This window comes from Nannobrachium achirus (assembly GCF_963921795.1).
Source record: "Nannobrachium achirus genome assembly, chromosome: 17".
Lineage (NCBI taxonomy): Eukaryota > Metazoa > Chordata > Actinopteri > Myctophiformes > Myctophidae > Nannobrachium > Nannobrachium achirus.
The window spans coordinates 14,414,352-14,486,440 of record NC_137824.1 but is presented as its reverse complement, the minus strand read 5'-3'; the positions used below and the strand labels follow the sequence as shown (position 1 = coordinate 14,486,440).

General features: G+C 42.9%; 3 protein-coding genes across 3 annotated transcripts in view; all 3 read right to left on the bottom strand.

Moving 5' to 3' along the window:
• Nucleotides 1-18,150: 18,150 nt before the first annotated feature.
• On the bottom strand, nucleotides 18,151-22,045 carry kctd12b (potassium channel tetramerisation domain containing 12b). The gene has a single exon (XM_080745525.1). The coding sequence runs from the start codon at nucleotides 21,123-21,125 to the stop codon at nucleotides 20,262-20,264; it is 864 nt and encodes a 287-aa protein (XP_080601651.1). The 5' UTR covers nucleotides 21,126-22,045; the 3' UTR covers nucleotides 18,151-20,261.
• An 8,642-nt stretch (nucleotides 22,046-30,687) lies between these two features.
• znf711 (zinc finger protein 711) lies at nucleotides 30,688-50,072 on the bottom strand. Its single transcript, XM_080745838.1, has 10 exons — nucleotides 49,954-50,072; nucleotides 43,067-43,151; nucleotides 42,812-42,922; nucleotides 40,236-40,798; nucleotides 38,780-39,023; nucleotides 38,029-38,175; nucleotides 37,153-37,341; nucleotides 35,319-35,453; nucleotides 32,845-33,100; nucleotides 30,688-32,316 (listed from the first exon to the last, which is right to left on the bottom strand). The coding sequence occupies exons 3-10, from the start codon at nucleotides 42,888-42,890 to the stop codon at nucleotides 31,389-31,391; spliced, it is 2,541 nt and encodes an 846-aa protein (XP_080601964.1). The 5' UTR covers nucleotides 42,891-42,922; nucleotides 43,067-43,151; nucleotides 49,954-50,072; the 3' UTR covers nucleotides 30,688-31,388.
• A 4,549-nt stretch (nucleotides 50,073-54,621) lies between these two features.
• LOC308301709 (SLAIN motif-containing protein-like) overlaps nucleotides 54,622-72,089 on the bottom strand; it is a gene marked incomplete at its 5' end in the record, with an annotated part of 26,193 nt that continues 8,725 nt past the window's right edge. The window contains 9 exon segments of the mRNA XM_080745786.1: nucleotides 54,622-54,789; nucleotides 55,408-55,708; nucleotides 57,195-57,338; nucleotides 58,260-58,501; nucleotides 60,637-60,745; nucleotides 62,264-62,404; nucleotides 65,497-65,538; nucleotides 65,541-65,621; nucleotides 71,519-71,655. Of these exon segments, the coding sequence (XP_080601912.1) occupies nucleotides 54,735-54,789; nucleotides 55,408-55,708; nucleotides 57,195-57,338; nucleotides 58,260-58,501; nucleotides 60,637-60,745; nucleotides 62,264-62,404; nucleotides 65,497-65,538; nucleotides 65,541-65,621; nucleotides 71,519-71,655 (1,252 nt within the window). The 3' untranslated portion in view covers nucleotides 54,622-54,734.

Genomic DNA, 72,089 nt, shown 5'->3' with positions numbered 1-72,089 from the left:
TAGGCTACTGCAGGGGTCTTCAACAGGGGGTCCGGGACCCCTAGGGGGTCCCCACAGTTACTACAGGGGGTCCTCCAAATCTTTGAGTGATAGAACCTTTTTTTTTCTCCTTTTTTATATTAACCACTTGAACCCTAGCATCCATATTCTGAGAACTTTAGCCAAAAATAGCAGATCTACAAGCTCACAACGCCTCGCGCTGCGAGGCGTTGTGAGCTTGTAGATCGGCTATTTTTGGCAAAGAGCTTTGGTGTAGAGGGGGAAAAGAGCAGACTAAGTACAGAGTGAAAGATCAAGTGTATTAAGTATTGACAGTTCAAGTGGTTAAATATCTGAAAACACAAATTGACATGAATCCAAAATACACTGATGATTGTGCTGTCAAACGATGAAACTATATGGAATCCATGAAAGCATTAGGGTCCTCTCTCTCCTCAGTTTGGGTGTCATCAGTGTGTGTGGATACAAACACAGAGGACAGGCCTGGGTGTCTTCAGTGTGTGTGTGTGGATACACACACAGAGGACAGGCCTGAGCGTCCAGATTACTGATAATTAGTGTGGAGGGAGATGAGATTAGGGGTGTCCAGATGGCTGATCTACACACTGCATGGTGTGGAGCTCAGCAGCATTGCAGCACTACAACAACACAACACTCAGGCCCAGCCTGACTGTGTGCTTTTACAGGCCCTGCTGTGCCTGTGTGGAATATGGAGGTTATGCACATGCATGAAGTGAATGGAAAATCGAGTGGCAAAGTGAGTTTAACGTTGTTTAACATTGTTTTAATGCTATCAGATAGGACTTTTCTGTTTGGATGTATGGGCTGTCAAGGCCATAAAGTAGTTTTTTTGGGCAGTTTTTTGAGTAGTTTTTTTTATGCGTTCCCGCATAACTTCTGGGTATGATGATACCCTCTATACCCTCTATACCAGTGGTGGAAAGTAACTAAGTACATTTACTTAACTACTGTACTTTGTACAGTACTTGTGGTATTGTACTTTGCTTGAGTATTTCCAATTTCCAATACTTTACTTCTACGCAACTGCATCTCAGATCCAAATATTGGACTTTTACCCCACTATACATTTATTTGGAAACTTTAGTTACTAGTTACTTTGCAGATATACATTATAATACTAGTAAGACGCCTCAGTTCATAAAAGGGATTCTGTTAGTGTGACATCACAGTGAAGCCAGAAACCGAAACGGATATACAGCGATCATACTTTTAATCGTTTCATAATGATTAAAGCTAATTAAATTTCCGGGAACGACGGGCATCGCAGAGAGGTACAGCGGGAAATCCCCGGTTTCGACGGGGATCGCAGAGTATGAGTTAAAGCATGATGTCCTTCGGTCGCAATTACAATATACCTATGCTATTTGAAAATAGCCGATCTACAAGCTCACAACGCGCCGCGATGCAACGCGTTGTGAGCTTGTAGATCTGCTATTTTCAAACATTTTGTGCTTTTACTTTTGGTACTTTTTGATTGCATCACTTTAATATTTTTACTCCGGACTCCGAAATTCCAGACTTTTACTTTACTATTTACTATTATTATTATTATTAGAGTACTTTTTCCAGTTTCCACCACTATGGAATACTGTGTCGATATGGAAGCTGTTTTATATAGTCTGGGAGGTGCAGAGGTTGCATAATGTGCTGCTAGTTATTCAACACCATTACATTTTTTTTACGGCATATGGCTCTGTAGGGACTACGCCATCTCTGAAGTGTGTGTGTGTGTGTGTGTGTGTGTGTGTGTGTGTGTGTGTGTGTGTGTGCGTGTGCGTGTGCGTGTCTGGGGCTAATCTCGCAAACCACTGAACCGACCCACACCAAATTTCATGTGCACACTGCCAGTAGAATATTTTTTCTTTCTTCTTTTATTTTTTATGTTTTTACTGCAAGACAAGTCAAAGATGGATTTGCTGAAACATTGTCCAAATATGAACAATATGACTGACTGATCATAGACATCATAGTACTGATGTGAGTGTTGTCATAGAGAGGCCACTTTGTCATGTCTCCCCCCTTCTCTGCTCCCTCCTCTGGGCTTCCGGTTGCTGCCTGGCAGTGCCCGCACAGAGTTCCCAAAACGGGGTCCACCCTATGTTCCCCAGGTTCTATGTTCCCCACTTACCCCCCAAAAAGGTTCTATGTTCCCCAGGTTCTATGTTCCCCACCCACCCTCCCCACAAAAAGGTTCTATATTCCCCTCTCAACCAAATACAGGATCTACTGTATGTTCCCCACAAAAAAGAATGATGTTCCCCACTCAAATGCAGGAAATGGTGGGACATCTTGCCCAGGTGCCCAGCTGTCTCCACCCCTAAGTGCCCACTCGTCTATGTGCCCACTCGTCCAAATGCCCACGTGTTCCTATTGCCCAGATGTCCAGGTGCCCACTCTTCCAGATGCCCAGACATAACAAAAGTATGGTGTCCAGATGTCCCTAGTGCCCCCTGTCCCACTAGCATTCGTAATCTCTCCCCATTATTGGGAGTTTTGAGTTGTTATTAATAATTATAAAGGAATGTTTCCTGCATTTTTGGATAAGTGGGGAACATAGAACCTATTGTAAGTTGAGCGGGGAACATAGAACCTTTTTTGTGGGGGTAAGTGGGGAACATAGAACCTGGGGAACAGGACCTTTTTTGGATAAGCGGGGAACATAGAACCTTTTTTTGGGGAGTAAATGGGGAACATAGAACCTGGGGAACATAGAACCTGGGGAACATAGGTACGGTCCCCACCCGTTCACTCAGATCAGCTAACACAGGGATGCTGACAGAACCCTCGCTAAAAAACCCAGGACTACGATCCACTCGGCCTAGACTCCTTACCCTCCTGGCCCCCAAACTGTGGAATAAACTCCCTGTTGCACTTAGAAAGGCAGACTCACTCCCTGGCTTCTGCCTTGGTCTGAAGACTCGCCTATTCAGACTCCACCTTGGCCCATAGCACTTAATGTAGCACTGGCCTACCCTCAATGACCATACATGTAATTTATAGCGTTTTTATTCGTTTTTTGTTTTGTTTTTTATAAAGTTTTTACTGAATAGGTGCCTGGTCTATCTACTTTTTGATGTATTGATGTATTACCTTGCTATTGTAAATTGCTCTGGATTAAGAACATCTGCTAAATGCTTAAATCTACAAGCTCACAACAACGCCTCGTAGCGGGTGAAGTGGGGCTTTAATTATGCTGAATCTAGATCACCTTAATCCCCAAAACAGTGGTGTCTAAACCCTCAGGGATAGAAGAGCAGGCAACACGTTTCTTTTAAGCGACTACTGTTTTATTTAAAGCACACACACAGGCTTATCGACCTGATTTGTAACCTCCACCTTCCACCAGACACACCCATCTATCGTTTATCTCTCCATTCTTATCCTGTTACCGTGAACGGTGAATGGTTTATTTATAGCGCTTTTCTCCAAGGCACTTTACACCGCGGCTCTGGGGACCCACAGGGGTCCTTGAGGGGCTTCCAGGGGATCCCCGGCAAAATCAGTTGGTATAGCATCAATACCACTAAGGTTAAACCACTGTGACCGTGATACATCCGCTATTTGAAAAGCCTACCGCTGCATTGCGCGCACGCATGCATACCGTGCTCCTGTACGTTCACACCTGTCCCTAATACGACAACCCCAGTCAATATAGGTCTGCACACGCTACTGTTCAGTAAAATAGAATCTTAGTACAAGTGTAGCCCCCAAAGTTAGTACAGCCAACAGCCCTGCCAATCGGGCTCAGCCCTATTGCCACAGCGGTTTGTGCGTTGGTCTGGCGAGTGTGAGCCCCGGGTTCAATCCCCGCTTCCGTGCATCACTACAATCTGGCGTAGTCGGCAGGGTGAGGAGCGTGGTATCCTCGCGTGAGGGACATGAGGGACGTCGCGTGCGGCGGTCCACGGCGACGGCGTGAAGTGCGAGGGCGCGCTCCAAAGATCGGGGGGGGGGGTGATTGTAACCCCCACAGTACAGCCATGAACCAGCCCACAACAGCCCTGCCAATCGGGCTCAGCCCTATTGGCATGACAGTTTGTGCGTTGGTCTGGCGAGTGGGACCCCCGGGTTCAATGCCTGCTGCCGCTCATCACTCCACAAGCAAGCACATAATGCGCCGCTTTGTTGCAAGCTTGTAGATAAGCTATTCTCACTACTTCTTAATTGTATAGATTTTTAATATTCATGAATTGTTTAGATCTGTTTATTTTTTGTTTTTAAAACGTATCCACGAGTTTCCTACACCCCATAGTGCATTGCGCAAACGTCTGCATCGATCTTCCGCCGCCGATTTACAAGCTCACAGCGGGTTGCATCTGCGACGCGACGTGAGCTTGTATGTCTGCTGTTAAACCCGGAAGTTTGGTCCTGATAGTCTCCAGTAAACTCCCGCAGAAACTTGTGGATACATTTTTTTTTTATTCAGTCAAAAAATATATTATATAAGAAAATGGGATTTTAACTCTACTGTGTGTATTTGCTCTTTGGCAGGGATACCTTGCTGCTCCAGTCATCCTTTAATGTCCATTTGGCTCCACCCGCACACGCCTCGCTCTACCCATTTGGACACAGTCCTTCCAAAAAGCCTCATTCATACTTTGCCGAAAATAGCTGGCCTACAAGCCCACGAGGTCGGCAGCTTTCGGTGAGCGGCACCACCGACATGTGAATGGGGCTTAACTCATTGCATGCTTACAACTTCCATCCTATTTTCCATCTCTGTATCCAGGGAAGTGCATAGAATGTTAGAGAGGTAGGGGCTGAAATTTCTAAAAGGGCCTTTGGTGAAAATATCGAAAATAGCCGACCTCCAAGCTCACAACGCGAAGCTGCAACGCGTTGTGAGCTTGGAGGTCGGCTATTTTCGGTGCTGGATACCACACTGAACTATAAGCATAATCAAGTGAATACTGGAGATGTGGCGTATGGCGTGGATTTCTACACAGAGAGGGCAATTCTTTCAACATAAGATGCTGCATTCAAGTTCAGGAGAGTTTGGGCGAGGCAATTCTCTTGAATGCCGCCTTTAGGTATGGCATGGAAAGAGGGCATTTCTTTCACCATAGTAAAAACTGCATTCATGGTCTGGAGAGGGAACTTTTTTACAGACTGATAAAAGGGCCGGGGCTCAAGCCCCCTTTGATGTCTATGTGTGCACGTGCCTTTCTGTATCTGTCCCTCTCTCTCTCTCTCTCTGTCTCTCTGTGTGTGTGTCAGTCAGTTGTCATGCTAGGTTTTAATCACAGCCCTTAATGGATTCACAGTAATTACAGCTCAGCAGTGTTTTTTTCCATGAGCAGAAATGCATTGTGGGAGTTTTTTCTTCTTCTTTTCTTCGTGTGCCATGTCGCATGGGGCCTGAGACAGAGTGAATAATGGAAAAACAGAACAAATAAAGGGAGAGGGAGGAGGATGGAATACATATGAGAGCTGCTCGTCTGCAGATAATAATAAAAACAACAGACGACTATGAGGAAAACGATTTATTAAAAGATTCTGAAAGAAAGTGAAAATGAAGTCGGAAACAAAAGCCAATAAAGAACCCATTGCAGAACTGTTGGGCGATGAAGCATAAATGAGGCTCATTCAGAGACGGACATACAGAGTCGGAGAGACATAGAGACTATGGGATGGAACGATAAGCGATATTATCGTTTATCGTGATAAAAAAAATACACTCACGATAATCGTATCGTGGAGATTTAAATTTATCGTGAAATCGTCCTCCGTCATGCACTGGGATCAATTCACCTTTTATTTGCCGAGCTGCATATCCGGTACCACTTAAACCCTCTATTGGTAAAACATACTTATAATATATGTACTTGATACAGTCTTTTTTCACTTTTCATTCTCTATCAAATGTCATTGCCAAAAGATAGCCGATCTACAAGCTCACAAGCTTGTAGATCTGCTATTTTTTGGCAAATGTTCCGCCCCAGGATAATGGATTTTGATTATCACGATAATATCGTAAATCGTGATTTCTTTGGTCACAATAATCCTGATATGAAATGTTCATGTCGTCCCATCTCTAACAGAGAGAGACGGAGAAAGACGGAGACACCGACTATACAGTACATGTGTGACCTCATCTAGTGTCCCTGTGGGCTGTCAGATCTGGTTTCAGGAGGCATGAATACATCTGGCCTTGCATAACTCCGCAGCTCTGTGTTCCAAGGGCCTGTGTGTGTGTGTGCGTGCGTGCGTGCGTGCGCGCGCGCGTGTGTGTGAAGTTACACAGTGCCATGCAGGCTCACTAGGCACGTGCACACATACAGTAGACATCGAAGGGGGCTTGAGCCCCTGCCCTTTTAACCGTCTGTAAAAAGTGCCCTCTCTCCAGACCATGAATGCAGTTTTTTACTATGGTGAAAGAAATGCAAATGCCCTCTTTCCATATGCCATACACCTGAAGGCAGCGTTCAAGAGAATTGCCTTGTCCAAACTCTCCTGAACCTGAAAGCAGCATCTCATGTTGAAAGAATTATTGCCCTCTCTGTGTAGAAATCCATGCTGTTACACCACATCTCCAGTATTGACTTGATTATGCAATGAAATCACTTATCACAAGGGGTGTGTAACAATACATTATAACAACGATACCATACGCATCACGATACATGGTTGACGATACGATACGATACATGGACGATATTGGTTCATTCATGGTGATACAATACGATTCGATTCAATGATTTAAAATCGATATAGTAACTATTTAGCAAAGAAATTAAATCTGTGTGAAACTTGTCAATAGTGTATGTTTTTAAGGGAAAGATCTATTATTATGGATATAAATAAGTAGGCACTGTGATTCTCTTATCACACAATGAAAATTGGTGTACTATTTTCGATATTTCCGAGATTTCAGCCCCTGCACCTCTCTTGACGTTCTCTGCACGTCCCTGCCCCACAGCGATGGTATGCAAGCTCACCAAGGCAGCTGTAAATGCACAAAAGCACGTGGGCGCTGACTGAGCGAACGCCCCCTCCCTCCCTCCCTCCCCCGGCAGCACATACATGTTACACATGATGTCTTGATGAAAGCAAAGATACCAGCAACCCTTTCAGCTGGCCCCAATGACCCCGGGCTGCCACACACACACACACACACACACACACACACACACACACACACACACACACACACACACACACACACACACACACACACACACACAGCGCGTACACACACAGCGCGCACACACAGTGCCAGGTAATTGGCATGCCATGATGCTTCTCTTTACTATCATGTTCTTCGCCGGATTATTGCTACTGAGGGGGTGGGGGTGGGGGGCAGTGAAAGCAAATGGCCCGTTTGTTTGCCGACGCATCTTTAAGCGTGCATCAGGGGCGTCAATTGGGTATGGCAGGGGTATGCAGCTGCCATACCCTGGGTCCAGGGGGGGAAATAAATGTTACTTTTAAATATAAATCCATGAATGTCTCTTTGTCTATCTGTTCTGGTTATTATGTTGTTAAATTACAGTAAAATAACTACAAATGATTTTTTTTACAAAATGGTCACTTTAACAAGGTATTTAATAAGGTAATTATATTCTCCACACTTGTATTCTCCCCACTTGAACAACCGTTCCAGGCTGCCATATCTAGCCCAAGAAACCGTAGAAACGTGGGGAAAAAAATGGAATGTACTTCTTAAAATAAATGTATCATGCCTGTTGCTAAGGTATGGCAACATGACTGGTGTCTTGCATGCGCGCGAAGACGCGCATGCAAGACACCAGTTGCCATACCTTAGCTTTTTCTGAACTGACGCCACTGGCATGCATGGAGAAGAGATCGACGAGCCAGCCAATCAAATGAAGCCGTGAGAGAATCATAATACTATCTCCCACAGACCTGAGGGCCTTCCTCCTGGCAACCTCACTGTGTGTGTGCGCGTGCGTGTGTGTGTGTGTGTGTGTGTGTGTGTGTGTGTGTGTGTGTGTGTGTGTGTGTGTGTGTGTGCGTGTGCGTGTGCGTGTGCTTGTGCGTGTGAAGGGGTGTCGCACCAAATTCTGGGCCCTGGGTACAAGGATTCACTGCGTGAATGTTCCTCATAGGGGGAGGGGTTTAACCCATTTAGACTGGGAACGCATTATTTTGTGCTTTAACTATTGAAAAATACCGGATATACAAGCTCACTGCAAGCCTGTATATCTGCTATTTTTAAAAAATGGTGAAAATTTGTCTTTAAATATTTCAAATCCTTCTAAGAGGTTTTTTGAAAACCCTATGTTTCTATGTCAGTGGTGCTCAAACCTTTTCATGTGAAGGACCCCCAAAATGATATGGATTTGGCCACGGACCCCCATCTCAAAATATTTAGTTCAGGGGCCCCCAGAAGCAAAATTTGAGTAACAAATGTTCGCTTAAAAAATACATACAGTATATTCAGATTCAGATTTGCACACATTTTCACGACTTTTCAAAAATAGCAGATCTACAAGCTTGCAGCGCGGCACTCGGTGCCGCGCTGTGAGCTTGTATATCTGCTATTTTTCAATAGCTAAGGTATAAAATAATGAAGGCCCCTCCACCTTGGGCCCTAGTAACTCAGTCCCACTTTTCCCCCCCTTGTGACGCCCCTGTACATGCATGCAATAGAGAGAGACTGCCGGCTCAGCAGTGAGTCAGGGAGCATGTCGGTTCATTACCCATGAGGCCTTGCAAGAACTGCCCGGTTCCAGAACCGACCCGGGGCAGGAACCCCAATCTAGCGATGATGCCGCCACACACACACACACACACACACACACACACACACACACACACACACACACACACACACACACACACGCACACACACACGCACGCGCACGCACACGCGCACGCACACACACGCATGCGCGCACACGCGCGCAATCCCTGTCAAACATGACCTTCCAGTCACAAGTACAGAGCACGAGAATGAGTGCAAACACAGTTTGAAAACTCAGCTAAACACACACACACACACACACACACACACACACACACACACACACACACACACACACACACACACACACACACACACACACACACACTTGCACGTACCCTCGCACACACGCACACACACACACATGCACGCGCACATGCACACGCAAGCGCAAACATTCACAGAAGAGTAGAGAGATGCTATAGGTTCATGATCAAGCAGTCAGACTACAAGTAATGCAATGTTATGGACAGCGGTTCTATAAAGTAATGTCTAGAACCCTATTGGGTGTTCAACCAAGTATACAGGGGTAAAGTGGTTGTTGAAGTTGTAGATCCATTGATCCTCCTGCTTATAATAGGTTTCATATACTTTTACTAAGCCAACATACCCCTCCCTCCTACGGTCGTATTCCATTATGTGAACTTGGTTCCCTTCTTGCTTATCGCCCGGGGCCTCCTCAGCAGAAATGTAAAATACTTTCTTTAACGTGTGTTTATTTTTATTTTCTTATTGAGAAGTGATACCCCTACACCCTTGAAAAGTGTTGTCTTTTGAGAAAAAGAACTACAGTGAGAACTTTTAAACAGTGTTTGTGATCTCTCCAGTAGTGCACTTGGGAGAACCAAGTGCTCTTCAAAGACAGCATGGAACAATGGGGGGGATGGGAAAGAAGGAAGGAAAACAAAAAATATGGGCAAATGTGAGAAATACTGTGATACATTGTATTGTCAATTATAACGTGCTCAATAAAACAAATATTTTCAAAAAAAGAAGTTGTAGATCAGTGGTTCCCAAATTATCTCCAGAGAACCGTCTCTGAAGCAGAGTCGTAGACAGCGTATATGGAAACAAATCCAGAACCTGCAAGTGAAATACGTTTCACTTTAGTTCTGGTGGTTGAGCTGTGAGCTCTCTCTGGCTGCAGAGAGAGAGAGATGAGCTGTCACTGGCTCATCTCTTCATCTGCTTTTCCAGTTTATTTTCCTGTGGAGCCCATCCTTTCCTGCATGCCTTCCATTCTGCTTCCCTCTCTCTTCCCAACAGGGGAAAGCACTGACCTACCTGGCTGGGACCCAAGTGTGTGTGTGTGTGTGTGTGTGTGTGTGTGTGTGTGTGTGTGTGTGTGTGTGTGCGTGTGTGTGTGTGTGTGTGTGTGTGTGTGTGTGTGTGTGTGTGTGTGTGTGTGTGTGTGTGTGTGGGGAGGTTCATTGTGATTGGCTGGGACGTGTTCTGTTGCCATGTGGTGCGTCACATGGGTCGGCGGCCTGCTTTCCTCCAGGTAAACAAGCTCAAAATTCCTTTCCACCTCATTATTGTGTGTTTCTGCCGCGGCTGACGTGCGAAGCACCAAATCCTTTTGCCGAGTTAAAAGGCATTAACGCCCGCCTGTGCCAGACAAAGTCTAATACACATGCATGCATATGCGACAATAGAAATATGAGGAGGAATTAACGATTAAATGAACGTAATCTCTTTCCAAAAGCAAAACTCATTGATTTATCTGCGTACGGATCGTATCACGTTTTATTTCAGAGTCACCTTCTTAAAATACTAATTATATAAGTACATTTACTTGAGTATGGTTCTAGAATTTACTTGGATACTTGGATGACTTTCCCTCCAGTACATTTCAAAGTTAAATGTTGTGCTTTTGACTGCACTACATTTCTAGGTTGGGGAAAAGTAGCCTAAATTATGAATTAACCACCAAGCCCATTTCCAATATAGGGAAAATAGAATATTTACAAGCTCACAAGCATCCAGTGATACAAAGGTTTATAACATGGTGTAAGCACCTTGTCTTAAATGTTAGAAAGACAGAGGAGAGGACAATTAGTGACCACAGGCCCGTGGTCATTCACAATTCAGCCTTGTTAGGGTAGAATTATGTATCATAATTCTATGATTTGTGTACGAGGCTCATATGACCATATAAGGATATATTATGAACTGAACTTACAGTATAGGAGACCACATTTTGGTCGGATACTGTAAGCTCAGGTTAATAGATTACAGGTCATAGTAACTTTGGTTGCCATGACTATAATCATGTTTTGGTTTATAGATACTGTATGTCACTAGTGGAAAGTTACCAACACTACGTGTCACTGTCTTCCTTGTTATGATCTGGGAACGAATGAATGAGTCCCACGAAGATCTTACTGTCATAACTGTACTCTTTATATACTGAATGTTAACTTCCATTTTGGAAGAGAGAGAGAATTAGCAAAGCTACCACTAGGATGGTACGCTCACTGTTTGTCTCCTTGTCTGACTCTCTTCAAATACAGCAATTTAAGATATAGTCCTTTGTCTCGTCTCTCTTATTTTGGATATGGATTTTATCCATATTCCATACTTATTTAACTTTATTATTAATTTATTATAACAAGCCTTATCACAGGTCTTTTAAGTACTTGGGTATCTGTATTAACAACTAACATGGAATACACATGTGGACAGCTTCTGTGGTAGACTATGGTTCGTGGCGTTGACCAAAAATGTTGTCTTGGAAAGCCTTGTCATAAATGGCCAGCGGAGAGGGGAGCTGTCTGACCCCTTAATCTTACCTGCTGTCTGCATCATTTGGGCCAATTTGAAACACTGAGAGCTTACCGTACCAAACTACTGTGATGCCAAATCTAAGCAGGCTGCACTAAGCAAGCTAAAGAGAAACTACAAAGTAACCCCATGTTCCACATCATGATCCACTGCCCTCTGGTATGAGAAGATATCACTATTATATCAATGCATATATACTGTATCTATATATATATATATCGTCGTTGTCGGGTGAAAACCTTGTATGTCCAAAACCGTTCGTTTTGCATTTATCATTTTAAAAATGATTTAAACTAGTGAAAACGGTCGATCTACAAGCACACAACGCCTCGCACCGCGAGGCGTTGTGTGCTTGTAGATCGGCTGTTTTCACTACTTTTGTGCGACGGCCTTGTGTGATGAAGCAGGGCTTTACTTTGCGAAAGAACATACAAATTTGAAACTTGGAGATACGAGGTTTCCACCCGACAGTGACGATATACAAGCACCCTAAGGACTACAAATCATTGCGTGACCTCTAGACCTACTGCACATATAAACAGAGCTGCTATCTTTAAACACATTTTAGGCTTGAGGCTTTTTTTGTATACTATTTAAATCGTTTTGGGAAAAAAGAAATTCAGCTATTTGTTCCAAAGCGACTGCAAAAGAGATTGCTACTATTTGTTTCAAAAGGCTTTATACCCTGTATATATAACATGTACTGTATAACGACACAATGTGACATAGCTCTGTTGCTGTACCCCCTCCAACTATACGGTCCCCATTATTTTCGACTGTTTTTATTATAGTTTGACACTTGCTTTGGCAATGAAAATGTATGTTTTCCCGTGCCGGTAAAAGCTTCCTTGAATTGAGTTGATACCTACGTTATCTATATTATAGTTTATCTACAGCAGCCTTTCTCAAAGTGGATTTCAGGGACTCCCTATGTTCCTTTATGGGGGTCTAAATGGATCCTTACAACAAGTCTGTATCTTAGACAGTGGACAAATGGACTCGCACTGTCAAAGTTAAGGGGAGACCTTAAAATGTCAGTTTGAAAACCACTGATCTACGGTATCCTGTATCTTTGACTCAAGTACAGGAGGAGTTGAGTTCTTTGTCCAAACTGTCCACCACCACCGCAGAAGGAATGAGAAGCAGCACTTTGTCACTGGCTACAAGCTGCAACATCATCACCTGACACCTGCTTGACCACTGCTGCTTCTTGTCAGGGTGTAAATGCATTTTTGACTCCTCCCGTGTTGAATGTCACATCTCACAGAACCTCACAGTGGAATGTACGCACAGACGGCAGCACAGCAGGCACGTCTGTGCTAAATACTCTCGTTGGAAGCTCTCTAGGTAGTCGGTGTGTTTTACGTACATGTCCTATGGCACTGTTGGTGCCCAAACATTGGGTCGGGACCCATGCATTGTGGGTCGAGGACGAATTTGTATGGGTCCCTTAATATTTTTGATTCCTACATTTTGTTTTTAAATAATTATTATTATTTCAAAACATTTTTAAAAAAACAAACACCAAAAAAAGCTTTTTACTGAAGTACTGTAGGCTACGTAATTACAATTCTGAGGGACATTTACTTCACTGGAGTATTTCCAATTTTCATAAATGTTGCTTTTACTCCTCTAAATCTCTGAGGCAAATGTACTTTTACAATAACTTATAGTTAGTCTACTTTGTAGATTGAGGTTATAAAACAAACATTAACCAGATTAAGTTTCAGATCTACAAGCTCACAATGCGTCACATCGACATTCTGCTTTTGCTTTTGATATACTTTTGTACCTTTTCTCAAGAAAATGTTGCATACCTGTAACTGAATCTGACTTTTACCTGTAAGGCCGCAGCCACACCAAAGTACCTATGAGAGTGTGAATCCGCCAAAGTATTTCAATGGGAGTGGAGCGGTTTCATGCCAGTAGAGGATTTCTGCAAAAAAATGCTCCATTCTCTTTGAAAGCCTAACAGTGTTTCTTCATCATGGTGTTAATACTTGAGTAGTCTCTCAAGAACAGACTATATCTTGCTGAAAAGGAACAAAACAGTGAGGGCACTGTTTTTCCCTTTTATTTGACGATGGCTAGCCAGATTGTTACTTGATTAAAATGTGAGAGTACATCTTCCAGCACCGACTTCAATAGAATATGTTCTTGTTTTCCTCCCTTCATGTGGAAATGATGCTCTGTGCACACTTTACTCCGCTATGGCAAGGAGCCAGTATATAGACTCGAGTCATAATTGATCAAAACATTGCACGGAGCCCGACTCACTACACACAACAGTGATTGCTGGTCTATTGATGATAAGAATGATAAGAACATGCACTCTGCTGCCTGCCTGCCTGCGTTTTCAGAGAAAAATTGCCCAAATCCTCTTGTCAGTACAGACAACAACAACAACAACCTCTTATCTTTTCCATCAGATGCAAACCAGTGTACTTAAAGCCGTGATACAAATCCCTTCTCGGATATGTTTGGCTCAATCTACTACTAGAGTTGTGCTCTCCAGGCTAATTGGACAGATTGTTAGCAACGACACACAAACATGAGGCTTTTATATGATCTGCATAAACGCTTAAACCCTGTATACATCCCCCCCTCCTCCTCCCCCACCTAGAATAGGGACACTAGGGTTCAGTTAATGTCGTCGTGCATGGGTATGTGTAGGGCTGTCATGATTATTAATTAATTGTCACTCAAATAATTGCGATTAACGATTTAATTGTGTTTTTGTCCTTGACAGTTACATTTCTGTTTTTAGGCTTTGAAGTTGCACATGGCAGATATGACACATAACCTAAATGTACATATAAGTTACTGTGATATTTGACAACTTTATACTTAAAAAAGAACATTGATAGTGCGACGCGTTGTGAGCTTGTAGATCTGCTATTTCCACTATTTTTGAAAATGTTTGAAAATATATGAACATTTTTCAACATGGAAACAATTGACGATTATGACAAAATAATTGCAATTATGTCAAATAATTGTGAATAGACGATTATGTAATAATTGTGACAGGCGTAGGTATATGTCACAGCCTGCACTCTGTCTGCGACATGAGCTTGTAGATCTGCCAACTTTAGTAAAAAGAAGAATCTTGAATAAAAAGAAAATATTGTCTCATGGGGCTCGCTGGCACCAAATCCTTTCAGGATGGTGTTTTTAGGGGGACCTTGACATGAGAAATGTTTGCGAGCGACTGATCTAGTGAATCGGTAGATTAAATGAACGGGACAAAGAATGAAAGGAGCATTATAATAAAGCCAGACAGGAGAAGGTGAGCAGCTCTAGACATCCCTGCAGGCTGGTCTTTGATCATTTAATGATGAGAGATAGCTTGTTGTTCAAGGACAGTTCTTTTTATGGATCTGTCCCCAAGGACCGATGAGGAAGGAACAGTGTTTCTCAAACTTTTTTAATTTCAAGGTAGGGACCGGCCCAGTAGTTTTTTTTATTTCTCCATGGCATCCCAATATACCGTAACTCTGACAGTGTACAAAAGGGTCCATTATTTGGTTCCATTTGTACATTGTCTGTTACCTGTAAGGGTCCATTTGGTTCCGTTTGTATCGTTACAGACCTGTCCAATTTGTTCCTAACCAATCTGGCTAGCCATCGTCAAAGAAAAGGGAAAGCCCACTCGGTCTGTCCCTCTTCCTTTAAGCTATCATGACTCTGTCTCGAGAGAATGGTTCCTAAACTATCAATACTTTTGCTGGGGACCCCCTTCAAGGACCCCTGGGGGTCCCCAAGACAGACCCCAGGCTTGACATGAAAGAATTTGATAAACTTGTGAAATTGAAGTGGTGTTACAAGAGGCCCAAGTGAAGTATATATTTTTAGTATGGATATGCTTTTTTGATGCATTCAAGTACGCAAGTGTTCAAGTAGAAGTGTGCTCAAGTACTACTAAAGTACCTTTTCACCTGGGTTGCCGCCGGGGGTTGTTGTTTACCACAGGCGGAGAATATTATCACGAATGGAGAAAACAAAGTAGAATAGAAAGAAAATAACTTTTTATTGGACACAAGTCACTTCACCTTTTTATTTAAAACAAACATATATATTTTTTCTACTGTCAGAGTGTATCTGCGGCGAGTCTGTTGAACGTATTGACGCAGCCCACCATCCAATTCTAGAGACACAGAAAGACACATTTATCATGGCTGCCTCCGCTATACGACCTGACACCTCAGCTCAAATGAAATCTTGCACTACACAGCCGAGCCTGTCAGCATCTCAACCCAATGTGCACTTATGTTTCATCGCAGTCGCGCAGAAACCCTATATGTCCATAATTCACTTTTTTTGTGGGGTTTTTTGCTCGTAAAGCAATACCTTACTTGGTCGTACAAGAGTGTCGAACAAAGGAAGTAACGTAACTAACTAACGTAACGTAACTAGCTTGTAGAGCTGGTGTGTTCACTATTTTTGAGTGTATCTGTGGGTTTTATAAACACTGAAAGCTATGAAAAGTATTAACAAGAGCTTGTGGCAAAATAATAACTACATTGGATCCATTGGAACAGTTTTCTTTTACTGAAAGGTACCAGTTATGGACATATAGACCTATATAGTTATCTGCCCGACAGCGACAATTTGATATCTAGGGCTCTATTTTCGTCCATGCCTTTATCCCAAACTCTTTTTTTACTATTTTGAAAAGAATGTTTAAATATTTCCAATAGCTGATCTACAAGTACATATTTGAAGTACATTTTTCAAAATGGTAAAAAAAAAAAGGAAAAGAAGTTTAGTAAGGCATGGACTAAAATATAGCTCAGAGTCTGTCCCCTAACATTACATAGGCCATAACAGGGCTGCAACTATCGATTATGTTCTTAGCGATTATCCTATCGATTTGTTTTCTCCGATTCATTGAATAACCTGATAAGTCCGATTAACCACTTAAGCCCTATTTAATATTTCATCCTACAACAGTGTCACACAAAAATAGCCGATCTGCAAGCTCACAACTTGTAGCTTGTCTATTCGTACAAAATTTGGATAGAAACAAAAAGACAGGTTTAATTCCCCTACTAAATCAATGAAAGAAATTATGATTCTGATTAATTCGATTAACTGTCTAGACCAGGGGTCTTCAACGTTTTCAGGCCAAGGACCCCGTAGTTGAGAGAGTGATGAAGCAGGCCAGGGACCCCCACAACCTTTTCATAGATTCCATATTGTTTCATTGTTTGACAGCACAATCATCAGTGTATTTTGGATTCATGTAAATTGGTTTCAGATATTTAACCACTTGAACTTTCAATACTTAGTCTGCTCTTTTTCCCCTCTACACCAAACCTCTTTTGAAGATAGACGATCTACAAGCTCACAATGCCTCGCAGTGCGAGGCGTTGTGAGCTTGTAGTTCTGCTATTTTTTGCCTAACTTCTCAGAATCTGGGTGACACTAGGGTTCAAGTGGTTAATATAAAAAAGGAGAAAAAAGGTTTCTATCACACAAAGATTTGGAGGACCCCCTGTAGTAACTCTGGGGACCGGACCCCCTGTTGAAGACCCTTGTGGTCTAGACTTTGTGTCATTCTCAAACTGTCTGTATTGTCACGTTGTGGTTTGGTGCTGATGTGAAGGCGTCAGGTGGATTCACCGCGTTTTGAACCCGAGGGTACCTGAGGTGCACACCTTGTCCTGAGGCTGTACTTGAAAAAATGTTTCTTTAACAACAACAATCATTTACACCCTGTCGACTAGAAGACAACCCTCGCGAACCACCTGGCTACGGCTTAAGAGCAAACATGGCTACAGCGCAAAGCCTCATGGGTATTCACTTACACTAATCGAGAGCTATCATCAAATATGCAACAGCTTAATCTGCAATACCGAAATGAATATAATGAATAGCGTTCGTTGTTTACAAAAACACTCTGTGGTATGGAGGAGAAAAAAAAGAGAAAAGGATGCGGCAACCACAGCATTTAGAACGGGCTCTCTCTGGGGCCAGAGAGGGCTCTTCCAAATAAACACTTCACCGTAGAAACGTTCTCGTGAGCAATTAAGCTGAACGAGCATAAAGAGGGAATAACGGTGAAGAGTCGGGTTGCCAACGATAGCGCACCTTTTAATCTTCTCTGCCCTCGTAGGCGTGGGCGACGAGGAGTACGCAGCAACAGTCCTGTGTACAGATGGAAGCGAATGGGCCCTTTACCCGTAAGCAGGGGTGTCACAATGGGGGGGGAGTGGGACTGGGTTACTAGGGCCCAAGGTGGAGGGGCCTTCATTATTTTATGCTTTTAGCTATTGAAAAATAGCAGATATACAAGCTCACAGCGCGGCACCGAGTGCCGCGCTGCGAGCTTGTAGATCTGCTATTTTATAAGTCGTGAAAATGTGTGCAAATCTTTTTTATGCCAATATTTGTAACTAAGATTTTGCTTCTTGGGGGTCCCTGGAACTGAATATTTTGAGATGGGGGTCCGTGGCCATTTTGGGGGTCCGTCACATGAAAAGGTTTGAGCACCACTGACATAGAAACATAGGTTTTTCAAAAAAATACGATTTTTCAAAAATAGCAGATATACCGGTACATGCTCGCAGCGCGGCACTCGGTGCCGCACTGTGAGCTTGTATATCTGCTATTTTTCAAAAGTTAAAGCACAAAATATTACGTAATAATGCGTTCCCAGTCTAAATGGGTTAAACCCCCTCCTCCACCTATGAAGAACATTCATGGGGGGCCCGCAGTGAATCCTTGTACCCAAGGCCCAGGATTTGGTGCGACTCCCCTGCCCGTAAGGGTCCATTTGCTTCCATCTGTACACAGGATTTCTACCGCGTATAACTCTGAACGCTCCTTTGCACAATCAATAAACACACTTCATCTTCTGCCACTGCCTGGCGACCTTGTTGGGGTTTTTTTTTTCTTCTCCCCCTCCATTCAGTCATAAAGAAATCTTGACGTTTGAGCGTTTTCAGCTCTTTTCCAGCCCCGGCCCGCTTTTGTTCGCTTTTTGTTTGACACGCGGCCAACATCTGTATTAAACAGGAAATTCCTCGCGCACCTACGGTACGACTCTGTCCTACATTTCACCAGTAGAAAGAGAGAGAGAGCCCGTCTGTCATTCGGTCGTTGCCACAGTCTTTTTCCCTTCACGACAAAGAGTTCACTTGTGCTTTTTTAGTTCATCCATGTGGCTACATTATCCTTTTTCACGAGCAGGGGATGAACAACAAAAAGCTTAATTCAAAGACGACAATTATCATTTTGCACACAGATTAAAACTACGACCCCGTTTCCCAGCCACTCAACCGACGCTAGACATGTTTTTTATATAAAAAAACCTTAAGGAAATGGTATTTCTTTCCATGTGACATTTGTTTCTTGTGCGCCGCTGTTCCGTTCACATCCCTCAAGGCTGATAAGACGTCCAATTATTTGGTAATTTAGTTCAGACGAGCAGGAGAGTGTCTGAATGTGCTCGAGGAGAGAACGTACAGTACTATATATAATGTACATCATGGCCACTGATTGAAGCCCTTTCTATGAGGCCCTTGTGGCTAGTTGTGTATTAATGTAGAGCAGTGGTTCTCAAAGTGGGGCCCGGAGACCCCCAGGCGTCCTGGAGTGGGTTCCAGGGGGGTCCCGGGCAAAATGTGTTGATATAGCTTCAAAAAGAAAACCTTTTTAACCACTTTAACCTAATATACATCAGATATTTGAAAATAGCCGATCCACAATCTCACTGAGCTTCTAGATTGGTTGCTAAGGATGGGATGATAAGCGATATTATCGTTTATCGTGGTAAACAACACTCACGATAATCGTATTGTGGAGATTTTATTTATTGTGATATCGTCCTCCGGGATCAATTCACCTTTTATTTGCCGAGCTGCATATCCGGTACCACTTAAACCCTCTACAATTGGTAAAAGGTATATGTATTTTTTCACTCTCTATCAAATGTCTTTGCCAAAAAATAGCCGATCTACAAGCTCACAACGCGTCGCAAAGCCCGCTTGGAGATCTGCTATTTTTTGGAAAATGTTCCGCCCAGGATAATGGATTTTGATTATCGCGATAATATTGCAAATCGCGATTTCTTTTGTCACAATAATCGTGACATGACATTTTCATATCGTCCCATCCCTATCCGTTGCTCAAATATATTTTCAGATGGGGAGTCTAAGGCCAAATACATTAGGGGTTCCTTGACTTCTCAAAACTTTGAGAACCACTGCTAGAGACACATTGGGGCTCAATTTCCAGAAAACAGATACAGCATTGTGCTTCACCCAGGCGGATTGCAGTAATATTATATATATACACAGTCGGGGGGGGAAGTCATTGACTACTAGAAGGAATGGATCTCTGTAGGCATTGGATGAGGGGCTGGTGGTGCAGTCAGAAGGTCTGGGCGGTTTGGTTGAGGGTTGGAGCTGGCTTGAGGAACAGGGACTACAGCGGAGGGATTTGGGAGCAGCGTGGATCAGCTGGGGGGAGAGGAGGAGGAGGAGGTGGGGGTGCAGCTCCCAAACTGCAGAGGATAGATTTAGAAGAAGATCCAGACTCTCTCCCCTGGAGAAAGAAGATCGGGACTCAGCAGGAGGAAGAGATGCAGGGATGGATCATCTCTCTACGGTAGATCTACTGGTGGTGCCGGGATCAAGGATGGCTGGAGGATGGTGGAGTGGAGGTTGGAGATTCGGGGGAGAGGTGGGGGAGACATGGAGGAAAGGTGGAGGGGGGCCCAGGAGAGAAAAAGGCGATGTGGGTCTCACTCACGGTAGAACACATATTCGGTGTAGCTGGTCCAGATCTTGTCGTCTGTCTGCTCGTGGGCGAAGGCGCAGGTTCCCGTGGAGTTGCACGCCACCATGTGAAAGCCGGAGTCCGCCAGCTTGTCGAACGCCTGCTCCAGGAAGGTGAACTTGAGATAGTAGCGGGACGTGTAGCGCTCGGGCGGCCGGTCGGGGTCCCGGCTCTCGTTCAGCGTCTCGCCGAACACCTCCTTGGCCAGGGCGGTCTTCCCGCACACCATGATGCGCGCCACGCGCCGGAACTTGGCGTCCGTCTGGCTGTCGCGGCCCAGGGTGTAGGAGCCGCGGTAGCCGATGGTGATGAACCCGGCGCGTTTGCTGTCTGCGCTGCTGCTGCTGCCGGGCACCAGGCTGGCACAGGCGGCGGTGGCCGTGCCGAGGGACCCGAGGTTGCGGTGGGTGTTGTCCACCGAGGGCGAGGAGTCCTCTGTGTCGCTCTGGCAGCCCTCCTCGCCCAGAGAGTTCTGTTTGCTGATTTTGGGCGCCAGCTGCTTGACCAGCTCCGGCAGGTTGAAGAACTCGGCCTCGCGCTGCAGGCGCCCCCGCTCGGGGAAGTGGTCCGGCAGCACCAGCTGCTGGTCGCGCATGTAGTCCAGGATGTACCGGAACAGGAAGCCGTCTCTGTCCACGAAGAAGCGGCCCTTGGTGTCCCGGGCCAGTCCTTTGCTGGACTTGCGGGTGAACATCTCGCCCAGCAGGGAGTCCGGCACGCTCGTGAGCGTGGAAAAGCGGGTGATGTACACCTGCCCACCCACATTAAGCTCTATAATCTCCGGGAAGGCTGCCTCCTCCGCGGCTATGCTGCTATCTGGTAAAGCCATGGTGGCGGCTGAGTCCTTCCTTGCCAAAGGCTGAGGGAACTGCTGAACACCTTTTCTTTGTCACCTCGGTATAAGGTTCGAGATCAAATTGCACTATGCAGTGCAGTGTTTAATATGGAGGGCAAAACGCTTCACACTTGTCAGAGAGGTGTGTTTTGTGACAGGATAAAGCTCGAAGGCTCCAGATTGCACTGTGAGGAACACAGTCTGTCACCACTAGTAAACGAAGCGTCTAAAATGCGGCGCTGTTTTTTTTTTCCTTTTGCGCAAAGGCAGCTTTTTGCGCTCGCACCAAAAGCATGGATATAGCCTAAGCCAGTAGGGAATGTGCTACAAAGCCATCTATCCTATTTCTAACTACAAGAGTTCATAATGATTAAAACATAGCAGAGAAGTTCACAATACAGAGGATGGAATCGTGTTCCATGTGGCTTCTTTTCTTTACGCGTAGCCTATTTTAGCAGCAGTGATATCCAGAAAATGAAATCCGAATTGTTGTGGCTACTACCTGGACGCACACATCATCGGTCATTGTCGGTCCATGATGATAATAACGGCTGCTTTCACTCATCATCGCTGCTGGGTCTCGTCTTCTGGGCGCAGAAAAGTGGGTCGGGTGGCCCGACTGGTTCAATCAAGCAGCGGCAATCCATACTCTTTGGAGTATTCCTTGGCGTGTCCGTGTTTCATGAGCCAGTTTGCCAGGAGGCACGTTAAGATGTAGTGAGTGCCGATGAAAAAGAACATGAAGATGTGCAGTTTTTCCATCACCGTCTGTGAATGTGGAGCCTAGATCAGCCAGCCACCGGAGAGGTGGTGAGTTTGATGTTGTAGCTTACATGCAATGCAATGCAATGCAACCCAGCCGTCCCGCTCTGTTGCGTTCTGTTGTGCTCTGTGGTGTGCTGTTGTGTTGCGCTGCCCGGTCAGACTGTTAAGTGAAGCTGCACCGCTTATGGAGCTCTCTGTAATATTCATCTGCTTTAGAGCTAAACCACGCCTACCCCGCTGATGACGCGTCCTGCCTGAGCTATTACGCATTACGCACTAGAGACCGTCCGTTCAGCACTGTCTGTCTGTAACTGTAAAGTGCTTTCATTTGACTCTACAGCGAGGGTCGTCTTCAACAGGGGCTGGCCCCGACACCGGCCGTCCGTGACTCCTAGGGGGTCCCCCAGAGTTATTATAGGGGGTCCTTCAACTTTGTATTTTGTTTTTATGTAGACCTATACCTGTATATTAACCACTTGAACCGTCCATATTCTGAGAACTTTAGCCAAAAATAGCAGATCTACAAACTCACAACGCCTTGCAGCGGCTTTGTGAGATTGTAGATCTGCTATTTTCGGCAAGAGGTTTGGTGTTAAGGGGAAAAAGAGCAGACTGAGTACAGAGTGAAAGGTCAAGTTTATTATGTAGCCAAGACTCCCCAGAGGTCTTCAACAGGGGGTCCGGGACCCCTAGGGGGTCCTCACTGATACTACAGGGGGTCCTCCAAATCTTCTAATCCTTTTTATATTAACAACTTGAACCCTAATGTCCATATTCTGAGAACTGTAGCCAAAAATAGCAGATCTACAAGCTCACAACGCCTCACAGCAGCGAGGTTTGGTGTAGAGGGGAAAAAGAGCAGACCAAGTAAAAGCATTAAAAATCTGAAATCACAAATTGACGTGAATCCAAAATACGCTGATGATTGTGCTGTCAAACGATGAAACTACTGTATATGGAATTTATGAAAAGGTTGTGGGGGTCCCTGCTTCATCTCTCTCTCAACTAAGGGGTCCTTGGCCTGAAAACGTTGAAGACCCCTGATGTAGCCTATTGATGGTTCAAGTGGTTAAATATCTGACAACACAAATTGATATGAAAATACAATTATGATTGCGCTGTCAAACAATTAAACTATATAGGCCTATGGAATCTATGAAACTCTTGTGGGGGTCCCTGCTTCTTCTCTCTCTCAACTATGGGGTCCTTGGCCTGAAAACGTTGAAGACCCCTGCTCTACAGTTATTCTCAAACCTTTTCATTTTTCAAGGACTCCCGTTAATATGCATTTGGACGTGTACCCCCATAGCCTTTTCTTTTTCTTCTTTTTAGACCAAAAATGAATTAAAGTCTACAATAAAATAACTTTATTTGGTTAATTTATTGCTAATCTGAACTCGGATATTAATAAATTAGGCCGTTCTTAACAAAGATCAACAGTTGAGTAGCCTATATAGCCACACTGGACCTCAATGGAAACAAGACCTATCAATGTTGCTACATTTCGTGCTTTTGTTTAAAAAATATATTTGTTTATAATAATCAGACAGAGTGGCCTACTGTTGTATTATGGGATAACAGCGCCATATAGTGATTATAATAATCACGCACCTTGGATTATTCAAGCCAGTGTGTGACTCAGTCTCAGTCAGAGGCTGCAGCCTGCAGTTGGTTCAGAAGTAAATATTCCCTATTTCATTTTATTACTATTGTTTATTTTTTTCCTTGTTTTATTTTTTATTACTGCTTTTTATTTTCTCCCCTTTTTGTTACTGACAATTCCCTATACAAAGTAGGCCTACTGTGTTAAATGTGGAATGCGCTACCGAAGGTCTTAAAGGAGTGTGGATCACTATAGCATCCTTTAAAATCGCTCTGAAAAACCACTTACAGGCAGCAGCCGTTCGCAACTGGTAAAACAAACCTAAGCCCAGTCCTACCCCCCTGCCCCTTCTTTGTATATACTCACTGTTTTGTTCTTTCTTTTTTTTTTTACCGAATATATCTACTGCATAGTACTGTGTTCTATTTGTCTGTCATTCAATGTTATAAGATACTTAAATGGTTTCCTGTGGAAATAAGCTTAGTCTTTTCTAGGATCTCCTTTTAGTAGACCTTGTACCAGTGAACTGTATCGTCATGAAACTGTACCTTTCCTGTGTAACTTCTAATAAAGTCTTCAATCAATCCAAATCAATGTCTTGCAATGTTATATGAGATACATAAAGTGGTTCCTGTGTAATAAGCCGAAAAGCTTACTCGGATCCCCTTTTAGTTGACCTTGTACCAGTGATTTGTAGCCTATACTGTCATGAAACTGTACTTTTTCCTATGCAAACTTCTAATAAATTCTTCAATCAATCAATCAATCAGCTTTTGTTCCATGTTAACAAAAGTCGAATCGATTATGTTTCCATTTAGTGTGGGGATTTAAGGGGAGCAAATGCTAATTTCGTGCAAATTTGTCTTAAAGCGCAAAATTTTGCACAGATGTAGCCCAGGGGTTGCTCTAATGATTTAGCTAGGGTGCCCGAGCCGACGACCTTCGGGGTCGCCACAGCGGCCAAATCAAGTTGGTATTTAAGTAGGATCTGAGGGGTCTAAGTAGGGGGCATTTGTTTTGCACAAAAAACATTCCTTGGGCTAGAAATGGCCTCAGAAAAACGATGCATGTATGGGTGAGCATTCATGTTAGTCGGAGGCCTTAGGGTTCTTTTTCTCGTGCTAATCAGTCTAAAAGTGCAACATTTTGCACAGATGTATGTCGCTCAGGGCATGTGAGGTAAGTGGTACTAAAATTGGAACGATACAGAGAAGATAAGTATGGTGCCATGCTAAAATTGGAACGATACAGAAAAGATTAGCATGGTGCCATGGTATCAAAGACAAATGTGATCTAGAACTGCAAACCGTGAGCTTACAAACCACTGACAGCTCTGCTGCCACAGAAGCATGGAAAAGCTTCGTCATAAACCATCACCATCTTAGTAAGTCAGTTCTATGGAAGATCACACTGACAGGTCTTAATCATGTGATTAGAAATGGGTACTGTAATGCTTAAGGTTTGGACACTTCTGTCAAGTAATATAACATTTGGCTAATGTTGTTAAAAAATCCTTGAGTTTCTTTTGGTATCGTTATTTCAGTGTGTCCTGTTGTGTCTTAGGTTTAACTTTGTTCTTGTGTTCCTTTTATTCTGTAGGCATTACTGTTCCTATTTTTCCCGGTCTACTCTGTTACTGTTATTTGTCTTATCTCACCTCCCTCCCTGTGCTTGCTAGTTTTCTCCACCTGTGTCCTGTTAGTCTCTTAGCCAATACCTGTGTTGATTGTCAGTTGTGTTCACCTGTGTCTGGTTAACCCTGAGAGTATTTAAACCCTCAGTTTCTTGAACTCTCTGCCAGTTGCTTTCACAGTGTTCAGTAGATGTAGCTACGATTTAGTGGTCTCAATATATGCCTACGTCTATTCTTGTGATCCTCTTGACTATCACTTGAGTCACACCCTGACTTAAAGGGGTTTAGTATGTTTTATGGGAGTAATCTATGAAAATCTTCACTTAATGTCATGCTAAAAAAATAATGTCATACTTTCTTGTGAGGCTAAATTGTTTACAGTACAGCTATCAGTTGTTTGTTTAAATAATTGGTGTATTTTTTTTGTTGTTGCAATAAATACATAAATGGAAGTGATAGTTTTCAATGTACGTAATTTATTAGAACAGCTCAAAGCAATGCAGTTCAGAAGTTTTCTCGAATAAACTTAATTTAGCTAATCAATGAAGCTATGGTTATAATACCACAATGAGAAACTAGTTGCAAACATAGTCATATTCTTTTATTCAAAAGTGAAAACCGCAAATGCACTTGATTTAACAAAAAATATAAAAAAAAATAACTTGGTTGAAACTGCTATAGTCTTTCTTGTGCTTTCAATGAACGTGTAAATCTGGGTGTTCTAATAAGATGGTTTTAAAGAACAACCTAAATTGCAGTTGTCATAATGAACCCTGGTCATAAGAGGGTGTATCTAGTAGATTCAGTCACTCTGTCAGGGGTAGAGGTGTTAGCTGTGGATTTTCATCTATTGACCTGTCGGCTATCCTTTTCACTTTAAATATAACCTCCGACCTTTTATTAGTGTGAAAATCCTGGGGGTGCAGTGGTAAAGCAGAGGACTCACAACCTGAAGGTTGTGGGTTTGAATCTCACTACTGGAAAGTCTTCAACTTTGGTCTTTTTAAGGCGAAGAGCATGGAAGCAGCCCACCGCCCTCGTCACACCCTCTTTTAGCTCTGGTAGGAGAGGGAGAGGCCCAACCGCTTCTTCACGCCCTCTTTTAGCTCCGGTAGGAGAGGGTGGAGCATAGATACAGCCCGCCTCCAGGGGGAGGAGTTTAGGAAATCTACATATTAATTCTATAAATTATTTTTTATTGTATGACACTTTTGAGGAGTTAGTTATTGTTTAATTGTGTTTTTACCCCATTGCAATTTTTTTGCAATGGGGGCTTTATTATGGTTGTTTTTTTATTTAGGCTTTTGAGATTTTTGTTTTTTTTATTTTAGTTGACTTTTAGTTTTGTATGAGCTTTTTGAGTTATTTTGAGTTGGCTTTTAGTTTTGTTTGAGTTTTGAACCTACAACCTTTGGTACATGAACCTTTTGAGCCATGCTGGCATAGAGAGACAATTGGGAATGTTATATTTAACCCACCTTTCAGAATTCAGATGGACAAATGTTGATCATGGGTTTGAACTCCCGACCTTTCATTTTAAAACCCTTGACTTATCTCTTGAGCCATGCCGTCATGGAGAACAATCTGGGAAGTTAATATTTAACCCAACTTTTAGAATTCAAATAGTCAGTGAAAATGTTGATCATGAGTTTTGAACCCCATACGTTTCATATATGAACCTTTGTCTTAGCTCTTGAGCCAAGCTGACATGGAGAAATAACCAGGAATTTAATATTTAACCCACGTTTTAGAATTCAAATGGACAGTGAAAATGTTAGTCAAGAGTTTCAAACCCCAGATCTTCCATATATAAACCTTCAACTTATCTCTTGAGCAATGCTGACATGGAGATTGGAGACATAACCAGGAATGTAATATTTTAACCGACTTTTTAGAATTCAGATGGACAATGAAAATGTTGATCATGGGTTTTGAACCCTAGACTTTTCATATATAAACCCTTGAATTATCTCTTGAGCCATGCTGACATAGAAGATTATCCAGAAATGTAATATTTAACCAACCTTTTAGAATTCAAATGGACAGTGAAAATGTTGATGATGAGTTTTGAACCCCAGATCTTTCATATATGAACCCTTAACTTATCTCTTGAGCTATGCTGACATGGAGAATATATCAGGAATTTAATATTTAACCCACCTTTTACAATTCAAATGGACAGTGAAAATGTCAGTCATGAGTTTCAAACGCCAGACCTTCCATAATAAACCCTCAACTTATATTTTGAGCCATGCTGACATGGAGACAGAACCAGGAATGTAATATTTAACCCACCTTTTAGAATTCAAATGGACAGTGAAAATGTTGAAATTGAGTTTTGAACCCAATATCTTTCATATATGAAGCCATGACTTATCTCTTGAGCCATGCTGGCATGGAGAATCAATCAGGAATTTAATATTTAACCAACCTTTTAGAATTCAAATGGACAGTGAAAATGTTCACCTTGAGTTTGAACTCCAGACCTTTAATATACAAAACCTTGACTTATCTCTTGAGCTACAACAACTTGGAAGGAATCATTGAAATGTTAGGACTTAATCCACCTTTTAGAATTCAAATGGACAGAGAAAATGTTTATCATGAGTTTCAAACCCCAGACCTTGCATATATAAACCCTAGATGTATGTCTTGTGCCATGCTGACATGAAGAATCAATTAGGAAAGTAATATTTAACCCACCTTTTAGAATTCAAATGGACAGTGAAAATGTTGATCATGAGTTTTGAACCCCAGAATTTTGATATTTAAAGCCTTGACTTATCTCTTGAGCCATGCTGACATGGAGAAATAACCAGAAATGTAATATTTAACCGACCATTTAGAATTCAAACGGACAGTGAAAATGTCAAAGTTGATTTTTGAACCCAAGATCTTTCATATATGAACCCATGACTTATCTCTTGAGCTACATCAACTTCAAGAGATCAATGGAAATGTTACAATGTAATACTTAGTCCACCTCTTAGAATTTGGATGTTGTGAAAATGTAGCTTGGCGTTGCCAGCCTCTTTCACACACTTCGTCATGGGGTGGAATTCAGATCGAGCTGGAACCCAGGCTAGTGAAAATCAGGAGCTTTGAACCCCAAACCTTTGAAGTACGAATCACACATTTTATCTTTTAAGCCAAACAGACCTGCAATATGAAATCGACAACCTAATACTTAACCCAGCTTTTGCCACACCAACCCTAACCCTCAAATGCACTTAAAAAACATATTTAAAAAGAACTTGGTTGAAACTGCTAGTTTGACTTTTGATCAAACCTGCCAGTCACAGAAGAGACAACACTGCCATCTAGTGGCAAAAAGAATAACCAAGTGTAAAAAGATAATCGTTTATTTTTGTTCCTCCCCACCAGTAGTTCAACAATCAGACTGAAAGAAAAATAGACTGAAGTACACGAAATGAATGGAACTTTAGTATATACCACAATAATTATTTTCTATATTTTTGTTTTTAAATGGAGATAGCATAATGAATACGCTTAAGACTATTGCCAATATCTTGACCAGAGTTCAAGGGTAATAATCCCATGTGTGGGACTCGCCCAGTTAGCGGAAACTAGAGGTGATGGTGCAGTGTGTGTGTGTGTGTGTGTGTGGGGGGGGCTGATGTTAGTGAGCACAAACATGAACACAAATTTTATTACCCATAGAACAGAATAATACATGGTTTCACGCAACCACTTTCAATGACAATTCATTGTTCATGGAATAGGTATGATCCTTTCCCCACCGACCGGCTGAAAAGGTCAACACCCAATGCCATTATTATTACTCACTGACAAAAGCTCGGAAATAGTCCATTATCTGGGATATATATATACACATATACCCTCCATACACGTAAAATTACAAATAATAATAAAAAAATAGGGGGAGAAGTAATTAAAGTGCTGTCTACCGACTCAAACATACATATCTCAGAAAGGTATTTATTATACAGCATGTTTGAGATTTTTCTTTTTTAAAGAACCACTTTTCTTTCTGATTAGTTCAGTGCATGATAAGAATTTGACAGATGTAAGGCTTGATTGCGATTAGATGTTTTCTGTGGCGAGAGCTGTGTGTGTCACGGGATACATTAAGCCACGACACTGCCTGAAATAGTAGTCCATGGGCCATACGAGATGTCGCTCTCCGAAAGGTGGCAAAGGTTACTATGCATTTTTGAAAAGCTCTATATCTGTAGATTATATTTTGGTATGATAACCCTTCCTGAGACACCGCTAAATTGGTGTTATCAGCTGCTAAAGTTGGTGTCCCATTAACTTTACTATACAGGAACAAAAAAGCAAAACAAATAATTTGCTTTAAGTAGCATATTATGCGGGTCAAACTAGGGTTTTTTCATGATTCTGAATCCATTGCAAGCATGTGCTTTGCACGAAAAAACCCTAGTTTGACCCCTCATATGCTACATCAGATTTTTTTTCCCCCTGTATAGTAAAGTTAATGGGACACCAACTTTAGCAGCTGATAACACCAATTTAGCTGTGTCTCAGAAAGGGTTATCATACCAAAATATAATCTACAGATATAGAGCTTTTCAAAAATGCATAGTAACCTTTGCCACCTTTGGGAGAGTGACATCTTGTATGGCCCATGGACTATAGCAGACCTACAAGCTAATGAGTAAATCTGCAATTTTAGGGTGCGTGGCAAAGCATACAGCAGGCTGTGGACGAGGCGATAAGAAGACCTGACAGCCATCACGTACGGTTACCAGACATTAATGTTAACAATCCGTCTAATAATCCACAACATCGGGCAAGAAAGCGTAACATTGTTCTTTTTTTAACGCTAATAAAAAAGGATATTCCACCAATGTAATCAATGGCACCTCAATTCCATCTTTCTCCAGACATTGCCAATAATCTCACCATTTATAAACACCCATAAAACATAGTTTCTTTTTTTTACATTTACAACAGAATATACATTATACATGATTTTTTTTTAGAGTGCTCAGACTTGTGGAGGAAAAAGGAAAATACAAATAATATACAAAAGAAATGAGGTACAGAGGTTATATTTATGGAATACCCTTTGAAAAATAAAAAGGCTATAGATGTAAACATTGCTCCAAACAATTACCTTTTTGATCTCAAAAGTGGCCCTTCCTGCGCCCTCAGATTAACCCAGATTAAGGCCAGGAACGCATTATTTTATGTTTTTTTAACTATTAAAAAAATTGCAGATATACAAGCTCACAGTGCACCCCCGAGTGCCGCGCGGTGAGCTTGTAGATCTGCTATTTTTGAAAAGAAATCTTGAAAATTTGTGCAAGTCTCAAACCTTTTCATGTCAAGGACCCCCCAAATTATATGTATTTGGCCAGGGACCCCCCATCTCAAAATATTTAGTTCCAGGGACTCCCCAGAAGCAAAATTAGAGTTACAAATGTTTAAAAAATACATATATTCAAAGATTTGCACAAATGTTCACAACTTTTCAAAAAATAGCAGATCTACAAGCTCGCAGTGCTGCACTCGGTGCCGCGCTGTGAGCTTGTATATCTGCTGTTTTTTCAAGAGCTAAAGTATAAAATAATTCCAGGTCTAAATGGGTTTAATGACACGATGGCATTTAAAAACAAACGTCGAAGAGTAAAAGCTGGTTAGAAAAGGAACAAAACGATACTAGTTGGTAGTGTGGAGAGAGAGAGGGAGGCTTGTATTCATTCCACGGTCGTCTCCAAAGCAGAACTGGCATCACGGTCACAAAGAAAGCACCACTTTCTAATGTTACAGGACACAGTCGTCAATTCTTGCAGCATTTTCAGCTGAGTGGATATAAAAATATAGAAGATTTAATTGAAACCCTGAATAATATATGTTCATAATGTGATTCCTCTGCAGCAAAACAAGACAAAAAAAAGTTACAGCTGTCCCACAACATGAATACACTTTCTTTTTTCCTTTTTCTTTCTTTTTAAAAAAACTGAATGTTTTCTCGCATCACTCGTAGGTGGAGGTGGTGGAGGTGGGGTGGGGAGGGGGTGTATTAGACCCATTTCACCCATTTCAACACAGAATGGTCAATTAAAATGTCGCTTCATCATCATCATCAGTCTACATCCTTTAATCCTGTTCTTAAAAGCCTTATTAGTTTACCTCTGGGGGTTGTGAAACAAATTTGCCAGGTACAGAAGAAGTGTGTGTGAACAGGCTATGTGCGTGCGTTGTGTGTGTAATGTGTGCGTGCGTTGAGTACATGGCGGCATGTTTTTTACATCAACATGTCTTTGTGATGCCGGGCTATATGCTGGCTCTTCTCCGAGGGCCTCCTGAAGCCCTTGGTGCAGTAGTCACAGCGGTGGGGGTAGTCCTTGGTGTGGATGGAAATGACGTGCCGCTTGAAGCCCGAAGCGTCCGTGCTGTTGTACTCGCAGTAATTGCACTGATAGACCTTCCTGCCGCTGTGCGTCTTCATGTGTTTCTTCAGCTCAGCCGGCTGCCTGAAGCCCCGCCGGCAGCGCTTGCACTTAAAGGGCAGGTCCTTGGTGTGAAGGGAGAGGATGTGGCGGCTCAGCGTGAAGGTGTCCACGGCGGTGAAGTTACAGTGCCGGCACTGGTGCACCTTGTTGCCCTTGTGCGTCTCCGCGTGCTTCTTGAGCTCCGAGGGCCGGTGGAAGCCCTTCTCGCACACGTCGCACTGGTGCGGGAAGTCCTTGGTGTGCACGGAGATGACGTGGCGCTTCAGGTCGCTGGAGTTGGTGCTCTTGTGCTCGCAGTGCGGGCACTGGTGCGTCTTGTGGCCCTGCACCATCTCTATGTGCCGCTGCAGCTCCCGCGCGTCGGCGTAGGCCTGCGGGCAGTGGCTGCACTTGAAGGGCAGGTCGGCGCCGTGCTTGCTCTTGATGTGAGTCTTTAGGTTGGACTGGTCCGCGCAGCGGAACTCGCAGTGCGGGCAGTGGTACGGCTTTTCGCCCGTGTGCGTCCGCATGTGCTTCTTGAGCTCCGACGGGTGGCGGAAGCCCTTGGCGCACTCCACGCACACGTGGGCAAAGTTCTTGCTGTGCACGGCCAGCAGGTGGCGGTTCAGCAGGCCCTGCTCGGCCGTCTCGTAGTCACAGTACTTGCAGTGGTGCAGCTTGGGCTCGCGGTCCTTGACGATGAGCTTGTCGGAGCCCAGCGGGCTGGTCTCGTGGTAGCGCCTGGCGTTAAGGGTGGGGGCGAGATATGGAAAAATACAATATCACGATATGTTTCCAAGCAGTATCACGATATCTTATCGAGCGATTCTTTTTCATGTTAGTTTTTTATGGTTATTTTTCAAGTTAGTTAACAGTACAACAACCACCTACAAGGTAACAAAAACTAAAAGAAAAAGGAGTTAAAGACCACTTAGACCAGTGGTCCTCAATGTGGGGTCCAGAGACTCTATGGATTCCTTTTGGGAGGTCTAAACTGACCCTCACAAGTATGTAACTCTGACAGTATACAAATGAAACCAAATGGACCCGTACCTTGACATTTTAAAGTTTGATTTGATAACTACCGATTTAAACCAAAATGCAATTTTAAATGAATTCCGCAATGAATCTCTGTATTAACAATTCAACAGGATTTTTCACAAGGCTCCATCATTGCATCAAAATATATACGATATCTCTGAAAAGGCATATCGTGGAGACATTGTATATCGTCTCAACGATATTTATCACAATATCGCCCACAGCTACCTGGCGTACTCTGTGTACTCCGGGGAGCGCTCGTTGCTGTGGTGGCTCAGCAGCTTGTGGCTTTCCATGTGGTTGTGGAAGTTGACCTTCTTGTTGGTGGTGAAGTCGCAGTCGGTGCACTGGTACTTCTTCTTCAGCAGGTGGTCGGGGTGGTTCTTCATGTGGCACTTCAGGAAGCCCCGCGAGCGGAACTTCTTCCCGCAGATGTGGCAGGGGTAGACGGTCAGCGGCAGGCCGTCCGGACCGATGATCACGGCTGGAGAGAGGAGATTAACCCGGACAAAGAGACGTTATTATTTTACGATGATGGAAACTACGTTTTAAAAGCAATATACAATTCTTACTTTAAAATGAACAGAATAGAGAACAGCTAAGGCCATGTCATTCCTTCAACAAATATTTCCAGCTTTGTTATCCGTTATTGTTAAAGGTGATACACCATGCATTTAAAAAGTATTTATATCATATTGTTTATGTACCAAAAACGTTTTTCAAAAGGTTTGAGGCTAAATTACCACTCTTGAATAGAGAGCCCCTCTCAAAACTGCATTTAGACACAGACACGCAATACAAACACTACAGGTCCTACACCTGAATTAGGCTACAGTATTACAACCTACTGTAACATGAAATATGATTAATTTGTAGGCTAATCCTAAAGGAAATATATATATAATAAGCCTCTTCATATAGCTCATTGTTCCATATAGAATGGTATTGGTAAGGGTAGCCTAAGCAGGGCTAGCAGAATCACCTATGATAAGATAAGATGTGTGGATAAGGAAGCGTTGCGACTAGTCGCTGCTGTCGCTCCCATGTCAACAGACAAACACAGCGCACATGGATTGCACTGACACAAACACACTGGAACAATTCAGAAGCACCTACGGTAATTAGAAAATATAACTAGTACACTTGTGTATGTTAATCTGACATTAGTAGATTGTTTACTTCTTGGGCATGCATTTGTGGCAGGTTATTTAACACATTTTTCTTTTCAAAAAAGGGAAATTCTTGGGACTATCGGGCCTGGTGGGGAAGGACATTAGCATATTCTCGGGACTATCAGGCCTAGCAGGGAATTAGTTAATATGGGATTTTGACAGCTTGCTTCTTCTGGTTTGGACCTGAAGGGCGGGGAGGGCAAATGCAAGTAGAGTGCCGTCGCTGACATCAGCGACGGCACCAAATCAGGACAGCCTGTTCTGAGAACCCGTGGAAAGCTTTTAACCTCTGCCTTCCCAAAAACAGAGAGAGACACAATTGTCAGAAATGGGACTTTGTGAGGATAGAAGGTGCTAGTGGGACCCCAAAAAAAGGTTTTAAAATAGGAAAAGTGAAAATTCATGGTGTATCACCTTTAAGGTCATTCATTTTAGTAGTCTTTTTGAGGACACCTCTCGTAGCTCCCTTGTCATCGTCATGTTGTATATGGCCTAAACCGCGACCACTTGGATACGACGCTGAGGATATTTTGGAAAAGCAACAACATCGTCTGAAACGGTATGTATCAACTTAAATATATATGTGTGTGTGTGTGTGTGTGTGTGTGTGTGTGTGTGTGTGTGTGTGTGTGTATATATATATATACATTTTCACTGCCTGTGTCATCAAACAATGTTTAGAGAAGTTGAACATTGTGAAAAATATACCAGTGAAGGATTATATTGTCTCTGTCTGGTGGAAACCTCCTATGTCTAAAACGGTTACTTTTGAGGATAAAAAAAAAAGATCCGATTTTCAAGTGTAAACCACCAGCTTGCAGATCTGATACCACTGTGTGGCACTGTAGTATGATCAACTAGGGCATTAATTTACGACAAATAAACAAAATAAGAGATTTCTGCCAGACAGCAACGATAATTAACCCATTTAGGGCCTAGAATTATTGAATGCTTTAACCAGTGAAAAATAGCAGATATAAAAGCTCACGCTTGTAGATCTGCTATTTTTGAAAAAGTCGTGAAAATGTGTCATTGAATATATGTATTTTCAAAGCGAACGTTTGTAACTCAAATTTTGCTTCTGGGTGGTCCATGGAACTAAATATTTTGAAATGGGGGTCCGTGGCCAAATAAATATCATTTTACGGGTCCTTCACATGAAAAGGTTTGAGCACCACTGACATAGCAGTCTCTCAAGAACAGACTTAACTGTGAAAAGGACCTTTTCTTTGACGATGGCTGGCCAGATTGCTGATATAGAAACATAGGTTTTTTCCAAAAATCTTAGAAGGATTCAAAAGACACTTATAGAATCGGGTCAAAATTCTAATTTTCACGATTTTTCAAAAATAGCAGATCTACAAGCTCGCAGCGCGGCACTCGGTGCCGCGCTGTGAGCTTGTATATCTGCTATTTTTTATATTTAAAGCATAACATATTGCGTCATAATGTGTTGAGGCCTAAATGGGTTAAGTATGAGTGTGATGTAAAATCTTGAACGGGAGTCACAGTGGCAGCGGCAGATCATACCAGTCTGACACTGCCGATTCTCTCCCTTCTTCTTCTTCTTGGGCTTGGGTTTGAGCGGGCGGTTGGGTGCCAGTCCCTCTCTGATCTGCAGAAACGGCGTGGCCGTTCCATTCTTCACCGGGTCAACGTTGTTACCTGCACAGACACACACAGCTCATCACCATCCGACCGGATGTATCGTAATCAACTCACGAAAGCTGCTCCAAGGGTTGTAAGCTAAGAATTTAAGTTTGTTCTATGTATTTTTTTTTTCTATGATACTTTTCATGCTATGAAATAGGGCTGGGCGACATGACTTCAAATCAATATCACGATTATATCTAACTTTTGTCTCGTCTATGATTAATGAAAAACTTATTTTAAAATGTCGTGAATTTAGCAGATCTACAAGCTCTGATCGGCTATTTTCACAGTATGTGTAGGCCGCCGTTGTAAAACAAAATATACAGGATTGAGTGGTTAAACAGAGTAATTGATTTACATTTTTTGTATAGATCTGTTGATATATAAGTGGGGAATATTCAGGTAAGCCTGTCACAATTATTACATAATCGCCTAATCGCAATTATTTGACATAATCGCAATTGTTGTCAAATATGTCAGTAATTTCTTTGTATATTTAGGTTACGTGTCATATCTGCCATGTGCAACTTCAAAGCCTAAAAGCCAAACAGAAATGTAATTGTCAATGACAAGAACACAGTTAATCGCAATTATTTGAGTGACATATTCAGTTATATATTCAGTTATTTGTCAGCTATTGATCCTAAATATGATCGGTTTCAAAACATTTCTGGTAAATTGCCCAGCCCAACTATGAACACAGTGTTACATCCAAGCCGTAATGTTCAGTTTTACCATAAGCCTTTGCCCAGGACACGGGCACAAACATCTTGTCTCTTAGGGGGTCGTCCTGGTCGTCCTGATCTACTACCACCTCCATATAGACCTGCTCAGCCATCTTTCTCTCTGTATCTACAAACAGTCACAGAGACAACGCCGTTTTAACGCCTACAACCTGACCTGGAGCCACTTAGCGGGACCTCCTGATGTCTGATGTTTGAGGGTTTTTGGATCACTCAGTAAGCAGTCAGTGGTGGACAGGACAAAGTACTACAACCCCCAGAAGCTTGAGTCAAAGTATAGATATAAAGACCCAGTCGAATGTGTACTTGGGTTACAAATTTCAAGGTACCGTTGTGCTCGGAATTATTCAACACCTCTCTGCAAATCTGGTTTATTGGCTAAATTCACAAACTGTCAACTGAATGAAATAAATGAATCATACAAGAACAATGTAAATAGCTAAAAAGTTATATTTGTAGTGTTTGTTTATTTTCAAATGCAATGCTAAAGGCCACTTTCACTTTTAATTACACCAGAAAACATCTGTAATCAACTGCAATCGACTTTAATAGTTGCATCAGATGTGCAAGTTTGGCATGACAAGAAGTTTGTTGACTTGTTGACTGTGATTAGAGCAGTTAGAAACATGGCTAAGTCTATTGTCAGAAAAGTTCAGAGAAGAGATTATTGCTTTGTACGAATAAAGGAAAAGGATATAAAATAATTGCAAAGACTCTGACGGTTCCAAAAGGTACGTTTTGAGCATAGTAGTTCACAGGTTCTAAGTCAAAGGAACAGTGGCTACACTAATAAACCTCATTTTCACTCAGAGGGGTCGAATAATTTCAAGCACAACAGTACATTTTCTTTTTAATATCAATGCATTGCTGTATTGAAATTTAGACATAAAAAAAGTGAGCTTGAGGAGTAAAAGCACTTCATATTACTGTCCACCACTGCTAATCCGCAGGGCCTGTTTCACACTTACTGGCATCTTCCTCGTCGTCGTCGGTACTTGGGCCATCGTCGTCGTCCTCCTCCTCTTCCACTTTGGGCTGGTTCTTCACGGCCATGTAGACCATCTTGTCCCGGCCCACTCCCAGTCTGCCCGACGACGCCGCCTCCAGATCAGGATGACTGTTGTGGTAATCGTCCTCCGTTATTACCTCCGTTCCTCCTGCAAAGACAGAAACGTGGGGGGGGGGGGAAATACATTCCATGAAATCCATTGGAGGAGCGCTGGTAACCGAGAGGATACTTAACTCACCCACTGCCCTATGACAAGTTTGACGGGTTTTAGAGGCTGTCCAATACGCCAGTGACGAGTTTGACAACCATTAGATTAACTCTAAAACAACTTTGATTTCCGATTTCAACTTATTAAAAGCACTTCAAACTGATTTCCGGATCCGGGCAGACAGGACACAACGGTTCTCAACGACCGCATCTGGTTTGTTTACAGAGGAAAAAAAATGGACGTAGCCCCAAGACGGCTGCATGGACTTTCCCAGAATGTTGTGCTCACGCGTGATACACGGCGTGCATGATCTCCAAATCACTTAACTGGCGGAGCCTACCGGGCTCCCCAACTACACCTCAACTTTCACTTCACCAAGTATTCCTTAAACTTTTCAGTTTAAGGAATTAAGGAGTTTAAGGTGGTTCTATTTTGACACACACACACACACACACACACACACACACACACACACACACACACACACACACACACACACACACACACACACACACACACACACACACACACACACACACACACACACACACACACACACACACACACACACACACACACAGCTTGGCCAGGTCGTAAAAACAATCAAGTCTAGATGATTCCACATGCCTAAATCATCGTCCGCCTCTGCTTTGAAGATGTAGACTTTGATGACTTCAGATCCATCCTCCTCTTTGATGTCCTCATCCTCCATGACCTCAGTGCTGATCTCCAGAGGCGTGTCTCCAATGTCCAGCTTCTCCCCGACCTCATCCACTGCAATGACATGCATTTTTAATCTGAGGTTTTTGCAACAGTATTCAAAATGTTGTGTCACCAAACATTACAACTATGCAATTGCATAATACATCACTAGCGACTTTAATAAGGTAAGTTGCATAACAATGCATTGTATAAATGCATATTGCAACACAATGCAAAGTTTGCAACTACACAAGCTGAGGAGAAAAAAAGGAAATGATCCCTTCATGAACTCCGATGCACATGGACTCTTCCGGGTCATCCAGGGATCACAAGTGATATTGTTGGTATAAGATACTCGAACTACGCCTGCTCGAAGGGAATAATTCAGTGCTTAAAGCACGGGTCAGCAGGGATGAAATAGAACTTAAATCGTCTCTGTCTGGAGCCAAAACCTTTTGCTTTTCACGATTAAAATTAAAAACCAGCAAAAATAGTAGATATACAGTACAAGCTCAAGTGCTTTGTGCAGCGTTCCAAGCTTGTAGATCTGCTACTTTAGCGGGACGCAGTAGTATGATCAAGTAGGGCGTTCATTTACGAAAAAACACAAAAAGTCAGAATATGAAGATCTCAGCAACGTTATATTGTATAACGTCGTGGCTAGCGTTCAACTCACAAGAGATCATGAGATAATCTTCGGAGGTGCTTCCGGCGTCGTCATCCTCGTCCGTCTGCAGGGCCACGGCCTCGGCTGGAAGCTCCTGGTGGTGGATGATGGTCTCGCCGTCGGCCTCCGTCACCATCACCTCCTGGGACACCAGCTGATCGTCCAGGGTGTTCCCTTGGTGCTCCGACAGCAGCTCTGCCACAAACACCTGGTCTGGCATGACGTGGTGGTGATGGTGGTGGTGCTCCGAGTCCTGCATGAGGTAGGGGAGGGCGATATGGTGATAGATATCGTTGAGACGATACTAATGTCTTCACAATGTGCCTTATATAAAACCTGCATTTTGGTCTATATCAGTAGTTCTCAATCTTTAAAATGTCAAGGTCTCCCGTTAACTCTGACAGTATCAGGGGTTAAAGCAAAAAAATAAAAACAAGACTGACAATTATTTTCAGACAATGTCCCAATATGTGATTTTTGAAACATGGCACACGCAGCGCACACCAATATTTGGGGTGTTTCCCTGAAATTCTGAACTGCCTTCACTGAATGTGTGTACGCCAATCCATGCTTCATTTTAAAGAAGTAGCTTCTGAAGTTCAGTTGTATTCTATGCTAGTCTGACCAATTCAAATACTCATATCTTGAACTTTTAAATGCTTTTTAGTTTGGAGATCACTTGACTAGCGTTTTGATGACTTTGTCATTCACGCCATGGCCATCGATACACCTCCACCTTAATTATTTTGCGGATCTGCACTGATCTCAGAAATAGCCCCTTTGGAATCCTCAAGACTGAAATCAGTCCCCAGGACTGAGAACTTGAACCCCTGCAGTATACAAATGAAACCAAATGGACCCTAAGGGTCCATTTGGTTTCATTTGTATACTGTCTGAGGTACATACTTGTAAGGGTCAATTTAGACCTCCCAAAAGGAACCTAGAGAGTCCTCACTGGACCCCACTTCGAGGACCACTGGTCTAAAAGGTGTGTTACTCCTTTTTCTTTTAGTTTTTGTTAACTCGTAGGTGGTGGTTGTACTGTTACGTAACTTGAAAAATAACCATACAAACCAACATGAAAAATAATTGTGATAAGATCGTGTATCGTGATACTGCTTGGAAATATATCATGATATTGTATTTTTCCATATCGCCCACCCTTAAGCCCTTTGCTGTATGAGTAAAACGCATTGGATTTGGTGTGCATGGCTGTGCGGAATCTACACTGCGGATCCGAAAAGGAGTCATAAAATGAGTCAATGAGTTTTTACCGCATGCGACAAGACGCACAAATCGAACTGGTTTCGATTAGAGAAAAGAACGCACGGCCGCAGCCACTTGTCGCACGGAGAATTCGGAGCCGGTGTGCATGAGGTCGTAGAGAATCATTGTTTTCTTTAAAAAAAAATGCAATAGTCCGTTTTGTCCGTGAAAGAACGCGTCTGTGTGCAAAGCCCTTTACCTGGATGAGGTCGGAGGTCAAGACGTGGTGGTGATGGTGGTGGTGGTGGTGGTGGTCCAGAGCCTCCTGTATGGCCACCTCCGTCCCTAGGATGTTCTCAGGCATGATGACGTTATGCTCCGAGGGCACCATGTCCTCCTCGTGGCCTTCAACCCCTTCAGCTTGCAGCTCCTCCACGTCCACTTCCAGGCCTTCCACCACCTCCGCCTCCAGGCCTTCCACCTCCACCTCTTCCTCCAGGCCCTCGACGACGTGGGCTTCCAGGTCCTCGACGTCCACCTCCGTCTCCAGGCCCTCCACCACCTCCGCCTCTAGGCCCTCCACTTCCACCTCGGCCTCTAGCTCCACCACGTGGGTCTGCAGGCCCTCCACCACCTCCGCATCCAGGCCTTCGATGTCCGTCTCCAGGCCCTCCACCACGTGCGTCTCCAGGCCCTCCACCTCCAGGCTGTGCTCCAGGAGAATGCCCTCGTCTGTCATCACGTCGGACAGAAGCATGCCCTCGGGCACCGACACCACGATGTGCTCGCCATCGATGTGCGCCAGGCCTCCCATTCCTGCCACTGCAAACACAAACACGTTCAGCGTATCAAGCATTCCATTCCAAGGATATTTTGCAATATGTGCAATTTAAAGGACAACTTTGGTTTTTTACAACAAGGGTTCATATTTTAGATTGTAATTAGAGAAAAGAAAAAGTGAGTGTGAAAATGTTTTCATTTGCTTTGTTCTATTGTTTTATCGTGTTTACCGTGCTAAAATGTGGGGCATGCGTACGCATGGGGGCATGCGTACAAGTGGCTAAAGTAAGCAATTTACCCCGAGTGAGAGGACATTATGCTCTCATAATGTCCGCAGTGAGGGTGTTATCGGACGAGGCGCAGCCGAGTCCGATAACACCCTCACTCAGGACATTATGAGAGCATAATGTCCGACCCCGAGTGGTAAATAGCTTTTCTACCACTTTTTCCCGTATACATGAAAGAAAACACATAGTTGTAACTTGCAAGGATCTTAAGTTACAATCATTATTGCCTATAAAACTTCCGCCAGACAGCAGATAGTTCCACAAACAACATCTTCTACTCACCAACAGATGGCGCCAACTCCATACTAATCCATGCGTCTAGCTTACAGCTAAGCTAACGTCAGTTAAAAGCACCGTTCCGGCCGTAAATAGAGGCTGTTCGCTTCCAGAAAGGCATAGGTTCAGAGAAAAGGGGCTTTAAAGTTGGCGGATTGCATTGGATCCAAATAAATCGGCGACGATAGTACGCACGTTAGTAAACATAGGACCGCTGCGACCTTCATTTGTTGGTTGGGGGAAAGGTGTTCCGACTACCTCCTGAAGTCCCCGGATGTACACTGAGGCGCATTGATCTCGGACAAGTCCTCACAACTTTGCGGCAGTTGTCCTCTCATAACCTCCGGAATTTAGCCAATCAGAATCCAGTATTTGAACACGTGACTCGAAAAAGTGGTAGAATATGTCTTTTTAGACACAATAAGCCAGCAGTTTCTTTATTGCTATTTACAGTAACACTTCTAGCCCCCATAAGTCACATCTAACCATGAAAGGTTGCGTTGTATCTTGGGAATGGACTTATTCTGTGTAAAATGACATATTTAGCCACTTACCACTGAAATAAGAATCTCTAAAACAATAGAAAGAAGTAAATGAAATCAATTTAACACTCATCTTTTATATTCTTTAATTACAATCTAAAATATGAACCCTTGTTGTAAAAAACTAAAGTTGTCCTTTAAGTTGAAGTGCACAGGTAATGATAAAAGAACTAAGACTACTACTAAACAAGACTACAGATGGAACTGGAATAATAACACAGGGAACATTTATAAAATTTGAATTTAAGTTGATTAAATTAAAAGGAGAATTAGTGTGCTAGAGTTTTAGTTTTTCATTCAACAATGGTCTACAAACTATTTGAGTTTATGAAAAGATAATTCTCTGTGCATCAACTTAAATCAGGGGTCTTCAACAGGGGGGCCGCGACCCCTAGGGGGTCCTCAGAGTTAGTACAGGGGGCCGACAAATCTTTGTGTGATAGGATCATTCTTTTAAATGAACAACTTGAACCCTCGCATCCATATTCTGAAGAGAACTTTAGCCAAAAATAGCCGATCTACAATCTCTCAACGCCTCGAGCTTGTAGATCGGCTATTTTTGGCAAATAACTTTGGTGTAGAGGTAAAAAAAGAGCAGACCAAGTACAGAGTGAAAGGTCAAATTTACTAAGTAAACGATCAACGATTTAAGCGGTTACATGTCTGAAAAACACATTAACACAAATCCAACTGATGACAGTGCTGTCAAACAAGTCTATGAAAATCTGCAACAATATTTTATACAATATGTAGTAGGGGGTCCCTGCTTTATCTCAGTCTTAGCTAAGGGGTCCTTGGCCTGAAAACGTTGAAGACCCCTGACTTAAATAATACTTGCGGGTGACTTCCTATTAAATTAAATACTCTACTATTGCAAAGCACTGTTATTATGATGAAAAGCGCCGTTCACAATGAGACGGTCGGTCACTCGGTCTACTTTGTTCACCTACCAAGATCTTGCATGATCATTGCATGGGGCATCTTCAGCTCCTGCGTGTGCAGCTCCAACACCCCCCCGCCTTGGTCCATGTCTTTTTTCCTCTCTCTCCCAGAAAAGAAGACTGAAACATGCAGCATGGGACTTGCATTAATAGACAGACACTTCTTTCAGTGCGTGTGTAATTCAACATCAATGTGACAACAAGGACTGACCAGACCGACTAGTCAGGCGGACCATGAACAGACAGACAGTTCAGCATGCATACCTTCACATTTGATATGCCAAGGCGCTGCAGAAGGAAACCCGTAAGGTGTTAACGGCACTCCCTTCCATCAGCAGTCATCATAGTCCTGTATGCAAAGGAAAATACGGAACATGTTTGGCATACATTTAGAAAAGAGAAACGGTCTAATAATGGCCTAAAATAGGGCAGGGGTTTTCAAAGTGGGTGACGGGGCACCCTGGGGCTGGGGTGCCGTGACGGCAGTCCAGGGGTGTCGCGATATCATTTGATAATATTTAGAATTTATTTGGACACAAAATATTTAGTACAATTTTAAACTTGAAGTACACAGTTATTTTCAGTCAGTTATACCAAAATGGCTATTATCTCAACGTTTTCCTCGCAACATAATCACTAAAATATCGTCAGGCAGAAACCTCTGTCGCACAAAACTAGTGAAAACAGCCGATCTACAAGCACACAACGCCTCGCGATGTGAGGCGTTGTGTGCTTGTAGATCTCCTGTTTTCACTAGTTTAGTACATTTTATTGCGACCGTAGGTCGCATTTACTACCAAAACCTCTACCGGCTGTCTGTGAGTGAGTGAGTGAGTGAGTCAGTGAGTCCGTCACACTTTTGCCCTGCTCATATCTCCACAACCGTTGCCCCCATCCATGCCAAATTTTGCACACACACTCCTTGACTGCCAAACTACAACCTCCAAGGACCCCCGGAGCCCCAGGGACCCCCAGGTCCCTGGGGGACCCCCAGATGTAAAAAATGACCAAATGTGCAAAAATGACCAAATGACCACCCCAACGGGGCTGCTCGCGGGGAATTCCCGGGGACCACCGACTCCTGGTGCTCCAGAACGGATGCAAAAGTGGTGGCGCCCCCAGTGGAGGACCCCCTGCCACTGCAGCGCACATAAAATGCCGTAACTCGGGCTAGGAGCGTCCGGGAGAGCCGGGGCCGGTACCTATTCGTCCGCCAAGGCAACGCGGAGACCCCACCCCTCATTTCTCACATGGCCCTATTCTAGCGCCACCTTCAGGCCGATTTTTAAAACACATTTTTGGACACTGCTCCTACAGTTTTTGCCCTAAAATCACGAATATCACTACACAGCATGTCTACACTCATGTCATCAACATGGATCAGGAAGATTTTGAAAAAACACATTTTTGCCCTATTTGTGGAGATAAGCCACCTACGGTACTTATCTCCCGATTAGGGAGTCTTACTGGTAGATAGTTTAGTGCATCTTGTAGATCTGCTGTTTTCTCTAGTTTAGTACATTTTATAGATGATAAATACAAAACGAACGGTTTTGGACATACAAGGTTTCCACACGACAACGATATGCTATGCTATAAATATAAGGTGCTGGGAGTGAAAATTATAATGTAGGTGTGCCTCGGATTAAAACAATATTTATGGGGTGCCCTGAGACAAAAAAGTTTGGGAACCAGTGGTCTAGGGGTAGAGAAACCGTCATTAGAACACGTAGGGTTCCCGAAGGGTTCCACCCAGTTCAATTACAGGCTCCCCCAGAGTTAGTGTCGAAGGGTCCTTGAGCAAGACTCTGAACCCCTAGGGAGCAGGTTGGTGCCTTGCATGGTTTCCTCCACCATCAGTGTATGAATGTGTGTGTGACAGGGTGAATGTAGTGCACAATCTATGTAAAGCGCCTTGGATAAAGGCGCTATATAAATGCACCATAATGGCAGGGCTTGCCTGCTCAACCTTTAACTACGGATAAAAGAAAGCTGCACAAACAACAAAGGACATCTTTATAAATGCTTATAAATTCTAACAACTAAGTAACAAGGGTGCTGCACATGAACAATGTTTGTGCAAATAGCCACTGATTCTTTTATTTTCCCACATGCACAGAATTTCAACTATGACCCAACTCTAAAAACGTCTCTCTGTATACGTTTCACTTTCACCATACTGTCAGGCTGTCCTGGCTGGAGATGGTTGTTTTGTGATGCCATGCATATAGCAGTATGAGCTGTGATTGGTCTACTTTTGAAGGGGCAGACATACAGTATATTGCTGCTGTCGGGCTGAACCCCTTATTTCAACTTTCCTATATATTGTTTTGTAAAATCAATGCCCTACTTTGTCATAATAAAAGCAAAAATAGCCAATCTACAAGCTCACAGCGACGTGAGCTTGTAGAGTGGCGTTGTTTTTTTAAGGGAAAATGAAAGTGTGGTTAAAGTGACTCATGCTTTCCAGGTCTAAATAGGTTAAGTGCATCTGTGGGTTTTATAAATGAAACAATGACAAGAGCTTGTGATTAAATAAGTGAATAACTTACACTGGAACTATTGGAACACAGCTTTAACAGAAGGAACCGTTTTGGACAATGGACATAAAAGGTTTCCACCCGACAGTGATGCTATACAGACAGACCAACCATGTTCCAGCTGGCTTAGCTAACAACCACGCTGTAAAAATGACAAATAAAGTAGGAGCAGCCACTTAATATCAGCTTACCCTTGCAACGCATAACACTGGCTGATAACAGAAAGAGAAACAAGGGTAATGCTAATAATGAGTGTGGTGTGCATGCATGAAGAATGCAACCCCTTGTTAGTGTTAAGTATGGTGTCGTAATACAGAGCCCAGGATTAATGACACTTAAAAGCTGCAATCCATTACATAAGCTTTATGTCCTATTCCGGCGGACAGGTAATTGTAACATGGGATTCGAAGTTTGAACCCCATATCTACCGCTCATGCAGTAGATGAGGGAAAATCTTTTGGCCTTATGAGGCAGGGCACCTTGTGTCAACTATTAGGTGTCCTACTCCTACTCCTACTAGTGAAAATGTCTAAATCAGGGCTTGACATTAACTTTTTGAGGCACTTGTCCTTTGGACAAGTACATTTCCCATTCACTTGTCTGGGGACAAAAGTAAATTGTTGATATTTCTTCCTTAAATGCATGCATAGTAGTTTCAGTCAGACATTGAAATAGAATAAATAACTGATAACGACCCCCTTGCTCCCTCCACCCTCCACTCCATAGTGGATAGTCCATAATCTGCACACAGTACAAAGCTGCAAGAGCGTCACAGAAAAAGTGAAACCAAGAGCCACTTAATAGTCCAACGGACAATTACATTTTTAATGAGCTTGTCCGGAAGGATTTATTACTTGTCCCGGACAACAGGACAAGCCTAAATGTCAAGCCCTGTCTCAATGGAAGAGTGGGGAGACCACACCCAACCACTGAATGTAACAGTTATGTTGTAATAACTACACATTGGTCACCTCAAAAATAACGTTTTAGTCATTAAAATAAGTCCCAGATTGAAGCTTTTAACATGTGTATCTGGCTTAGAACTTGACTAACCTAGGCTTTATGTTAATACATAATGGTGAGTTTTTCCAATTCAGAGCTTTTGGGGGCAACGCTCTCGACACAGAACTGAAACACTAAACACAAGTTTCATGTCAAATTTACCCATGTCCCCCTCGAAATAGCACACAATTCAGTTTAAAAATATGCCTAGTATGTGGGCCTGTTTTCAATAACTCAACATACTCCTGCATTATGTGCAATTTGGAAACAGGTGGTACGCAGGACCATTGAGTGATTTATCACCTGCACTGAATTTCTTGACAGAAAGAAGCTCATAACATGTCTATGGTGGATTTGTATGAAACAAAACCTTTGCAGATAGAAAGAGGAGAATTCAAGCTTTCCATACAGCTGCAATGTTGGTGAGTTTAACGTTCAGACGCGTGAATCAAAACAGCACCCCGGTTTCGACAATGGAACAAGGGGGGAGCGCTTGTTTTCGGTGGAGATGACGGAGGCACGCCGGCGTTATATTATAAACACAATCTGATCTAGCAATCATGACAGGCTATTTATTATAATCACTAATTCACTATGAAGTGTCTTTAATTATAATTAAAGTAAAAATAGTCAAATAACAAACAAGGACAAATTGTTCTGCCCACCTTATCAAACCAAAATGCATAAACTACTGTAAATGTAGGCCTATTATAACTATGATAATGGTTCTTATTCTTAATTAGTCCCAATTATTAAGAATAATACTTGACCTTATAAATATAGAATGTTTATGATTATATATGTTATGAAACATCGCATAGTCGAGCGTTGCGAGTCTGCGACGGTCGCATGAGCCGACTAAGCGTCGTTACCGGCTTATGTGCCGTTATGGTCAGAATAGTAAATCTTCATCCCCCCGAATTTCGTCACCTCCGCGCGGTCCAGGCGGACACAACGGAGCGCTCCCTACCTCCGGTTCAGCCAATCACAAGCTTCCACTGGCGATACCGGGTTGCTGTTTTGATACACACCGTTCAGACAGGACTTTTCTGTTTGGATGTATGGGCTGTAGGGATGGGTATCGTTCACCTTTGAATCGATGCGATACCCTTTTCGATACCATTTTCGATATTTTTTATTTACTTTTAACTGCTCTACGGCTGCTGCGGTAGAGCAGAGGTGATGATGATCACACAGTGTGGCGGAGCGCAGAGTATAGACGTTGGATAATCATCATAATAATAAACATTATAGGCTATTGTTGGCTATTTTCCACAGTAACGAGTGTAGCCTACTAAAGCAGTCATTAAACTCTCAGTAGCCCAACTGTTACAGATGCGACCGACCAGGGGTGCGTTCCAGAGTATCGAAACAAGGTATCATTCGTTTTTACGTGAACCGATACCCGATAGAATCGACGTCATGCAATCGATACCATTAAAAGTATCGCAGACGATACCCATCCCTAATGGGCTGTCAAGGGTTGGTGTTGCAACTCTAGATTCCAACTCTAGATATTAAAAATAGAACCTAAGAGTTGATTTTTAAGTGACCCCTACATGCTCACAAGTCGGCTTATATTTGACAATTTGGCCAATGTTTAATTTGTCATTTTAGAGCTATCAAAGTCCTTAAATTGGCACTTTAAAAATGTGCAGATACCCTTTGTACACTTAAACTTTATGTTGTTTACTGTTGAGTGAGAAAACAATGTTGCACAGTAAGTTACTCATCTGGAGACCCCCCCAAAATTATTTGGGGACCCCCTGGGGTCCCGACCCACAGGTTGCGAACCACTGGCCTCAAACATCAAACTAGGGTGTCCTTGAAATTGAAAAGTTTGAGAAATGAAGAATCACTGATTTAAAGGGTGTGTGAAGTGAACTTCCTTCCTCTGCCCAGTGGCTCCATCCTGTGGGGAGAGTGTTTTCTGCTGGTGTTTCAGTCCGAGTAGTGTATCAAAGTGTATCAAAGGGTGCGTTCGGAAATGCGCACCGGTTCTGGTTAGGGTTAGTTTTAGGCATAGTTTTACTGAGGTTAGGGTTGGGTTTAGGCATAGTGTTACTGAGGTTAGGGTTAGGTTTAGGTACTCACTACACTGAGCACACAACCGGTGCGCATTTCCGAACGCACACTTTGATATACTCGGACTGAAACACCAGCAGAAAACACTCCTGTGCGTTTTGGGAGCTACTACAATGTAGTAACTACATGCTCCTCCACCAACCTGGAGCAGCATCATCATCCATGCATGTACTTTGAGGAAGTTAATGCTGTTGCCCAATGCCATCAGAGTCAGATAGATGTCTGTTGGCAGGAGAAAGACCCCTCAACGGCTGCCTGGGGGACTGGGACTGATACATGTAAGCCAGAACCACTTTGTTTTGTGTTTTTTTTTTTTTTTTTTTGGGGGGGGGGGGGGTCCAAATGGGTCTCTTGCCGGCCAATAATGGCAAAATAATAGCAGTGGCTTTAAAAGAGGAACAGGAGATACTTTTGTAATTTAATATTGGGTATTTCATCATTAAACACTGTTCTTATAAAAACCCAATCGTCTTCCTTGCTATTCGTGACTCTTTACACTTAAAAGCATTCATCAATGAATCAAGACTCCAAGCCAAGACTCTCTGCTGCAGCAAAACACATGCCCCGAATTTATGACCGCCAATGAAAGCACTGCAAACATTATGCAATGAAAACAGCAGCCTGGCTAGTGGTGCCAGTGGTGGGAAAAGTACTCAATTTTTTACTCAAGTAGAAGAATCAATACAGCAATGTAGACATACTCAATTCAAAATGTACTTGAGTAAAAGTACAAAAATATTGGCATCAAAATGTACTTAAAGTACCAAAGGTAAAAGTACCCAATATACAGAATGTCCTATTTCAAGTATTCAAATGTATTAAAAATCTTTTGAAAATAGCAGATCTGCAAGCTCACAGTGCATTCTGAACTCGAAATGAATACAGAGCTGAAGTGGTTAATGTATGTTTTGCAATAATAGTCAAAAAGTAACTAAGGTTTTTCAAATAAAATGTAGTGGAGTAAAAGTACAATATCTGGATCCGAGATATAGTGAAATAAAAAGTATTTTAAATTGGAAACACTCAAGTACAAATACCTCAAAATTGTACTTGAGTAAATGTACTTAGTTACTTTCCACCGCCCTGCCCCCCTCCACCCCCTCCCCTCCCCCACACACCCACTGATGCTAACAGCTAGCCGCCCAGGCTAACAGGGCAGCTTCCCCCGCCCGGCGCCATCTTGTTTAGCCAAAATAGCTAGCATATGCAACACGAACAAACCGACGCCTCGCCGCTATTCAAACGGCGCTAACACCTCAAAATGCACCCAGCACGATGCAAAACACACAAAATAACAATAAAAAATAAACCAGCCCATGCTATCTTTGTCTACGTGTGTTTTTCCACCTTTTTATTCGACGCCACAGCACCCAGTCTGGGGCTTTGCGTCGCGGCTAAAAAGCTAGCGTGCTAACGCGGCTAGCCCGCCGTTATCTTCCATGTTGTTTTGGGCGCTCGGGCTCAAAGAGGCCCGCTGCGGCCGACTGGGCCCCCGCGCCTCTCACGGATTGCGGATAATTTTACCTGATAACGTAGTGTTCCGAGTGTCGCGGTGGTTTTATCGCCCCTGTCGGCTCAGTGTGTTGTACTGGGGCTTTATTTTGGACGGTAAGCTAAGTGCGGCCTGCTGGTTTGGATCCCCGGGCGCTCTTTGCTAGGCCTCGGCCAATCAGGTCGCTTCCTGACAAACCGAGGCGCACGGAGCGCGTCCCATGGCCCGGGCGAGCGGCGGGCGCCGCGATTGGCCGGGATTGGTTGCCCGGGCAACCAAGTAACTGCTGCGCCGGTTAGGTTTTCTACTTCCAGTCCAGATGCCGTTTGTTCGTTTAAAAAGAAACTCTTTTTTTTTTTTTTACTCAAACACAAGTCAAACATGAGTTTACACAAGTCTATAATAAAGGGTCTTTACAAACGAATGTATGTTTTACTATAGACTGGAGTTTGGTAAAACCATGGGTAAAACTATACATTATATTGGATGTATAATAGCCTACTTCTGTTTTGTTTTAATGGGTTTTTAATTATTAATGTATGAATAATGCCTCATTCACACTACAGATATATAGTTGAACATTTTGCTTTGTAATTCAATGTAATCTCAATGGAAACCAGCTTTAAAGATGCAGGAGACCCTGAAAACGAAACTTTGAAAGCTTTAAAGCTGGTTTCCATTGAGATTACATTGAATTACCAAGCTAAACGTTCAACTATATATCTGTAGTGTGAATGAGGCTCTATGTTTTATCTTTAGTTTTACCCTGTTGAAAGCATAATTTATGGATTGCAGTGCACCATGTTGTAGGCCTACTACTGTCTCATCTGTCTGGCTGCAGCATAATGATAATAGAGTATTCCATCCATATTACATTTTAGGCTACTAGCTGTCATAACATTGTATCTGCCTCCGTTTTTTCATAATGTATGTGTTAATATATAGGCCTACAGATTGGTTAAATTACAGTTAAAAGCTGGTGGTGGTCATCATACATTACATTATATTGGATGTATAGCCTACTTCTGTCTTGTTTAAAATGGTCTTTAAATTATTGATGTATGAATAGGTCTCTTTTGTTTTACCCTGTTGAAAGCATCATTTACCATGGTGTACTGTCTGGCTGCAGTATAATGATAATAGATCGAATATTCCATACATATTTCTAGCTGTCCTAACATTTTATCTGCCCCCTTTTTTGTACTCGTAACTTGCTGCCCACCAAGTAGATTAACGCGATAACGTGGATAGTGTGTTGTCCCATCGACATTTCAAATAATGTGAATCAACGTCAATTACACCGTTATTACGAGATTGTTCTGTCATAATTCGGCAATGTACTAATCATGTTGTCAACGCTCAGCAGCAGTTGCCGGGCAACCAAATAGCCAATTAGTATTGCGATTGTTCCTCCGGGCAATGGGATGCGGCGTGTAGCCACTCCAGATGGAGGGCGGGGTGGGGTGGCCTCGTTTAGCGCTGATCCGGCCCGACTATTTGCGTCATGCACGGCAGAACACAGCATAACAGAACATAACAGAACACAACAGATCAGAACTCAACTGAACACAGCAGAGCATAACATAGCAGAACAGAACAGAAGAGATTCAGCCGAACAGAACAGCAGAACAGGACACAGCCGAAAAGAGCATAACAGAACAGATTCATTCAACCGAACAGCAGAAGTGAACAGGACAGGACAGGACAGGACAGGACAGGACAGGACACAGCAGAACAGAACAGTGCAGAGCATAACAGAACACAACAGCAGAACAGAGCATTTAGAGCAGGGGTCTTCAACAGGGGGTCCGGGACCCCTAGGGGCTCCTCAGAGTTACTACAGGGGGTCCTCCAAATCTTCCAATCCATTTTATATTAACAACTTGAACCCTGATGTCCATATTCTGAGATCTGTAGCCAAAAATAGCAGATCTACAAGCTCACGCTGCAAGGCGTTGTGAGCTTGTAGATCTGCTATTTTCGGCAAAGAAGTTTGGTGTAGAGGGGAAAAGAGCAGACTAAGTACAGAGTGAAAGGTCAAGTGTAGCCTGTCAGGTAATGACGGCCCAAGTGGTTAAATATCTGAAAACACAAAAATACACTGATGATTGTGCTGTCAAATGATGAAACTATATGGAATCTATGAACAGGTTGTGGGGGTCCCTGCTTCATCTCTCTCTCAACTAAGGGGTCCTTGGCCTGAAAACGTTGAAGACCCCTGAACAGAGCATAACAGAACATAGCAGAACAGAACAGACAAGTGACTCATTCTATGTATGCAATGCACACCTCCTTTTTGAATATTTGATTGAACACTGCTGCTTTTATCGGATAGATATTTTCCACTGTAAATATATTTTTATTTATTTTCTTCTTTTTTTCTTCTTCTGTTTTACAAGTGTATTTTTCCCTTTTTGCTAATATTGATGATATCCGTCTGTCATTCAATGTTATATGAGATGCATAAAGGTTTCCTATGTAAATAAGCCGAAAGGCTTTCTTGGATCTCCTTTTAGTTGACCTTGTACCAGTGAACTGTACGGTCATGAAACTGTACCTTTTCCTATGCAATCTTCTAATAAAGTTTTCAATCAATCAGGCCTATATTGTATCTGCACATTATATCGATCTGCCCATTTTCGAGAATGCGAAACCAATAAGCTATTGTACACAACCCCAAGGACTTTACTTAAATTACATCAAGTAAATTATGATATTTTGTATGTGTTTTATATAAATATTCTTTTCCCATTATTGTCCCATATTTCCCTGCTAATGAAACCTTGCCTTGTGATTCACTCTGTAATATGCTCAGTGCACTGAACGAGCCTGTAGTGTAGACAGTGTTCAGTCAAATGGTAGGCAAGGGTAACTAAGCATGCTTTCATTTGATAACTGCTTTTACAACCAACAATTAAACTAGGAATCACTGTTAATTGGGCTGCATCTCTTGTTACCACAAGATGCGATGGACGGAGTGGGTAGAGTGTTTTTGCAGGTCTTTCAGTCTGAGTGTATAAAAAAAGGCAACTGGGTTAAGGCAGCGGAAGCTTGTGATTGGCTGCGCGGAGGTGACGAAAGTCTAGGGGACGGAGATACACCTAAACCTAACCTCAGTAAAACTAACTGGTGAATGCTAACCTGGTGAAATGCTAACCTGACGACGCTGGTGAATGCTAACCTGGTGAATGTTAACCTGGTCGGTCCAACAGGAGGTCTCCACCTTAACCGAGGTGCTTTTTTGACACGGACAGAGTCGGACTGAAAGACCTGCAAAAAATACTCTCCCGGACAGAGTGCAGCTGCACTTAATGGTAGACTGGACTAATATGGAATAAGCTGCACTTAATGGTAGACTGGACTAATATGGAATAAGCTGCACTTAATGGTAGACTGGACTAATATGGATATGTTCAGAACAATAATAAATAGACATTTTTTACTCAAGGTTCTGGGTTGACTTTATTACATTTGAAACATCTAATTTTCAGAGGCACTCTCCACATGAGGGTGCATAGCTGTCTATAAGGCACAAGGCCTTTCGTGCATAAACATTTTGTTTGTTATTACAGTGGTATCCAAAAGCGAAACACTTCAAATTCATATCCAGATATGAAGTAAAAGTGCCTGGAAAAAAGCAGTACAGTACCTTCTTCGACGAAGAGAACATCTCAAATAAGAAATAGTGCTGCATTGTGGAATGCACCTTGGCACAATTAATTAAACAAGAAAATGTTCTCTTTTTCTTCAACAGCAGTTTTGTCATAGACTAAGGGCAGTGTGGTCCAGAGATAGTTGTATTGCCATGTCGGCAAACAGCAAAAAACAAAAACAAAAAACAACACAAATATAGAAGGAAAATCCTAACCTGCAGAAAAATCAGCACTCAAGAAATGTTAAAACGCCACCCACTAACCAGTGTGGGAGGTGTGGAATATTGGGCATTGGATATTGCATTTGGATCGTAACGAAGAAGATGCTCCACACATCAAAAGGTGGAAGGGGGCAAAAGACCAAACATGCAACACTCATATCCTTGCAGTCGGGCAGAAACCTTGTATCTCCATATTTCAATTTCAATATTTTCTTTTCTTGCAAGATTGTCACACAAAAATCTACAAGGCAATTTCTTTGCTATTTTCAAAACTTTAAAGTGGTTGAGTGTGTCTGAGATTTCTAATAAATATTTAATCAATTAAAAGTATTAACAAGGGGCTTGTGAGTAAATAATAACTACGTTGGATCCATTGGATCACAGTTTCTTCTTTTTTTTCTTTTTTTACATTTCCTGAAAAGAAACGTCTGTAGACAGACATGTACGCGAGGCGCCCGTCAAGACAGCGATGACATCACCTTCATCTAGCAAGGTTTTTCACACGGAAAATAAAAAGACAATACCCGCCATATATAATATACCTTCATTTCAATTACAATAACCGGACAAAGTCATTTACAGTCCATAAGTGTCCCAGCAGCCTCTCACTGTTCCTGTGAAAAAAGAAGAAGAAATATTGACTGAATTTGACAACGAGCATATCTTCTGGGAAGCTCCATATTTGGTCCATACAGCAAATGGAGTGTGTGTAATCATGTGTGCGTCTTCTTCTCCATGTGCAAGTCCGTTGGATGAGAGGTTTTCATGCTCGGGGGAAGAGAAATAGTTTGTGTGTGTGTGTGTGTGAGTGTTGTGTAGCTTGTAGTGCTCCATTGTGAATGGATGGACAGAGGTATTCCAGTGTACACAGGGCAGCAGTGGTTGTTTGTCCTGTTAGGTGAGGAGGAGGAGGTTTCAATCCTTCATCAGTGTTTACACTCAGTAGCAGCCGTCCTTCCACGACTCGTCGGAGATCTTCGTCATCCCCAGGGACCTGTCAATCAAATGAGAAGCTTGACCTGAGATGACGACGACTGACAGGAGAGAGACTGTGCTTAAAGCAGTGCTTCTTGTTTGTCTAAATCTCTGGGACCCCAATCTATACTACAAAACCCTTGTGTTGATTTTAAGTTATACCATGTAACTTTTTTTTATAAAACAAATCTTAAAATTGTCCTAACTGTTAAATCTCTAAAGTTTTAGAACACCCACTCCGTTGAGGTCAACCACATAAAATGTCAAGAGCATTAGCATTTGTCGCCATTTGGAACCATGATAAGTGATGAATATGTATGGTATATTGCAATATTATTCTTATAGTGACAGGATCCAGTGCCTAGATTGTCTAGACACTTTTCACTTTCTACACATTTAACCAGGGCTGCAAATATTGATTATTTTCTTAGCGATTATTCTATCGATTACGTTTTCGGTTAATCGAATAATCAAGAACGCGGTTAAATATTTTTATAAATTCAAATCATTGAATTAGATAGTAGATAGCCGATCTACAAGCATAACAAATATCTATGTACATTTTCTTTGTTAAATCAATTATCGATTATTTTGAATCACTTAAAGTATATCGATTAGTTTGATTAAAAGTTGTCACCTTCTGGAGGGCTGTGCAAGTCTGCTGCGGCCATTGGGTGATGGTGCGACCTGCCCTCTGCCCACCACTGGCCGCCCTGTCCCGGCGGAGGCTCTCCCGGCCGGGTAGGCCCCTCCGCCCGCAGGGCCCGGTGACTGGACCCTGCGGACCCCTCCTCCCGCGGCAGGCCCCTGGATGACGGGCAGACCCCTGGACTGCTGTCGAACCGCTGCCATGGAGCCCACAGGCGGCATGGCTTTCACCGGGGCCCGCATGGAGAGAGGAGACTGGCCACTGGCCCGTAGCCGACTGCTGGTCATACCTTCAGGAGCAACCGAAGAAAAAGAAAAGAAGACTATTCATTAACACCCAAGGGGCCAAACTCTTTCAGTAACGAGATACGGCCACTGGAGGTCGCTGTGCCAAAACTTAGTTGTCTCGTCCCTCAACGAGACAAAGAAGGGTTAATTTGGTTACATGCAGCTGCATGCATCCTGTGTTGTCTGTGAAAGACCCTGGTCCATACGTCATAACGTGGCTGCATTGATTTCTATTCTATGCTGAAACATAAAAAGGGCTTTATCTATGAATAAGGTGCAAAGAACGCCAGGGAAGCAGAGATCTGCCTGTTTTCACGGCGACACTTTACCGCGATGGTCGGCCCCGGTTTGGATTTTAGTTTCGCGAGCGTTTGTAAACAAAATTAATGGATTATCCTCCTCAATCGTCAGCGGACACTCACGTGCACACGCGCGACGCTTCCGAGGCTCTTCAAAATTAAAGCGTAAGTGAACGACGGCAGCAGAAACAGCTAGAAATGTTAGAAACCTTGGCTTCCCAAGTTTTAATGGCGGAGTTATACTTAGTTGTGAGCGGGAGTTGCACACCGGAAAAAGTGGATCTGTAAGCTCACAATGCTTGTAGATCTGCTATTTCTGGCACGCAACTATTGTACGTTTACATCAGGCTTAACAGTGCATATCGATGATATCGATTTCTTGTAAGGGAACAGCCGAAAGGAAAAGAAGAAGAGGAGATCACAACATGATTTGCGCATAATGGTTTTGGTCCATGGTTCTTCAACAGGGGGTCCAGGTTACTACTGGGGCCACCAAATTATTGTATGATATAGGAAGGTTTTTTTTTTAAATCTGAAAATAGACATTGGTCCAGGCCAGGGTAATTGTAGCGCCCTTCTTTGTCTAGGGTTGATTGCAGGTGTGGTAGTCTCAAAAACATATATAAAAAATAAAAAATAAATAGAAAATGATGGTCCTTGGACAAAACATAAAATTGTATTTAATTGTATCATGCTAATAAAGTGCTCTGTGCTCAAAGTGAAAGGTGCAAAAAAAAGCGTGTTGGTCAAAGGGCCTTATACAGCACTGACGAAGGTCCTATGACAATGAAGGCATCAAAACTGCAGCATCACTTGGAGACGACCCAGAATGCTTTCATATCTCTCTATGGTCATCAGACATCGATGAGACAGTTGGCCAACTATGGTGAGCTAGCTTTTAGAGCCGCTCATCAAGAGAAGGACAGAGTTACCTTGCTGTGGAGGAGGAGGCCGGGTTACATGTGGGAGGGGTTACATGAGGAGTGGTTACATGTGGGAGGGGTTACGTGTGGAAGGGGAGGGGTTACTTGTGGGAGAGGTTACGTTGTGGAGTAGCCTGGGATCGCTTCCAATTTCGGGCAGAAAGACTGGTGATGCGAGGTTACGTGTGGAGGGGGAGTGGGTCAAGAGGGACATGGGGTTACGTGTGGAGGGGGAGTGGGTTACCTGTGGAGGGGGAGTGGGTTACCTGTGGAGGGGGATTGGGTCAAGCGGGACATGCGGTTGCCAGAGCTCTGGAGGTTAGCCTCCATGCTGCGGCTGTTTCGCACTGCTTCTAGAGAACGCAGGCTGGTGCGGGGGGCCAGGTTAGGCATGCTGTGCCTCAACTCCTCTGGAACACACACACACACACACACACACACAAGCACACGCACGGACAGACACAACAGACCCACACACACAAACATGTCACATTTGAGAACAATCAATATTAAGTACAGCATAATTGTACAGGTGTCTGTCCTTGTTATTCCAGTCATGTGTGGTGGACTGGTGGTGTTGCTGTTGTGCATCTGCCCTTTTGCCATTGAACTCAAATCCCAGGACTTTTATCTTACTTGAATTAAGTGTTTGTGATTGCAGACAGGAGCACATGACCCTAGCTTGGGAACAACGGATGTGTGTGTGGGATCTTAAGTGATGTTGATTGCCCACATCCGCGTGGCTGCAATTACTGTATGCTCTGGTAATGTCAGAGCAAAATGACCGCAGTTCTTGTATTTGTTTTACTGAAGTTAAGATTAGGAAAAAGGTTAGGTTTAGGCATAGTTTTTGGGGCGAGCGTTCTTGTATTCCCGGGGACCCCCAGGGCTTTTTGAAGGGGTTCCAGGGGGTCCCCAGACAAATCAGTTAATTTAGGAGCAAAATCAGTTTAACCAATTTAACCTTATTTTACACTATTCGAAAATATCTGATTTATAAGCTCACCTTTATTTTTTTCCTAAATCTTTATCCCACGATTTTGTAACCCATTTTTCACCCGGTGTCAATTATCTAAAGTAATACTGGGCACTACACTCCCTCTGCCAACCTGGAGAGTCGAAACAACGGACTGACCTCATGCTTCCTTCTATGCATGAGGAGGAGTCCAAGTCGCTTCTTTTCACCTGACAGAGGGGAGCTTGCCCGGTTGGACGTAGCGCGTGGAAGGAACACGTTATTCTAACCAGTTCCTTTCCCCTCCATCAGAATGACATGAAGATAAAACAGGTGGGAGAACCACTAGGGAATGGATTCAAGCTCACGCTCTCACCCTCGCTCTTGGCGAACTTGAGCAGCTCCGCGCTGGGCCCCTGCAGCGAGCGGCGGGGCACCCTGGTGCGCGGCGGCGGAGCGCCCAGCCGGCCGCCGTAGTCCTGGCCGTGGTTGGAGGTGGAGGGCGACAGGCAGCGCGGCGAGCCCAGCGGGGACGGCGTGAAGCGGTGGCGGCGCTGCGGCAGCGAGCAGCACTCGTCCTCCTCGTCCTCCAGGCTGTAGCTGTCGAACTCCTGGTCGCTGTGAGCAGGGTTATTAGAGAAGTTATCATACGTTAAATAAGTTGTTACTAGTAAGACACGTCAGGGCGCCCTAAAGGACGAGGTTGCGCCATGTCTTGGCCATCTGGCCAGTGATGTATGTCGGACCAGTTACCCATATATGGAGACCCCTGGCACCCATATATAGAGATCTATGTACTGTATATGGAGATATGCTGTGAGAGCCCAAACATGCTTACTCAGTTATTCGTTATGTGAAAGTCAAGTCCTATGATGTCTATGACATCTGACATCATACATACAATCCCTTTCATGCCCATACATGGAGATCCCTGTCTGTAGAACCAGCCACACAGATATGGGCTGTCTTGGCCATATGGGTTAGGGTTAGGGTTGGCCTAACGAAAACTAGGCGTGACAAAACATTTTAGTATTTTGGGGGGATATGAAATCTTATATTTCGATATTCTTAGCTCTGCCTAGAACAGTCAACAACACCAGGCATCCCTCTAGTGGACACAGAAGTCAAATGTCTACTATTTTCAGATGATCTGGTGTTATTGTCTCCCACCAAAGGATTACAGCAGCACCTTGACATCTTGCACAAATTCTCAAAGAAGTGGGCCCTGACAGTAAATCTAGTCAAGACAAAAATTATGATATTCCAAAAAAGACAAACCCCCATGAACCAACAATTCTTTCTAAATACGACAGCACTAGAACACACAAAAAACTATACATACCTTCGCCTAAACATCAGTAGCACAGGAAACTTCAACAAAGCTGCAAACGACCTGAGAGAATGCCATCAAAAGGAATGTCAAGCTAGACTCCCAATAAAAATCTAGTTAAAGATATTAGACTCTGTTATAGAACCCATCTCCCTCTATGGCTGCGAGATCTGGGGTCCCCTTGCCAAACAAAATTTTGAAAAATGGGACAAACACCAAACCGAGACGCTGCATGCAGAACTATGCAAATCCATCCTCCGCACCCAACGGAAAACAACAAACAATGTTTGCAGGGCAGAACTAGGACGATACCCACTCATTATTAAAGTAAAAAAGAGAGCACTTAAATGTTATAACCACCTAAAAGAAAGCAACCCAGACATGATTCATAACATAGCCCTCAACCATAGTGAAAACCTACAGGGATGCCCACTGAGTCAGCTGGCCCAGGGACTCTGGGCACAAACGCAAGCACAACTACCAGACGGAAAACCCATTGGACCAAACCAGATTATAAGAAAACTAAAAGAAAGCTACCTGACGCACTGGAAAGAGACAACCCAAAGCCAAAGCAAAATGGAATGCTACCTAGCACTAGTAAAAAGAGAAAAACATTGGCAGAATATCTGAGCACGGCCTTGCAATAGAGAAAGGCTGCCACAGACAGACCACACTTCCAAGGGAAGACAGGCTATGCACCCACTGCACACAAATTGTGGTGGAAACAGAGCTACACTTTCTAACCACCTGCCCACTATACCAAGACATCAGAGACACATACTTTCCACAGATTACACACACCCGAAGTGAGTTTGTAAACATGACCAATGATGAAAAACTCCCATACCTACTGGGAGAATTACAACAATGTGCGAACACAGCAGCAAGATTTGTGAACTGTTGCGACAAAAGATGGCTAGAAACCCAACCACCCTAAGGACTACAAACCATGGATTGACATCTAGAACCTACTGCACACATACAGTATGAAACAGAGCTGCTACCTTTAAATGTGACATAGCTCTGTTTACACAATGCTGTACCCCCTCCAAATATGTTCCCCATTTTCAACTGTTTGCTTGCTTTGGCAATGTAAACGTATGTTTTCTCATGCCAATAAAGCTCCTTTGAATTGTAAGCCTTGTTGTTAAAAATTATCAATAATATTCATGTAAAAATAGCAGATCTACAAGCTCACAATGTATCGCGACATCTTGTGAGCTTAAAGATGTGCTATTTGTGCTATATGTCTGAGATTTGAATCTTGCCCCCGACTACCCCATATTACAATAAAAAACTAAAACACTAAATTAAAACTAAAAGAAATATATAAAAAATAAATAAACAGGCAGACTTTCCTTGAAAACAAAATAAAACAAAAAGTCAAAAATAAATAAATGTAAAAATGCAGAACTATAATAACCTTGCGCTGTAGGTGCCTCCACCTCCTCGCCGCAGCGACTGCAGAGAGGCACAGGAGCTGCGCCGCGATGCGGACGCAGAGTTGGACGTAGCGTAGTCCTGCCTCAGACCTGAGGGAAAAACACACACAATTAGAGATGCCGCCGATTATCGGCAATGGGTCGGATCGGCTCGATATGAAATGTTATTAGTGTGATCAGTGATTCCCATCAAACACAACTAGCAGGCGCCAACACATTGCTTGACTTTCTGCTTTTAAAGAAATATGCGATTAAAAACAGAAATGTTATTGAATACAACAATATATTATTGTGACATGGTTTGTTTTTTGCCTTGAATATAATGAAGCCAGACTATATTGCCATACTGTCTGAATGGGAAAACATTTTCTTTTTTATTTTCTTTTTTCATTAGGAGGAATTTCCCTAAGACTAAAATTGTTCATGCAATTAATCAGATTAAATATTTTAATCGATTGACAGCCTTAATAAATAATAATATTACCCCACTTGATTGGATCGGTGATTGATCGGTATCGGGTGATCAGACTTAGGTGACCGGTTCCAAAAAACCTGATCGCCCCATCTCTACACGCAATACATGGGAGACAAATACTGTAGCCGTGCCCCCTAGTGGCTAAACCGTTAAACGTGTCAACTAGGGCAGCAACAATTGTCAATTTCACTGTGTCGGATGGAGTCCAAAACCATTCCTTTTTTTTTTTGTCATTATAAGGATTAAAATAGTGAAAATATCAGATCTAGAAGCTCTGCATTGCGAGGTGTTGTGAGCTTGTAATCAAGAAGCAAATTATTTTGGCTCATACAAAATATACATACTTCATTAATCAAATCAAATCATTTTTAAATTATGGAGACACGGGGAGAACATGCAAACAGAACATGCAAACTCTACACAGAAAGGCCCTTTTGCTAACCCGACCTAGGGTATGGGCACTGATGCCGCAGAGGAGAGAATACGTCCTCAGCGGGAATTGAAACCGGGACCTTCTAGCTATGAGGCGACTGCGCCACCGTGCCTGATTGACTTCATATTTCCTTATCAGCTGCCTGTTATATACAGATATACAGTACTCTTTAGACTCTGAGGGGAAAGCATTTATGGCTTCTGTGGTGAACGCGACGTGCATTGGCAAGGCACGACTAGAGATGGGACAATAAGCGATATTATCGTTTATCGCGATAAAAAACACTCACGATAATCGTATCGTGGAGATTTAATTTATCGTGATATCGTCCACCGTCATGCACTGGGATCAATTCACCTTTTATATGCAGAGCTGCATATCCGGTACCACTTAAACCCTCTAGCCTATAATTGGTAAAACGGACCTGTAAACAACGTACTTGATACAGACTTTTTCCCCACTCTCTACCAAATCCCTTTACCAAAAAAAAGCCGATCTACAAGCTCACAACGCGTCGCAACGCGACAAGTTGTGAGCTTGTAGATCTGCTATTTTTTGGCAAATGTTCCGCTCCAGGATAATGGATGTTGGGGATATTTTGATTATCGCGATAATATCATAAATCGCAATATCTTTGGTCACAATAATCGTAATATGACATCGTCATATCGTCCCATCCCTAGGCACGACGACTACTCACTCTCCTCCTGGAGGCGGGCCATGATCTGCACGTCGGTGAGGTCCTGCAGCTTGTATCCCATGGAGATGGAGTCGTCTGACGTACTGAGCTCGCTGTCAATGGACGACTGTGAGCTCAGGGCCGAGCGCACGCCCATCACACCTGAAACCCAGACATACACCACTTTAACCCATTTAGGCCTAAAATTATTGAATGCTTTAGCCAGTGAAAAATAGCAGATATACAAGCTCGCAGCGCGGCACCGAGTGCCGCGCTGCGAGCTTGTAGATCTGCTATTTTTGAAAAAGTCGTGAAAATGTGTGCAAATCTTTGAATATATGTATGTATGTATAATGTATAAATGTATGTATGTATAAATATCATTTTGGGGGTCCTTCACATGAAAAGGTTTGAGAACCACTGACATAGTAGTCTCTCAAGAACAGACTAACCGAGCTCCAGTTAAATGAAAAGGACCTTTTCTTTGACGATGGCTGGCCAGATTGTTGACATACAAACATTGTTTTTTCAAAAAATCTTAGAAGGATTCAAAAGACACTTCAAAAATCTAATTTTCACGATTTTTCAAAAATAGCAGATCTACAAGCTCGCAGCGCGGCACTCGGTGCGATATGTCGGTCTGACATTCAGCTATGGCCTGTGTTCGAATGGATATGTTCTTCTTGCAGTCCAGTAGAGATGGAGCTCGAAACAAGGGCCCGCTACAAACTCGATAACAAATGTATTGAGTACCCACTACCAGGTATCAATAAGCTTTGGGCTTATCAAGCTTGTTATCGAGCATAGCGGCCCATGACGTCATGAAGCGAGAATTAAATTATTACAGTACTATTCATTCATAAAATAAAGCCAGATTGTTTCAATGATATTTAATGAAAATATATTTTACTTTTGTCATCTTCATAGATGGTGGTCACTGCCACAAACTCAGTCACAACAACTGGCCAATACAAAAAGATACCAGTTACAGTATGTTCAGACTTTTTCATCTCGCGGCTTTCCACAAAACATTAGAAAACGCTCAATAGTGGGCTCGATAAAAGCCCGTCTCAATAAGCAGGATAGATAAGATGCTCATTATCAATAAAAATGAACGAGCTCCATCCCTAGTAGACATGCAACATTTTTGGGTCTCTCAATAATGCATAATTGCAGGTACTGACGTATGTCGTCAAAGTCAATTGATGCCCAATATATCGGTCTGGCTCTAGACACTTTGTGCTGAGCCCTTCAGCATGCATCTGGAATGTCCTTGTCTGGTGATAATGCACAGGGAAAACTGTATGCAAAGTCTGCCTGCCAGGCCTGTCTGTGTGTCTGTCTGTCTGACTTCCTGCCAGGACTGACTATCTGTCTATTTGCCTGGCAGGCTTGTCTGTCTTTCTGTCTGTACACATCCATAGCACTGGACAACAACATTGACATCCAGGGGCATTTGGTTATGTAAACTATTAGAAACGGTCACCCTCACAAGCCAAGCAACAAGTCCACAGATTCATGCAAAGATTTGGTTATTTATAGAGTTTGCACAACACCACAAGCATTGTTGGTCTTTGCACAGGTCTTTGCACAGTGGGATGTGCATGGCGGGTCAACTAGTGTATTAAACGCTTATGTCCCTGCTAATCTTATGCTAAATACTACTAATTTATTATCATCGTTTTAGTGTAAAAAGTACATTTAGCCGAAAGCAAGGAAATCCATTTAGCTGAATCAACAATGAATGGATAAACATGTTCGCAATATGCCCTACTTTTAGGCAGCGTTTAAAATAAGATCGGTTAATTGGAATATTATATGAAACATTTCCAAATTACTTTTGTATAGTAGTTTTTAGAGTGTTGCCCTACTTTTACACTAGTCATGTACCATTATGTACAAAATATATGTACAGTACTATATGTACACGAACATTGTTTACATTTCAGTGAAATGAGTTGCGGTGCACATCCCTAGTGTCTAAAACACAGGTGCAAAGTATTTATAACCAATACTGCCACAAAGCCAAGCTCACTGATTTTAACATACCGGTAGTTCAGTAATTCACCACACACACACATGCAAACGCGCTCGCGCACACACCACGCACGCACACACACACAGCTTCAAACCCAGTAGTACACACAGCACATCATTTAGTACTTAAATTCCATCTCAACCTCCAACCATCGTTACTGCAAATCCAATTAGAACAGTGTTTCTCAAACCTTTTTCATTTCCAGGACTGATTTTTACACAGTAAAATCCTCAGTGTTAAACTAACTATCAGTAAACCCTCTCAAGACACCCCGGGACCCCCAGGGGGGGACCGCCATGGGTCTTTAACTCTGAGAGTTTATTTAACTCTCTGACTTAATTAAACACAGAAGATCCCAGAGGATCCCAGATCTAAAAATGTTGATTAAATGAGTGACCGTGGCCTGAAAGGAAAGAGGTTGAGAAACCAGTGCTTTATAGCAGTGGTTCTCAACCTGTGGGTCGGGTCCCCACATGATTTTGGGTGGGTGGTCCCTCGATGACTGTGGAGTGACAATTTAAGGATGTTTTAATACCAACCATTACTGCACCAAAAGTAATCAATGAACTATACTATAAAAACTGGTCAAACATGTAATTTTAAGAAAAGAAAATAGACAATCTACAAGCTCACAACACCTCGCAATGCGAGGCATTGTGAGCTTGTAGATCTGCTATTTTCACAATATTTTTCTGTTGAACCGAGTCAAACAAAATTGAATGCCTAAACTCCTACAATTCTAAGTGCTTAAGTTGTCAGTGCGTGGGGGGGGGGGGGGGGGGGGGGGTCCCCAGTTCAAATATGGTGATTTTTAGGCCTGAAAAGGTTGAGAACCAGTGCTTAATAGGACACATTAATGCATGTAACTTTTCCAATGCAGTTACAGCACAGATGCTGTGCAGAGCAGAGGCACACCGTGTGTTAATCAGGGCTGCAACTGTCCATTATCCCTTTAGCCTTTATTCTATCCATTGCTTTTTTGATTAATCAAATAATCTAAAAGCACTTTTTTATTTTATACTGTATATCAACAAACTGATTAACATCTTAATACTTATCAAAATGATAAGCCTATAATAACATGCCCAAAATAGGGATGGATTATTGCAAGATCTTATTATGTTACAGATGATCAAGTCCTTTCTATGATCGATTTAATTTCGCTGACGCTGGGTTTCATGGTTGCACCCGTAGTGTTAATCTCATCATGCCATACCTGAGTTGCCACAGGTTAGTAGGGTGGATTTGTTAGTTGATTGTGGTACCCAGGAGAGGTCAGGCCTGAGCTGGCGGTGCCCGCGTCCCCCGAGGGGCTGCTGTACATGTTCCTCCACCGGGACGCTGCAGGGGACATGATGATGGGACAGGACAAGGGACAAAAATAAATTACAGAAGAAAATAAACTCATTGTCTTAAAACGTAATTAAACATCAAACATATAATTTTCGGAATGTCTGTCTGAGTGAGTGTCTGTCTGTCTGTCTGTCTGAGTGTCTGTCTGTCTGAGTGTCTGTCACAGCGTTTCTCCTCAGTGGCTGGAGCAATTGATCTGAAATCGCATCACCATTAGCATATGAACACACCTGACATAACTGTGAAGCCTGTTTGTCACTTTCACAAATCATATGCTGTATATTAGCATTTTTATGGTGTAACCACTATCTATTCTGCATCTAGCATGAGGCATATCTATTCTGCATCTAGCATGGGGCAACATGTTTAACCAGCTCTGTGTGCATGTGCGTGTGTGTGTGTGTGTGTGTGTGTGTGTGTGTGTGTGTGTGTGTGTGTGTGTGTGTGTGTGTGTGTGTGTGTGGGTGGGGGGGGGGGGGGGGGGGGGGGGGGGGGGGGGGGGGGGTGTTGGCTGGCCCTCTTTCAGATGTTGTCATGTAGATCGGTACACAGTATCTCTGTAGCCTTTAAACGAAACGGGTATTTCTTACATTGATGCTCCTACATATTATCATGCAAGCACCAGAAAGTTACTTTCCATCCCTCATATACTGTGTGCACAGTGCACACCCCATAACCCACACACTGCACATCATTTCGGAGCTCATATCTTTGAACGGGTAAGAACTAGTTTTCAATAATCGCTAAAAATCTCATGTAAAAAGAATATGTATTTGGCATCCCTCTACACCAAAACTATTTGCCGGAAAAGCCGATCTGCAAGCTCACAACTTTGTTGATGGTCGTTGATGCCACATGCGGCCTCCACCTTCATTTACTGCGGCCCGCAGGTTAATATGGGAAATAATGATATATTATTGATTTCAGTTGTCTACATTAGTAGCTTAATGACTTGTCCTAGTTTTTTTTTTCTCTTTTTTTTCGTCCAATGTATTTGTATTTAAGTTCATAAAGTTAACATAAGAACATTGTTTTCAGGATTCCGATTCAAAAATAGGTAAAAGTAATTCAGGATTCCAATTCAATAATAGCAAAAATATAGTGGCCCTCTCCATCATCAAAGTTGCCCACCCCTGTTGTAGATCAATCTTGTAGATTGTAGAGCTTTTATTTTCGGCAAATGTTTCCTCCAGAATAGGGACTCATATAGGGCTCAAGTGCTTGAACCATACTGTATATTCTTAATTTACCGGGACCCCTCAGGGGTCTGCGTTCGCCCTCTCTTTTTTTCCTCTCTTTACATTGTTTACAACAAATCTCTTCACCGCTGCAATGCGTCATCAGCTTGTAAATCAGCTATTTTCCCCAAATGTTTTTGTGCCAGAATAGCGACACTAGAGATCATGTGGTTAAGCATATACATCATGATGACGTGCGTAAGGTGTATCAGTACCTCGCGTTGAATCGGTGAAAAGTTGGGAACAAAACTTTAGGTTGTATGCACACAACCACAAAAAAAAACCACAAACCTTTTAGGTAGGTCATTTCATAAAGCCAGAACATAATGCTGAGAACAACATGTCCTATATTTGACATAAAGTGGAACTCGACGACGAGGGCATAATGTTCCTTACGTACACCTGTTGAAAAGCACCTCCATTGTTAGCCATGCATCCATGTGTGGACGCTATGGTGCCAGCAGGCATCACTGTTGGAAAGTTACTAAAGTACCTTTACTCAAGTACCATACTTAAACCATTCAGAACGGCTACACACTATTGTGTATTATTATTTTATGCTTTAACTATTGAAAAATAGCAGATATACAAGCTCACAGCGCGGCACCGAGTGCCGCGCTGCAAGCTTGTAGATCTGCTATTTATTTTTTTTTAATTGTGAGATTTTTAATTTTGACCCGATTCTATAAGTGTCTTTTGAATCCTTCTAAGGTTTTTGAGCGGTGGTCACAACGCTCCTATACGTGGCCGTGTGTGTGGGTCTGTCTGTCTGTCTGTCTGTCTCCGGGTATGTAGCCTGCAGTAACCTTTTCTGACCACACATGTTAAGGGAGGGGCGCTGTTGCACACACACACACACACACACACACACACACACACACACACACACACACACACACACACACACACACACACACACACACACACACACACACACACACACACACACACACACACACACACACACACACACACACACACACACACACACACGCTCAGTTCACACGAGTGTGATTTTTTTTTTAAAACCTATGTTTCTACTGTATGTCAGCAATCTGACTATAGCCATCGTCAAAGAAAAGGTCCTTTTCACTTAACTGGAGCTCAGTTAGTCTGTTCTTGAGAGACTACCATGTCAGTGGTTCTCAAACCTTTTCATGTCAAGGACCCCCAAAATGATATGTATTTGGCCAAGCAAAATTTGAGTTACAAACGTTCGCTTAAAAAATAAATATATTCAAAGATTTGCACACATTTTCACGACTTTTCAAAAATAGCAGATCTACTAGCTCGCAGCGCGGCACTCGGTGCCGCGCTGTGAGCTTGTAGATCTGCTATTTTTCAATAGTTAAAGCATTCAATAATTCTAGGCGTAAATGGGTTAAGTGAAGTTTTGAAGTATTTTTTTACTTTACTCAAGCATGTGAGCATCCCCCCCTTACCTTACCCCCACCCCCTTTTCCCCCCTACTCAGTACATATACTGTAGTGTTTTATATTGCGATGATATTTGAATGTTTTTTGTTGCTATTTCTATGTCCATGAATTGAATACCAAGGACCTCAGACGTAAACAAGGCTGTAAAGGGTTTATTTGGGGTGTTCCTTTAAGGCAGGGTGTTTAACTGTACTTGAACTGCTTGTACTGTTTTTTTTTTTGTCTAATAAAATATTCAATCAATCAACAATCAAGTCCATTTTTCAATACTTTACACTTCTACTCCACTACAATTATTTGAAAACTTTAGTTCTTGTAGAATTTGATTAACATTACAAAACATACATTCAGCCTATTGAACAGCCCATATGTTATATACAAAGTAACTAAAGGTTTTCAAATAATTGTGATAAAGTAAAAATCACACTCGTGTGAACTGAGCGGTGGTGTGTGTGTGTGTGTGTGTGTGTGTGTGTGTGTGTGTGTGTGTGTGTGTGTGTGTGTATGTGTGTGTGTGTGTGTGTGTGTGTGTGTGTGTGTGTGTGTGTGTGTGTGTGTGTGTGTGTGTGTGTGTGTGTGTGTGTGTGTGTGTGTGTGCAACAGCGCCCCTCCCTTAACATGTGTGGTCAGAAAAGGTTACTGCAGGCTACGGACACAGAGACAGACATACAGACATACAGACATACAGACAGACAGACAGACCCACACACACGGCCACGTATAGGAGCGTTGTGACCACCGCTCAAAAAGTACAATATGTGCCCCTGAGATGCAGTGGAGTAGAAAGTAGAAAGTATAATTACTTTCCAGCGCTGGCGGTGGTTGGTATTTAAACATGTGAGCTGAGCCGGGGCCGTTGGGGGAAGGTAATCCAACCCAGGCCTCATTCAGAGCTGGTGTGAATGGCTTTGTTGTTCCATGCTGTCGTTGGTGCAGGAAGCACTGGCTTCACGCCCCATCACTACCCAATGGGTACTTTTTTGTTGCCATACCTTAGCAACAGGCACGATTACAGTACATTTTATTATTTTTTCCCTGTAGCCAAGGTATGGCAGCTGCCACAGCTTGCCGTACCCAATTGACGCCTCTGAACTAAACGTGCTAAATAAATTAAAAAAACGAATCTTTGCACACACTAAAAAAAGATAACTATCTGAAGCTGTATTGTGTGTTTGTGAAACTAACTAAAACAAAGTAAAATCACAAAGTCACAGAAAATCGTATTTTCTGTTTATTTCATTGGCAAGTATTTTGGGTTGATGAAATCTCATTTCATTTATTTTTTTTGCTGTGCCAATTCTAGTGTGAATAGAGGGTATGCGCGTGACATCGTCATCATACTCGGAGGTTATGTGGGAATGCCGTACTGAGTGGCAAAAAACTACTTTCTGGCCTTGACAGCCCATACATCCAAACAGAAAAGTCCTATCTGATTTATCACTTTGCCACTCGATTTGCCATTCACTGTATGCATGCGCATACCCTCTATACCAGTGTTTCTCAACCACTGTGCCTGGGGACATTTGGTGTGCCCCAGAGAAGGGTCAAGTGTACCCCTTGAAACTGCTTGAAAGCCAGTATTGTATTTATCATTTTAAAAACAGCCGATATACAAGCACACAACGCCTCGTGGTGCGAGGCGTTGTGTGCTTGTAGATCTGCTGTTTTCGCTACTGTTGTGCGACAGCCTTGTATGATGAAGCAGCTTTGCGAAGAAACGTACAAATTTGAAACTTGGAGATACAAGGTTTCTTTCCGACAGTGATGACATTTACACCCCCGTATTATGTCGGTGTGCCCATGGATTCTTGGGACATGAAAAGTGTGCCCAAGCAAAAAAAAGGTTAACTGTGAATATCGCTCCATTTGGCTGTCGTGTTGTTGGTGTTCAGATGTGAGGGCCGCGAGCGCATTTCAGATTCTCACAAGTGGGCCCTGTACTGTACTGGTACGGAAGAGGATGAGCACCACTGCTGCAAGCTACAGTATGTGGGGCATTGTCAACATGATTCACAGGTTCTTCTTGCTGTTGTGAGCAGCAGTAAATAAAGCTCCGGTCACAGGTCCTTGTTGCTGTGAGCAGTAAATAAGACTAACTCCACCGCAGGGGGAGGTTGACGGTGTCACGACAACCAGGTGCTCCAAAACCTGGCCGGGAAATGATATGGTAGTAATAAAAAAAGTCACCGAAGCCTTTCTCGCATTCGTGCGAATTGAAACTCGTTTGAACACCGTCTTTTGTTAAGACGTGTAACGTCCTACATAACGGTGCAACAGTTAACTCAAACCAATTCGTGGACTGACTGGCGTTAGGCCTACATAGAGAGTGGACTTAATGTTCAGGCCAAGAACCCCTTAGTTGAGAAATAGATGAAGCAGGGACCCCCTACAACCTGTTCATAGATTCCATATAGTTTCATCGTTTGACAGCACAATCATCAGTGTATTTTGGATTCATGTCAATTTGTGTTTTCAGATATTTAACGACTTGAACCGTCAATACTTAAAAATGTTGACATTCACTCTGTACTTGGTCTGCTCTTTTTCCCCCTCTACAAAACCTCTTTGCCGAAAATAGCAGATCTACAAGCTCACAACGCCTCACGCTTGCGTTGTGAGCTTGTAGATCTACTATTTTTGGCTAAAGTTCTCAGGATATGGACGTTAGGGTTCAAGTGGTTGATATAAAAAAGGGGAAAAAAAGGTTTCTATCACACAAAGATTTGGAGGACCCCCTGTAGTAACTCTGAGGACCCCCTAGGGGTCCCGGACCACCTGTTGAAGACCCCTGGTTCAGAGAGCGGCTCAAAGAAGAACAATGCATGTGTTACTGTATGCATGGTGGAGTAGTGATAAGACTGATTCTTATCTTTAGTTTTGTTTTTCTTTTACTTTAGATCAGGGTTATCCAAAGTGCAGCCCAGGGGCCGAAAGTACTGTACATTATGTCAGGAGATGTAGTCGGCCCTTGGGTGTTTTAATAATTTCTAATGTGGCCCCCTTTGAAAAAAAGTTAGGGCATCCCTGCTTTAGATACAGTATAGTGTAGTTGGTCTCATGGTGCACTTTGTTCAGAGCCCTCACAAGAAAGCATTTCCTTGCATTGTGTGCAGCGTGTGCATCTGACTTTAAATAGCCTTGGCAGTGTGTGGACAAAGTCGCCAGCCTCTGTGGGCACCCCCGGTGTAAATAACGGTGAAGACACACTTACACTGGTCCAGACGGGTCATCAGTGTGCGGCGTGCCACCTCCGTCTCGGGACTGGGATGGTCCAGAACCTGCCGACACCACTTCAGAGGAGACTCTGGACCCATGTCTGCTGCCTGCTTCTTAGGGGAGACGTACAGCCTGCAGGGAGGGAGGGAGGCAAGACAAGTTAAAGAAGCACTTCCAATGATCCAATATATGATATCGGCTACACAAGGCTCACGGATTGTGTGAGCCCTGGATATACGCATGCTGTAAAAATAGGATTGGTACTATTTTGTACATGCGTCTTTCTTTTTTTTTTATACTTTTTATTGCAATGATTTCAATTCATAAATCACATTTTATGTCCATAGTTGCAATAATTTTCTTTTCTTTTTTTTTTTACATCTTTTTTAAACACGTGCAAAAACCCACCACCTACATAACACAATAAAAATACATGAAATAAAATAAAAAATAAAATAAAGAGGCTTTTTTTGGAAAATACAACATAAAAATGGACCGCAACAAAAAGAAGAGGGGTTATGTGGGCATGTTATCCTTGTACATGCGTCTAAGCGTTTTGTACACAG

Excerpts from the sequence above, each read along its gene's own strand:
- kctd12b (XM_080745525.1), bottom strand. The coding sequence starts at position 21,125 with ATGGCTTTACCAGATAGCAGCATAGCCGCGGAGGAGGCAGCCTTCCCG.
- znf711 (XM_080745838.1), bottom strand. The coding sequence starts at position 42,890 with ATGGACCAAGGCGGGGGGGTGTTGGAGCTGCACACGCAGGAGCTGAAG. Across the intron at positions 40,799-42,811 it reads AATGATCATGCAAGATCTTG|TGGCAGGAATGGGAGGCCTG; the intron begins GTAGGTGAACAA and ends TTGTGTTTGCAG. Across the intron at positions 39,024-40,235 it reads TGACCTCCGACCTCATCCAG|GACTCGGAGCACCACCACCA; the intron begins GTAAAGGGCTTT and ends TACCTCATGCAG.